The sequence below is a fragment of the Centruroides sculpturatus genome, unplaced genomic scaffold (genome assembly GCF_000671375.1).
Source record: "Centruroides sculpturatus isolate CEXI.00-Female unplaced genomic scaffold, Cexi_2.0 scaffold74, whole genome shotgun sequence".
Classification (NCBI taxonomy): Eukaryota; Metazoa; Arthropoda; class Arachnida; order Scorpiones; family Buthidae; genus Centruroides; species Centruroides sculpturatus.
The window spans coordinates 836,383-893,228 of record NW_019384309.1 but is presented as its reverse complement, the minus strand read 5'-3'; the positions used below and the strand labels follow the sequence as shown (position 1 = coordinate 893,228).

The 56,846-nt window shown below is 33.6% G+C and overlaps 1 protein-coding gene and 3 long non-coding RNA genes across 9 annotated transcripts in view; all 4 read right to left on the bottom strand.

The window, feature by feature from the left end:
• Nucleotides 1-7,748, bottom strand: part of LOC111620880 — a 38,868-nt gene extending 31,120 nt beyond the window's left edge. Inside the window, exons 1-3 of one of the 6 annotated variants that reach the window (XR_002755976.1) lie at nt 5,536-7,748; nt 1,849-2,106; nt 183-1,003 (exon numbers count right to left, since the gene is read on the bottom strand). This is a non-coding gene — a long non-coding RNA (uncharacterized LOC111620880). Of the gene's footprint in view, nt 1-182; nt 2,107-5,535 lie in introns of those variants that run through there. The other 5 variants (XR_002755974.1, XR_002755972.1, XR_002755971.1 and 2 more) reach the window with 5 other exon arrangements.
• Nucleotides 7,749-10,128: 2,380 nt separating this feature from the next.
• On the bottom strand, nt 10,129-11,979 carry LOC111620496. Its single transcript, XR_002755923.1, has 3 exons — nt 11,861-11,979; nt 11,410-11,609; nt 10,129-10,274 (listed from the first exon to the last, which is right to left on the bottom strand). It is a non-coding gene; the product is annotated as an uncharacterized LOC111620496 (long non-coding RNA).
• Nucleotides 11,980-25,981: 14,002 nt separating this feature from the next.
• Nucleotides 25,982-27,609, bottom strand: LOC111620502. Its single transcript, XR_002755925.1, has 3 exons — nt 27,477-27,609; nt 26,350-26,574; nt 25,982-26,107 (listed from the first exon to the last, which is right to left on the bottom strand). It is a non-coding gene; the product is annotated as an uncharacterized LOC111620502 (long non-coding RNA).
• A 1,512-nt stretch (nt 27,610-29,121) lies between these two features.
• Nucleotides 29,122-53,775, bottom strand: LOC111620798 (HEAT repeat-containing protein 1-like). The gene is made up of 22 exons (XM_023362795.1): nt 53,645-53,775; nt 53,477-53,565; nt 52,776-52,922; nt 51,259-51,475; nt 50,354-50,482; nt 50,050-50,274; nt 49,530-49,647; nt 45,880-46,022; nt 44,669-44,842; nt 43,312-43,455; nt 41,767-41,943; nt 41,518-41,696; nt 41,346-41,445; nt 38,110-38,271; nt 37,561-37,695; nt 35,337-35,441; nt 35,180-35,247; nt 35,004-35,101; nt 34,777-34,931; nt 33,411-33,569; nt 33,232-33,340; nt 29,122-30,062 (listed from the first exon to the last, which is right to left on the bottom strand). The coding sequence occupies exons 2-22, from the start codon at nt 53,497-53,499 to the stop codon at nt 29,974-29,976; spliced, it is 2,856 nt and encodes a 951-aa protein (XP_023218563.1). The 5' UTR covers nt 53,500-53,565; nt 53,645-53,775; the 3' UTR covers nt 29,122-29,973.
• Nucleotides 53,776-56,846: the final 3,071 nt, after the last annotated feature.

Genomic DNA, 56,846 nt, shown 5'->3' with positions numbered 1-56,846 from the left:
GCCGGAGAGTGAAGAGACTCGACGCAGGACGATGTCGGTCGACTTCTAGATTGATTTCCGAGGCTTACGGGGGCCGGAGAGTGAAGAGACTCGACGCAGGACGATGTCGGTCGACTTCTAGATTGATTTCCGAGGCCCAGGGGGGACCGGAGAGTGAAGAGACTTGATGCAGGACGATGTCGGTCGACTTCTAGATTGATTTCCGAGGCCCAGGGGGGCCGGAGAGTGAAGAGACTCGATGCAGGACGATGTCGGTCGACTTCTAGATTGATTTCCGAGGCTTTCGGTTGGGGAATAAAGGAGAGTCACCTCCGGGTCGAAGTTATTGTGCAATAACTTCGACCCGGGCAGTGGCAACGTAAATTCGGCTGGTGGACGAAAAGTCACAGTGTTCAGTGGACGGTGAGGATGAAGTGACAGATCGACTTGCGTCATATGAATGTCGTATCAGTCTATCAGAAGGACACTGCTCGTTTAGTCGGCAGAAATTAGAAAGAATCTGTTGTTTGACATTGATGTTCTGGATATTTAGAAGATATCATTACGAATTTTTTTTTCCGATTGGTTCTTACTCCCTCTCGTTGTTTTCTGATTGGTTCGTTCCCTTGTTACTATTTGGAAATAAGATCGGTTCGGGTCACGTGAAAGGTCTGTGTTAGAGAGTTAACCCGACACCATCTCTGGACTTTCACCGGTAGACGTTGATGGAAGTATGAGACCTGCGCTCGTATTTTAGCTTGTTATTTCCTTTCTTTAGACAGTTTAGAAGTTAACGATGGAACGCGATGTTTTCTGTTTGTCAAACGTCCTCTTTTCTCGACTCGGTTTAAGTAGTCATATTGTATATATTAGCGATAGTGTCAAAGTTCAAACTCTCCGGCTCGACACTGATGTATTACTTAACACGTGTCGGAGTCGCATTGGAGAATCGCTTGTTTATCCTCGTGTCTCCTTTATTATAATCGCAATTTGTTTATTTTCATCTTTTGAATACCTATAATTCCTTTAAAATGTGATATAAATTTATTGTAAGAATATTAAAAAATTCTGCTTTTGTATTTAGTTCGATAAATCCAATTAGAAAAAATTAAATTTTTATACTTATTGATACTTTTAAAATTGGATTGTAAGACGGAAGAAGGCAATTTACGTGGGTAAACGTTTACACGGGGAGGGGTACTTCGGCCATGTGCCTCCGGACTTTCTTCTATAGGAAGCTGGTCGCTATTTAGGTGAAGAAAACGTGGTAAATTCCACGTGTCTAGCTCGACCAACCCTCGACCAACTACTGGCATTGGGTTGTTTCTCCACTCGACACTACAGTGACGTGGCTTCTTACAAATTATAATTGCGGGCCTGGTGAAATGACAGTAGGCCAGATAAAGCCTCCAGAATGCCTTAGAATCACTACCTCACGCTATAAAAAGGCTCGATGTGTTAAGAATTTTCGGTGTAGCGGTGATTTTTGGACGGCTTCGATGTCTCATACGACGCAAAGGCATTACGAAAGAGTTTGAGAAAGGCTTAGATCGTATAGATCTTTGAACACTAGAATCGAGGAACATAAAGACAGCATTAAGAAGCAGCTGTGTACAACTTGGTCTTGGCCACCTTTGCTTGTGACAGTGAAAGAAAGATTTACTATGCAAAAATGTGCGAACGTTCCCTATAATTTGTCATATATATTATTCAGATTTGATTAACTTGTGTCGTTATATATTAGGATTTTAACGTTGTTTTTTTTTATAACTAATGTAAGAATGCCTGTTTTTAATGTTAAAATATAGTTTTACTGAGTTCCAGGTGATGAGATATCTATTATCATATAAATATAAAATGAAAACATACCTTTTAAGAAGTTTTCGGCAGAATGATCTTTCAATTCGTTTATTATATCGTAATCTAATCGACCAAGACACTCGTCTTTAACTTTGCCCGTATTTTCATTAATCTTTTTTTCCTTTATGTAAATAATTGGGACGAATAAACGACCGATAGAGTTTCTGCCCAGAATAGTTGGTTTCGTCTTTGTTTTTTGTCAAACGTTTGACGATGGTCGACGTCGATCTTAGAGGTGTTTTAAAGCAACGTCTTAAAAAATTAAATCTGTAAAGATTAAGATAAATTAGATAACCGTTGTTTTGTCTCTGATAAAATGCAACTGCAACAATACGAAACAATACTAAAGTTTACAAAACGTTAGTATTTATTACTATGCATTTCGAATGCAAATTTTTGTTTCTTTTGCACCCCTCTTCAGCTAATATAGATCTAAATTAGGAGAAAACGTATAGATAGTACAAAACAATACAACATTTAAATGATTCACATTGTACTATACAAACTGACCTCTTTTGCTAAACACAAACCGCTCCGTTTTACCAATCCTCGAAGCATCGTTCTACCAGCCTTTGTCTGTTTTCACGCTATTTTAATAACCTTTTATCTTTACTTGCATTATTTTTCTTAATAACTCATCATTGTTTTTTATCGAATAATTTGAATAAGGAATTATTTTTAATTTATAGAGATTTTTCAATATTATACACTTTTCTGAATACAAATTTCCACTCCTTCCTGTTAACATTATCTCACTTTTTAAAATCTTTTATCTAATTTTTTAATGTCTCCTTTTATTTGGTGTTTTATATTTCTTCTATCCCCTTCTTTTGATTTAAGGCTTTATCAATTACGGAAACTACATCAATTGCTTTATCAATTAGTGGCATATTGTATTCTACTCCTAGTTTCAATATATTAGTTATTAATTTTGGAATTTCTTTAGTTGTCTTATTAACTATTAACTTACTTTCTCCACTTCCTTTTTTCGCTTGGCGTTGGATATCCGAATAGTTTTTGTAGTGTCTGATCTTTTCTTTAATTAACTGGTAGGAGAAGGTGGTGCAAGATGTGGCCATGGGGTTAGACGGGGACGTCTCATCTAGCTGTTATTTGGGGAACTAAATGTCAACCTCAAAAGGGATCACGGGACGAGAGAACGTCCGAATCGCTCTCTTTGTTTGGAAGTAAGACAGTTTTCCATGTTTCGGCAATACTTCGTCTAATTTTACGCCCGCTATAAAGTAAGCATCATTGCGAACTTTTATATTATCTTTTAGACGAAGATATTACGGTATTCGAAGTAACCTTTAAGACCGAAATTGTTTAGTTTTGAAATAAAGTCGACCCGTGTTTGCAGTCAGTATGAAAAGTGCACGTTGAGGCATGAATTCTGCTGCTGGCTAGAGGCACCGCAATACAGTGCAGCGAACTAGTTTTAAATTCGTTGTCATTGATGATTCTATATCATTTTTTCGAATATATAAAATAATAAGTTTAAAAATGATCTTTTTACAGAAAACGAAATATTCCACTTTTAAATCATATCTAATTGTAATGAATTTATACAGTAGGGAAAGGTGGGGCAAGATGAGAACGTTAATTAAGGTTTGTGTCGGACCTCCTCGCCCTTCCTCTCCCGCGGTTTCGCCGGAACGGATGCAACACACCCACACGCGGTGACAGAAGGGCCATAAAACACGGGGGAGAAAAGCGCGGGAAGAATGAGATGAGAGAGGAGTTGGGGACACGAGAAGGAGGGGGAGTGCGAAGTAGTGGTCCCCGAGAGTGAAATAAAGTATTTTATTTTGTGGAAAGATTGGGCTGTTTTAGTTGGTGTGACGAACCGACGGGGCGGAATCCTCTGATTAAGAACGGGTTCCCTACAGTTTTGAAAAGTCATAAGATGACAACGATAATTTTTCTATTTTCAGCAACTTCAACATTTGATAATATACAATACAAAATTTAATTTTTCAAAAACGTTTTTAAAAACAAGAAAATTTAATATTTTAAAATTACATGTAAATGCGCCATCTTGTCCCACCCGTGGGGTAAGAAGGGGTTTATCACAGGTCAAACATTATTTGAAAACTAAACAATTACAGTCTTAAAGGTTACTTCGAATACCATAATATCTTCATCTAAAAGGTAATGTAAAAGTTCGCAATGATACTTACTTTGTAAAAACTGTAGCGGGAGTAAAATTAGACGAAGTATTGCCGAAACATTGTCTTACTTCCAAACAAAGAGAGCGATTCGGACGTTCTCTCTTCCCGCGATCCCTTTTGAGGTTGACATTTAGTTTTCCAAATAACAGCTAGACGAAAGCGCGTAAACCAAGAATAAACAGACGTCTCCGTCTTACCTCATCTAGCACCACTTTCCCCTATGTACAGTGTTACTTTATTATTTATGTTTTTACGTTTTATTTTATTTGCGAAAACATTTTTTTAATTTAAATACTATCTTAACAAAAAATAAAATGTAAGATAACAATCGAAATAAAAAAATTTTTTTTTACAAAAAAAAAATATCGTCTGTTTACAAAATAGCGAAACTGAGCATGCGCGAAGTGACAGTATCGTCTGGTAAAGTAAATCTCCCATATATCACTACGTTGTATGATAGGTATACAGTCGACCCCCTTATAATTACGGTCCCTATAATTACGATTCCTATAAAACTACGAAAAAATATACGTATTTTGGAAATGTTGAGTCGGATTAGTGTAGAATCGATTAATTTTATGGAAGAAAACCTTTCAATCAGCCGTAGTCCGTAAANTAATTAAATGCTGTTGTACAATTATAATTATTTATCTTTTTAATTTTAATTACGAATTTAATTATCCTAACACACAATCTAACATCATTCAAATCAAATTAATTTACAAGTCAACCCTCTCGTTAATTCTGGGTCTTACTTTAAACACTGTTTTAAATGTGTAATACAATTAAACCTGTCCAAACCGGAAAAAATATTCGTTACCGCGCGATTCCGGCTTACACAGGTTTTACTGTACTTCATTAAATTAATGAATTAAGAAAATTTTAAGGACTAATTTATATACAGTCGACCCCCCTATAACACTGTTGATAATTCCGTTTTATATAAATTCCATGTAGTACGAGTCACTTAGATTTTACAAATACGTGTGCCGGGCTGTGAACGGCTCACGTATTTGTAAAATCTAAGTGACTCGTACAACATGGAATTCATATAAAACGGAATTATATAACTAATACAGAATTACGGGCATGATTCTAGGACCGGTGAGGGAGGAAACCCCCAAACGGTAGACCCCCTTACGCGATCAAAAAATGTCTACGATTTTGGGGGTATATCTCGTGAAAGGTCGCCCCTACGGGCGACACTTCACGAGATATACCCCCAAAATCGGATCGTCTAAAACTATCGCGAGCGATAGAAACCGCTTCTAAACTCGCTAACCACTTCCGGCTTAAAGTATATACTGAGCGAATTTCGAAAGCCAATGAGAAAAGCGATTTTTATTCGCTTAGCGAAATTGACTCGTACGACCAAAAGCGTAAAGCGATTGCGAATTTTAAGCAGCCGATCATTTTCAAGCGAGCGAAAAAGTCATCTCGAAAAGAAAATGGCCGCTTCCGATATACGCTCGGTGTGAACTAAGCTTAACTGCCGACGTAAAAAGCGAAGAAAACAGACACTCACCTTCGAAAGAGGCGACGCCGTCTAGTCTGTTGCTGACGTTGGTGAGGACGGGGTGAGGCCGCTGGTCCCTGCCTCGGTTAGTTCCTGGCCTCCGATGTTGTCTGAAAAATCACATAATCCAGGTTTCACAATTTCATATTTTATACTGTTATCTAATATTAAAGAAGCATCAATAATATTATAATTAATAAATATTAATTCATAACTTATTATACAGTGTAATCGTAAAGTAGCTCCACGTTGGCAGAGACTTCCGGAAACGAAGTAATGACGTCATAAACAATCCACGCGTCGAAACAGTCGCCACGGATTTTAATAAACTTCAGTTTGACGCTCTGTATATTTGCTTTCGTCATGTCCCCTCGGATTCGCAGGAAATTCTTCTTTGACTTTATTACCTGAGGTGCCGAGATGTCCTCCGTTTTCTAGACACAATCAGACTCCTCCTGTTGTTTTAAGCTGGATTAATTAAAATATGCTTAATAATGAGGAGTAGTGAAGAGACACGTGACTTTTTTCTGTCCGTGCAAGATTTGGAACTTGTTTCTTTAACACAAATCCTATTGCTGCTCCACAGAAGAAGTCTGGTGTTGCCACACCTGGAAATCGTAGTAGCCTAACTCCTTTCGAAATTATCTTCTTCCCGAAGGTGTGATGCAATAGTATTATTGAACTCCTAGCTGCGTGAGAAGTTGCACCGTCTTGTTGAAAGTAGGGTTTGGTTTGGTTTATTTATATAAGGCAATGCGACGTGTGGGCGATCTGACAGGGAGGATGCCTCCCGGGTGAGCCATAGAAAACTGGCACATAGGTATTACAACTCTGGAGAAAATCCGGAAAACTACACGTGGCCTTGTGCAACGGCGTCTCGTACACTCCGTGTGGGTGCATAGGATTATGTGAATTGATAACGTAAAGCAAGCCTCGTCCGTAAAGAAAGTCCTGTCGAGCACCTCAATTTCTCCATGTTCTAACTTGGAACCGCTCGCAATATGTCCACCTTTTCTCATAATCTGCAAGTTTTCACACCTGCACAAACGTCACTTTGTAAGGAAGGAACTTTAGTTTTTACTGTAAAGCTTTTCCTTAACTCATGTTTGTCCTCTTGTGATAACTTCCGCAGTGTTTTCGTGGGTCTTAACAACATCTGATAAATAATCGATGATTAAAATTCGCCGAACTCTCCATCGTGTGCATGGTAAACCAAGCCCTTTAAGTAACCATAACTCCAACGTCAAGTCGGTCTTATTGATAAGCGAATTTAATAATGTCAGTTGACTGGAATTTGTATAATTTGGTATTCGTGAGTACGAATATGCATACTAGTTCCGCGTATAGCCCCATTTTCCGCCTAGTGGCAAAAATTTGAAATAAAACTTTTATTACCAAAGTCGAAATTCCACGGTCTGAATAATACGTTCACCGACTTTGGTCGAGGTTTTTGGTCGAACAGATTTGGTACAATCGAGCTCGAAACGCCTGTACTTTAATCATGGTCATCCAATATAACGGCTGGGAAAGTAAAAATAAATCGTGTCTTCTCTCGACGCACAGTAGAGACAGGATTATCCAAGGTAATCGAGCCGAATATAATCGGATAACACGAAATGTTTGGTACAACGCAATCGACAAAATACAAAATACAGTAATTACAAAAACAAATTTTAAAGGCGCTTACGAGAACTGCCGAAGAGAAACGGATGACTGTCCAAACTGCTTTTACCGTTGTTACAATTAACAACTTGTGTTCGTCTATTTCTGGGCGATTTCTTTTGTTCATTTTAAAAATTATTCTTGTCGTGAAAAGTCGTCAGAATAAATTTTTCTTTCAAAACAAAGAGCGTCTTCAAATACCCCACAATCACCGAACCGACAACACTCGCTCACCATTGCCCAGTGTCCGCGGCCGGATGGCCGAACGGTCAAAGCCAACCTCTCTGGGGGACCCGGGCTCAAATCCGAACGGGTCGAAAAATCCCCAGGAATTTTTCGGGAGGTGGTCCCTTCGGATATGTCAGGCCCCGTCCCTCACCTCCCGGCAGCCCCATTGTGGGCCTGGCCGAACCCATAATGGGCTTGCAAAAAGAGGCACTCCTAGTGCCCACAGGGCGGAAAGAGTTTAAAAAGAACGTGCCCAGTGTCTAAAACCACTAAGCATTGGTAGTCGGTTGTAAGTTAGCACTGACAGTCCGGATTTGAAAAGAAAAGGAGAATGAAAAAAATCATAAAGGATATGATTAAAACTTTTCCCACGGACTGGCTTCCTTGTTTAAGGTGACACATCGAATGTGTCACCCGGAACAAACGATCGAAATTCAACTATTGGCCTCGACGTATGATAATTCCTTATAAGGTTATGGGAAAAACCCACGAGGGGATCGATGACAATCGTCATTCGCCGTTATCTATAGTTCCGTAAACTGGTGCGCTCGCCGGTCCCTTTTGCACACTGCTCAAGCCGTCGCCCATCTTCTGCCATTCTCGAGACATCAAAAAACTTTCATTCGTCCAAGCTTCTCTCGAACCTAGGGGACCAGGAGTACTGTACATCGATCCGCCGATTCTGAGATTCCAAAAGGGACACACACACTCTCTCTCGAGATCAGGGTCCCGCGATATTAATGATAAGGGTTAGTTTTTACTATAATTGTTATACAAAATTAGCGCTAGCTAAGCGTCTTAACCAACTTCTGTATATTATTGCTATGTAAATAAACGGGTATTGTGAATCGTTAAATAGGTAGTAGCGTACACTTCTTCCAGTCCATTTCCATTCCGAGTCCAAGCGCCTACAACACGATCGCTCGCGCGTAAAGGTGGGCACCGAGTTTTCTGTGTCCGCCTAAAAGACACAGTAGTATCAGTCCTGACGATTTAGTCATCGCAAACGCGGTCTCGCGGTGCAGAAGCATAGGGGCGGCGCTTCGCGCATTGTCGCACAAACATACCAAACCAACCAAACTAATATTCGTAAAACGAGCTGGACCCTTCGTGTGAGACCCCGGAAATAATCCAAAAAAAGGAATGTAAAATTTATTAAGTTATTAACCATCGAGAAAACAAGTAATGTATGTGTCGAGTCTGCGACACCGGACTTCGACATGGTCGCTCAAAAAGAATAAAGGGGGAAACAAAATTTCAGAATAAAAGAAAATTTAAAGGGGAATTATTTAAACCTTACGAAACGAGAATTTAAAAATGAGCATAGGTGTCTTAATCGTCGATAAAGCGCGATCAGAATCGATAGGATGGAGTCGAATAAACCGCTGGGCAGACCTTTCTCGCCACCTAAACTGGTCTCAATTTTCACCTAGGGACAGGTAAGAGACCGATAGAGGAGCGGGGAAGGGAATTACAAACGAATCAATCACGAAAGAATTGTAAAACCTCCGCCGTCGAGGACAAACAGGCTGCCTCTAGAAAATTCTTCTTTTTGGTCGTCGTTCTCTCCCTTCCGCGCTTCCGCTACAAAGTGCCTAACTCACCTCTATCCATTGCATCTTTTCTACGCCGAACTCTTTCTCGCCACGGCCCCGGAGCTCTATCGCCGCAAGACGAAAACACCTAGAGACACCCAACCGAGGGGACAGCGACATCTGGGACCTCGTAAGCGATGTTGGAAAAAAATGAACGGTTTCTTTGCGAAATATTTGTCTTTTTCTGCCTCCGAAAACCACCAGCCACATACGCAAAGTCCATAGACCATCCCGACTAAAAAGGAAAAATGAAAACCACCTCTTAATCAACGAGCTTACATTCGCTGTTCGCGTTACTGCTTATAGTTCTGTTGCCCGGTAAATCTACTTTAGACATCTTCGTTAATTTGCTAATTAGGCATAATCTGTTGTAAGTTCTTCCGGGAAACATCCCCGGACGAATTGCCCAAGTATTGTATTGCGTCATTCTGTGACAACCCAGGTTAAAGTAAATTCGGCGATTTCAATTTTTTTTTTTTCTGTCAAAAAAATAAAGGGGAGAAGTATTCCATTTCACAAATGCAGTCAAGGAACTTTATAAAATTCTCCAACGAATAGCACTTCCTCGGTGAGTGACACTACTTATTGAGGGAAATAGAGAAAAAAATCGCGGATTGGAGCAACCGACAACTTTACCAAAAGTGAGCATTTAGATTGGCAGGGGGAGAACTCCGAATAAAAGACAAGAGGACAGACGACGACACAGAGTTCGTCTGCCTAAATCATGCGTGTTAAACTTCTACCGCTCCTCCGGAGGACCGAGTACCGACGAAACGAGACCCTTCTCGACCCGGACTAAGCCTTCTGTTTTCGAGAAATCGGGACCGCAACTAACCGTTCTGGTATTTATCAACTCGCGTCCGAAACTGTGTGTTTTCTCTCTGTTTGACGCGCTGGTAGGAATAGACTCTTCCACCGTTTTATGCCCTTGTAAAATAGTTCTAACTTAGCTAAATAAATTGTTATTTAATTAACGTTTAAATGCGCATTAGAGTGGGTCATTTCCGGCGCCCGAGACTCGCGTACGGAGTTAACAGTCACAATTCAGTCGGTGACAAAATCCTTAGGATTGTGTTGTTATTGCATCTCGAATCAGAAATTAATACAAGGATCAAATCATAATCAAAGCCAGAATAATCTCCAGTTCAAATGTTCTTTATTCATATTTGAATATTCAAATTACAAATCTTTTCGGACGATCCAACGGATGTTAAAGAAGCGAAGACGGAAGATCGCCGATAATCGGTCCACCTCGGAGTCAAACTGCAAATATTTTAAAGTAAAATTATATCTGAATATATTATAAGTAGCATTTTGCCCGTTTTCCACAAAACAACAGTCAAAATTTTGTAATATATTTAGAAATTTCAATAAAAATGTATTTATTAGGAGGTATTTAACGCTTATAAACGGAAGTACAAGGTCTGTTCAAAAAGTATCGGACCTTTGGTCGGCAAAAATAAATTTATTGACTTTGAGGTACAAAACCCTAATCCCCTTCAAAGTAGTCTCCTTGGTAATGTATACACTTCTCCCAGCGTTCCTGCCATTGCTGGAAACACTGCTGGAACGCATCTTTTGGAATGGTTATCAGCCGGTCCGTCGCATTTCGCATGATGTCTTCTCTCGACTAAATTTGGGTTCCTTTTAGCGGCATTTTCAGCTTGAGAAATAGCCAAAGGTCACACGGAGCCATGTGGAGAGAGTACGGAGCGTGACGAACCACAGGAGTATTGTGTTTGGCGACGAAAGCCCGAATCAGATGCGCAGAATGGGCGGATGCGTTATCACGATGGAGCTGCCAAGTTTTGATCGACCACAGATCCCATCGTTTGCATCGCACTGTATCGGAAAGACGACGAAGGACCTCCTGGTAGTACTCCTTTGCGATGGTTTGGCCTTGTGGTGCGTACTCACGACACACCACCCCACGAGAGTCGAAAAAACTGTCAACATGACCTTTGATATTGCTGCGGACCTGCCGCGCTTTTTTTGGCCTCGAGGATCGTCCCCGAAAGCCTGCTGAATCTTGCGAATGGTTTACACTCGGGTATCGCCAAGGTTTTTGGCAAAATTTGATGTAATATCGCTGCTCACGTTGTTCAGTCATTTTCCAGCTTAGTGAAATCCGACGAGAGCGCACTACATGACCTCACTCATACGCCGATTGCCAACGACTGACGCTTCCTGCAGGCGGGAAAAAATTCAGGGCTGTGCATGACTGTCCCCTCCACAACTCCACCGAAGAAGGCCTCTCTCGCATCATTGGTTTACGCGGAAAATAAAAAGGTCCGATACTTTTTGAACAGACCTTGTAAATAGTAATTATCGTATAAATATTTTAAAATTAAAGTGATTTTATTCTATAATAAATGAATAAAATTACATGGGTCCAGACCTCCTTTAATTCCAGTCATGGAGTTTTCTTCAATTTTCTATCTTTCATCATCTGATAAACTATATTTTCAAACGCATTTTTAATGTAATCCATAAATATTGATACCAGAGTAGATGTTAACTGTCTTCGTTTCAAGTTATATTTATCACGTCCTTTGATTTTCGCGTAACGACCTTCGCTACTTTCTAACAAAATAATCCCTGAAAAAATATATATTAATCTTAATTGCAATTAATTTCAAATAAAGCTAAACCCGTGAACAGCGGCCACCCAAGGAAACGTTTAAAATTAGCGAATTTGTAGATTATTTTCTACTCATTCTTCTTAGAAAAATGTTTCCGTAAAAACGCTACCGTTTAGGGATGTCCATTGCCGCGAGGTAGCCATTGTCGCGGGTTCGACCATATAAAACTATTATAAAGTACGTCGAAAGATACTTTATAAACCTTACCCATAACGACGACTATAAACAGGAACTTGTTCATCTTCGCTTGTTAGTTTTTCTTCCGCTTTTCCGTTAGTTTCGCTTCCGCTTTTCCTGGAGGTTTTCTCCAAAGAATGCCGAAGACACGCGATTCGCACCTCTTTATATGAGAAAAATATGCGATTCGTCGTAATTTCATTGGTTGCGCGACAGCTGGATGTCGAACCAATCGAAGTCGATGATGTCGCGCGTGGGAATGTTAAAATGTCCAATGATGTAAATGTTTATTTAAATTTGCATAATTTCCTTCAGTATCCAATTCGAGCTCCTCCCGGGGCTGGACTTAAACTTGTAGGTTAAAATAGGTAGAGTTCACTACTTGTCCAATGGACAAAACCACCGAACTCTAGTCGCAGCTTCTCCGGGTTATTCGAGTGTCTAACGCCGAAATATCGGCCAGTTATCTGTACAAAGTTCTTCTAAAAGTCATCTCTTCCCTCACCGCGTTGTATTATTCTATTAATCTTACGACATATAACGGGTTCTTTCTCCACCAAATATAAATACTTAAATATATATAAAGGTCACGATCTAAGTTCTGAACATATTACACGAGGCCTTAAACGGTAGCGTATAATTATAGAATAAAGGGCCTTTCGGTGGCCCGGGGCAGAAAGTTAAAGAAGTTAAACGTAGATTGACACGGTAACTCGACGTCTTTTGTGGGTTAATTATACTTTTATATATATTTAACTACGGTATATTGTAATTAAATGAAATTATACAATAATACAAGAAAGAATTCAAAATGATTAAATTCATCCAATATTAATTTACCTGTAAATAATTATTAGAATTGTTTATAAAATAAAATTATTATTACCGAATTAGCGTAAAAATCTAAGTAAAATTTATAAATATTTTGTCTCGGGACTTAAAATAAATTCGCGATAATGAGAGAACGAAAGTAGAAAAGGGTAAAAACGTCGTTGGGGTGTCTGATCCGAACCATCACACTAGCACATTTAAGGCCAGATGGCAGAGCCTGCCGCTCTGGGGAACCCGGGATCTTCACCTTAAATTAGTACAGTCTTGCCCCTGTACATTATACTTTTCCATTAGAGATAGAGTCGTGCCGGTCATCTATCGAACTCGTTTAGGGAAGCACATATCTTCGATTGATTATATCCGAACTTTCCGGTCGGGTCCCTGGCTCCTAAGCTTTCCATATCCGGTCTCAATTTACATCATTGTGAGAACCCAGGCAAAACAAATTCGGCGATTTCAATCTTTTATTTCTTTTGTTTGTGAAAAAATTCGCTTATAACCACGTTGTTTTAAACCGAATAACTTGTAAAGAACTCAAATTTGTCCCGGAAATAATTTAATAATCATTTTACATTGGTATTTTTTAATCATTTTATAAACTTTTATGACATATAATTTTTGTATTTTTCTAATTTTATGAATATAAAAATGCCAGGCGAATGTAATATGTAAATTAATTCATTTCGTTTATTAAAATGTCGCCTCACGTTGCGTCAAATTAAATAATTCATAAAAATTAATATAATAAATACGTTTATAAAATAATTGACCACATCTGTTCACAATAATATTGTAAAACAGAATGTACAGTACTTATAAATTAATTAAATATTATCGGAAATGCTAATTTTTGAATCACGTGACGCCCGTCTTCCCACTTCGTGTAACCGAAGCGGTCGAAGTTGAAATAAAAGCGTAAACTCCATTAAAAGTAAAAACACACATCGGCGCGTGTCTAGGACAATAAACGGGTGTTCAATTTATATTTGACTGCGCACGAGCGTGACGACGAGTTAACGTTTAAACGCGTAGTGGAGTGCGTCATATCCGGCGCTACTCCCTACTCCATTTTGAACCCGACCGTTCTCGTTCGTGACCGTTCGCGTACGGACTTAACAGTCACGATTCAGTTAACACAACACAATCCTTAGGATTTCGGTGCCAATTTCTGATTCGAGATGCAGTAATAAGAATCAAATCATAAAAGCCAGAATATTCTCCAGTTCAAATGTTCTTTATTGATATTTGAATATTCAAATTACAAATCTTTTCGGACAATCCAACGGATGTTAAAGAAGCGAAGCCGGAAGATCGCCGATATTCGGTCCACCTCGGAGTCAAACTGTAAATATTTTAAATTAAAATTATATCTGAATATATTATAAGTAGAATTTTTCCCGTTTTCCTCAAATTAAGAGTCAAAATTTTGCGAAATATTTAGAAATTTCGAAAAAATGTATTTATTTAGAGGTATTTAACGCTTATAAACGGAAGTAAATAGTAATTATCGTTTAAATAATTAAAACTTAAGTGATTTTATTCTATAATCAATAAATAAAATTTTGTTTTATTACATGGGTACCGACCTCCTTTAATTCCAGCCACGGAATTTTCTTCAATTTTCTTTCTTTCGTCATCATCCTCTTGTGAAATATCAACAACTTGACCATTGGCTATACTTTGCTCATCTTTCGACACACTTATATTAATATAAAGACCTACATTTCTTCCTTTCAAATCGGATCGATCGGGTCCTACGATTTTCGTGTATCGACCTTCGAAACTTTCTAACAAAATAATTCCTAAAAAAAAATTAGTTTTTTCTTAATTCAATTTACATTCAAATAAAGCTAAACCTTTGAAGAACGGCCACGAAAGAAAACGTTTAAAAATAGCGAATTCTTACAAGAAAGTTTCCGGGGGAAAAAACACCGTTTACAGATGTCATTGCTACGGGTTCGAATACACAAAAATTAGTCTAAAGTACTGTACGTCAAAAAGGTACAATTAGAGATGTGTTGGGATCTTAACAGAGCTATAGAGCATGCCCGTAGGAGCAAAAAAGTCAAAGGAGTCATACCTCTAAATGTGACCCTTGCCGAGATGTAGCCCCCTTGTATGCATTAATTTCCTGCTATAAGCATCGATCAGTGCGCTGTACTCACTGTTAATAAACGCGCGATAAGCTTAGCGGAGCACGCAGTGTGATTCCCTATAGCGCTTGGAAATAGGCTTTACGCTGATTTCGGGAACTGTATCTCGCGAAGAGTCACATTTAGAGGTAAGGCTCCTTTGACTTTTTTGCTGCTACGGGCATGCTCGACAGCTCTGTTAAGATCCCAACAGCGTCATTCACATCTGTCAGAAAATAATTTATAAACGTTACTTACCAATAATGATGAATGTAAACAGGAACTTCCCGAAGGTTTTAGTCCATCGAATGCTGAAAATACGCGACTCGCACGTCTTTTTATAAGAAAACTATGCAATTCCTCGTAATTTCATTGGTTGCGTGACAGCTGGATGTCGATCAAACGATGATGATGTGAGCGGGAATGTTAAAATGTCCAATCCCGTGAAGGCTTATTTAAATTTACATATTTTACTTCAGTGACAGACCCGATTCCAGGCTACAAACACGGCTACTGGTAGAATATTTTCGTCCGTACTTGTGAGAAATTAGAAGACGCAGAAAAAAATTCCCAAGCACATTGGTCAAGATTTTTCATACGAGTGTTTAAAACGTCTAAAATTATTTAAAAATTGGAATTGTAACAAAATACTTCGTGCGCGATGTAAGAAATTTACAAGTTTAAAACAATTCGAGCTCCTCCCAGGGCTTGGCTTAAACTTGTTGTGGTTGAAAGTTATAACACATCGAGTTCACCAGTTGTCCGATGGATAAAACCACCGAACACTACTCGTAGTTTCTCCGGGTGTTATTCGAGTGTCTAATACCTAAATAGCGGCCAGTTATCCGTACAAAGTTCTTCTAAAAGTCATCTCTTGCCTCACCCGCGTTGCATTATTCTGTTAATCCTATGACAAATAACAGGGTCTTCCTCCACCAAATATAGATACGTATAAAGGCGAAGATCTAAGCTCTGGACATATTACACCGGGCTCTAAAGGGCCGCGTGTTACGTGTTTACGACTGCAGTTTGTTTGTTATGTGCATTGGCGTACCAGAGTTTTATGGAGGGGCTAGTAGAGGCCAACCTGACACAAAATTGAATTATTTCAAATTATTGTTCATTAACATGAAATTTTNTTTATAAACTTTTATGACATATAATTTTTGTATTTTTCTAATTTTATGAATATAAAAATGCCAGGCGAATGTAATATGTAAATTAATTCATTTCGTTTATTAAAATGTCGCCTCACGTTGCGTCAAATTAAATAATTCATAAAAATTAATATAATAAATACGTTTATAAAATAATTGACCACATCTGTTCACAATAATATTGTAAAACAGAATGTACAGTACTTATAAATTAATTAAATATTATCGGAAATGCTAATTTTTGAATCACGTGACGCCCGTCTTCCCACTTCGTGTAACCGAAGCGGTCGAAGTTGAAATAAAAGCGTAAACTCCATTAAAAGTAAAAACACACATCGGCGCGTGTCTAGGACAATAAACGGGTGTTCAATTTATATTTGACTGCGCACGAGCGTGACGACGAGTTAACGTTTAAACGCGTAGTGGAGTGCGTCATATCCGGCGCTACTCCCTACTCCATTTTGAACCCGACCGTTCTCGTTCGTGACCGTTCGCGTACGGACTTAACAGTCACGATTCAGTTAACACAACACAATCCTTAGGATTTCGGTGCCAATTTCTGATTCGAGATGCAGTAATAAGAATCAAATCATAAAAGCCAGAATATTCTCCAGTTCAAATGTTCTTTATTGATATTTGAATATTCAAATTACAAATCTTTTCGGACAATCCAACGGATGTTAAAGAAGCGAAGCCGGAAGATCGCCGATATTCGGTCCACCTCGGAGTCAAACTGTAAATATTTTAAATTAAAATTACATCTGAATATATTATAAGTAGAATTTTTCCCGTTTTCCTCAAATTAAGAGTCAAAATTTTGCGAAATATTTAGAAATTTCGAAAAAATGTATTTATTTAGAGGTATTTAACGCTTATAAACGGAAGTAAATAGTAATTATCGTTTAAATAATTAAAACTTAAGTGATTTTATTCTATAATCAATAAATAAAATTTTGTTTTATTACATGGGTACCGACCTCCTTTAATTCCAGCCACGGAATTTTCTTCAATTTTCTTTCTTTCGTCATCATCCTCTTGTGAAATATCAACAACTTGACCATTGGCTATACTTTGCTCATCTTTCGACACACTTATATTAATATAAAGACCTACATTTCTTCCTTTCAAATCGGATCGATCGGGTCCTACGATTTTCGTGTATCGACCTTCGAAACTTTCTAACAAAATAATTCCTAAAAAAAAATTAGTTTTTTCTTAATTCAATTTACATTCAAATAAAGCTAAACCTTTGAAGAACGGCCACGAAAGAAAACGTTTAAAAATAGCGAATTCTTACAAGAAAGTTTCCGGGGGAAAAAACACCGTTTACAGATGTCATTGCTACGGGTTCGAATACACAAAAATTAGTCTAAAGTACTGTACGTCAAAAAGGTACAATTAGAGATGTGTTGGGATCTTAACAGAGCTATAGAGCATGCCCGTAGGAGCAAAAAAGTCAAAGGAGTCATACCTCTAAATGTGACCCTTGCCGAGATGTAGCCCCCTTGTATGCATTAATTTCCTGCTATAAGCATCGATCAGTGCGCTGTACTCACTGTTAATAAACGCGCGATAAGCTTAGCGGAGCACGCAGTGTGATTCCCTATAGCGCTTGGAAATAGGCTTTACGCTGATTTCGGGAACTGTATCTCGCGAAGAGTCACATTTAGAGGTAAGGCTCCTTTGACTTTTTTGCTGCTACGGGCATGCTCGACAGCTCTGTTAAGATCCCAACAGCGTCATTCACATCTGTCAGAAGATACTTTATAAACGTTACTTACCAATAATGACGAATGTAAACAGGAACTTGTACATCTTCGGTTGTTAGATTAGTTCTACTTCCGGTTCTTCCCGAAGGTTTTGGTCCACCGAATGCTGAATATACGCGACTCGCGCGTCTTTTTATAAGAAAAATATGCGATTCGTCGTAATTTCATTGGTTGCGTGACAGCTGGATGATGTCGATCGAACGATGATGCTGCGCGTGGGAATGTTGAAATGGCCAATGGTGTAAATGTTTATTTAAATTTGCATATTTTACTTCAGTAACTGACCCGATTCCACGCTGCAAACACGGCCACTGGTAGAATATTTCCGTCCGTACTTCAAAAGACACAGAAAAAAATTCCCAAGCACATTGGTCAAAATTTTTCATACGCGTGTTTAAAACGTCTAAAATTATTTAAAAACTAACAGGTAGGAACGGCGTTGCTCGGGCAAAAGTAACGATAGCGAAGATTAAGATTATTACGTTATAATCAACCTTATCCGTTTTCACCAAATGCAAGAATTGGGTCCCCCGTTTCCAGACTAATTAGAGAATTTTGGATCTAAAAATATCTTCGATTTCCTTCGAAAAATCCCTTCTTAGTGTGCGTTTTCGTGACGTATCCTAACTGTGTACTAAATTTCAGCTTTCAACTCCTAACCGTTTGGGCTCTGCGCTTATTATTATTATAAACTCGTCTCGATTATATATATAGATTGGAATTGTAACAAAATACTTCGTGCGCGATGTAAGAAATTTACAAGTTTAAAACAATTCGAGCTCCTCCCAGGGCTTGGCTTAAACTTGTTGTGGTTGAAAGTTATAATACATCGAGTTCACCAGTTGTCCAATGGACAAAACCAGCGAACACTAGTCGTAGTTTCTCCGGATGTTATTCGAGTGTCTAATACCTAAATAGCGGCCAGTTATTTGTACAAAGTTCTTCCAAAAGTCATCTCTTGCCTCACCCACGTTGCATTATTCTGTTAATCCTATGACAACTAACAGGGTCTTCCTCCACCAAATATAGATACGTATAAAGGCGAAGATCTAAGCTCTGGACATATTACACCGGGCTCTAAAGGATCGCGTGTTACGTGTATACGGCTGCAGTTTCTTTGTTATGTGCATTGGCGTAGCCAGAGTTTTATGGAGGGGCTAGTAGAGGCCAACCTGACACAAAATTGAATTATTTCAAATTATTGTTTATTAACATGAAATTTTCATAAGAATCGACAATAACTTAACACACATAAAATATGAAACTTCCTTTAATCATACGTTCTCGTAACATTAATATAAAACTCTAGCAATGCCTTAAACAAAATTAACCAATCAATTATTTTTTACCATTCTTTAATATAGCTCACCGTCTTTAATCTAGATATAGACCAGGGATGGCCAACAGTTTTCCCCCCTGGCCGAATCGGAAAGAAAACTTTTTTCACTGCCCGAACCAGAGGCAGCCCTAGCAAGATTTTCAGGTGATGCGAGATCTTATTGCGGCGTCAATCCGTAGAGACTAAACTGTACACAAAGATTACAGATACACTTTTCACATTGGGCACAGAAAGCCGTTGACCTTTTTTTTAGGATAAGAATTTTTCAACTTTCCTATAACTTCACATTGTCCGGTTGCACAGTATTATCGCGGATCCATTCAAGCGATTATTTGAAGTTCAGTCCAATATTCAGAGATCATTTGCGGGCCGCGGTACACTACACCCAATTAAATTAGCTTCAACTTTTTATTTCTTTTTGCAAATCGCCTCACCACTTTTTCGGCTGTAATTTTCTGGGGAGGGCACCAGGGTTGTATTCTGGTCACTGTCTCTGGTCTCTCGTAAGCCGGTCGCTGATTGGCTAATCATTTGGATTAGCCAATTAGCGACCGGCTTGAGAGAGACGAGAGACCAGAGACAGTGACTAGAATATGGCGCCAGGTTAACTCGGGGGACGTGCCAACCCATGCCCCTTCCTGGCTATGCCTTGGTTATGTGCCCCTTTGCACGTTCCTCGCCAATTAATTGCCTCATTCTAAGCCCGTCCGAACTCGCAATGAGTATAGAATAAAGGGCCTTTCGGTGGCCCAAGTGCAGAAAGTTAAAAAAGTTAAAGGTTCGGGCGATAACTGGACGTCATTCGTTATAATCGAATGAAATAATACAAGAAAGGATTAAAAATTATCGGATTTTAATTAAATGTCTTAAAAGGATTAAATTCACCCAATATTTATTTACCGGTAAATAATTTTTATGCTAATTCGGTAATAGTTTTAAGTAAAATTTATAAGTATTTTGTCTCGGGACTTAAAATACATTGGCGAAAATGAGAGAACGAAAGCAAAAAAGGACAAAAACGTTGTTTGCGTGTCTGACCCCAACCATCAACGCTAACATGTTTATAACATTTTTCAGGTANTGACATCAGCGCCACCTTGTCTGTGACGTCATTAACCTCGCTGTATGGACCGAACGGTTATAATGGAGGAATATAAGCGCTTTCGACACTATATTTTCTAGCCACTGTACTCGGGGGACGTGCCCACCCATGCCCCTTCCTGGCTATGCCCGTGGTTATGTGCGCCTTCGCACGTTCCTCACCAATTAATCGCCTCATTCTAAGCCCGTCCGAACTCGCAATGAGTATAGAATAAAGGGCCTTTCGGTGGCCCGGGTGCAGAAAGTTAAAAAAGTTAAACCTAGATTCGGGCGATAACTGGACGTCATTCGTTATAATCGAATGAAAGGTTTAAAAATGATCGGATTTTAAGTCTTAAAAGAATTAAATTCATCCAATATTAATTTACCGGTAAATAATTTTTATGCTAATTCGGTAATAGTTTTAAGTAAAATTTATAAATATTTTGTCTCGGGACTTAAAATACATTGGCGAAAATGAGAGAACGAAAACAGAAAAGGACAAAAACGTCGTTTGCGTGTCTGACCCCAACCATCAACGCTAACATGTTTATAACATTTTTCAGGTACAGCAACATTTGAATAATAGAAATAAATTATTATATTACAATTAATTTAAATGATAACAATTCTAATGTAATAATAACGGCGACGAAATCACATAATATGCAAATAATACGAGGTAATTAAAAGATCCCTATTACACACATATTTGATGCGGTGGCATTCAGACACGTGGAACAATTATCGTAAAAAATAACAAATTAGTACCAATTTCGCCACTATGGCAGATTTGGTGCTGCAATTCGTGTGATTTTTCTTTTACTCACAAAGTATTCTAGAGAATTTTCTATGGAAATTTTTGTGTGTAAATATTTTTAAGGGGCGGCAAATCACACAAGGTAGTGGATAGCCCTCATACTTAATTTTAGGAGAGGAAAATAAAATATTAAATAAATTCATAACTAGAACGAGAAGTGACAAGTTTTCCACCTGTATGACTGTAAAGGTAGTGACGTTAACAGCTGCGTGATCGACTTTAAAGAGAAAAAAAAACAAAAAAATATATATTTTTAATTGTAATAAATTTTCGATAATTTCATATTTTTCCTTTAATTATACACAGGAATGCGATTTAAAAATACGATTATCGCCATACTCAGAAGGAAGACTTCTTCTTTCGGTAGAATCCTCCATCTTTATTTTAAAATATATTTTAATTTGTATACATTCGGAAAAAATTAAAGCCAGGTCAAATCGTTTTTGTTGATAAACAATAATATAAACAAACAAATTGGGTTGATGGATGCATGGGAACTAAAAAATTGGGTGAAACGAGTTCGAATCGCATAAATTCGTCTATTTATAAGTAAATTTCGATTTTGATACAGCATTTAAGCCTCTAAATATTGTTAAACAATAGTAATTAAAATGATTAGCACAAATTTTACTTAAAACAAATTCAGTTATAAAGTTTAATATGGAAGAATCATGGAGGACCTCGATTGTTTTTCTCTACATTAATTCGGTAGGTCTGCTTGGTTTGCCAGAATTGCCCAGGGTACAAATGTGGTTCGAGTATCAAAATAAAGCTCTTGCCGTGTATTCCAGTCAATTGCAATCACAAATGAAAAATTCATAATCGTTTTAGTATGGCGGAGAAGCAAAGATACAATGTTAAGTCTATGGAAGAAACATGTCGGACCCTCCAGCTTCATTTAGGGATTTAGTTTATTTTAATTATTATAACCCGTTGCTCATTACTATTCTGAATATCTGCTTTATTGCTAATTAAAAGAAGCATCTTCCCCATTCACGGTACGAGTATTTTTTTACAGTTTATATAGCGTGGTATCCTTTACGAAGCTTATAAGTGTGCATTTTATCTGCGGACATTTCGACTTGATTTTATTCAAGCGAAATGTTATGTAAACAGTTTAAAATAAGCTTCAAAAAATGAAGAATACAATCTGACATCGGGAATAAACGCGTTAAATTTCATAACTTATAACATTTATATTAAGTGAAAACAACTGTTAATACAGTAGTCGTATTTTGCGATTNATTCTAATGTAATAATAACGGCGACGAAATCACATAATATGCAAATAATACGAGGTAATTAAAAGATCCCTATTACACACATATTTGATGCGGTGGCATTCAGACACGTGGAACAATTATCGTAAAAAATAACAAATTAGTACCAATTTCGCCACTATGGTAAATTTAATGCTGCAGTTCATGTGATTTTTTATTTATTCACAAAGTATTCTAGAAAATTTTCTATGGAAATTTTTGTGTGTAAACATTTTTAAGGGGCAAATCACACAAGGTAGTGGGTAGCCCCTATACTTAATTTTAGGAGAGGAAAATAAATTATTAAATAAATTCGTAACTAGAACGAGAAGTGACAAGTCTTCCACGTGTATGACAGATCTTCGTTAAAATTCCACAATTAAATAGTGACGTTAACAGCTGCGTGATCGAATTTAAAGAGAAAAAAAACAAAAAAATATATTTTTAATTGTAATAAATTTTCCATAATTTCATATTTTTCCTTTAATTACACACAGGAATGCGATTTAAAAATACGATTATCGCCATATTCAGAAGGAAGACTTCTTCTTTCGGTAGAATCCTCCATCTTTATTTTAAAATGTATTTTAATTTGTATACATTCGGGAAAAATTAAAACCAGGTCAAATCGTTTTTGTTAATAAACAATAATATAAACACACAAATTGGGTTAACGGATGCAGGGGAACTAAAAAATTGGGTGAAACACGAGTTTCAATCGCATAAATTCGTCTATTTATAAGTAATTTTCGATTTTTATACAGCATTTAAGCCTCTAAATAGTGTTAAACAATAGTAATTAAAATGATTAGCACAAATTTTACTTAAAACAAATTCAGTTATAAAGTTTAATATGGAAGAATCATGGTCCCGATCGGTTTTTTATACATTAATTCGGTCGGTCTGCTTGATTTGCCAGAATTGCCCGGTTTACAAATGCGGTTCGAGTATCAAAATAAAGCTCTTGCCGTGTATTCGAGTCCATTGCAATCACAAATGAAAAATTCACAATCGTTTGTGTGTGGCGGAGAAGCAAAGATACAGTATTAAGTCTATGGAAGAAACATGTCGGACCCTCCAGCTTCATCTATGGATTTAGTTTATTTATTTTAATTATTAGAACCCGTTGCTCATTCCTATTCTGAATATCTGCTTTATTGATAATTAAAAGAAGCATCTTCCCCATTCACAGTACGAGTATTTTTTACTTTTAATATAGCAGGGTATCCTTTACGAAGCTTATAAGTGTGCATTTTATCTGCGGACATTTCGACTTGATTTTATTCAAGCGAAATGTGATGTAAATGGTTTAAAATAAACTTCAAAAAATGAGAAATTTGTTTTTGAGAAAAAAGAGAAAAATGAGAAAAAAGAGAAATTTTTGCATATTGGGAAGCATCCAGTTCGGACTTCTCCAGCGAAGATAACTTACAGGTTAGTCGTAAACGTAAACATGAGCGGTTCGACGGCTCTCTGTAAAGTTTAATATTTTCATTGACACATTTTAACATTAAAATATTATCAACTTAATTAGCTTAACTTAAATTAATTTCATCTAATTTGAGTATGTGTATGCATTTATATGTGCATATTCTTGCATGTGTGGATAATATGAATTGATTAACGTGCAAAATTAATTCGGCAATCCCTTTATATATGCTGCAGAAGTTTTTAAAATACAACTCACATCAACCATCATACTTGTTTCTAACCATAAAAGCATGCCATTCGTTCTTGTATTGATAACTATGCAAATATTGAAAGAAAAAAGAAATGCCTTAATTTCAGCATTGTAGGGTTTCTTGGAAACACTAGTTTGGGAAACAACTCCAGTAATGATAGTTGAACCTCGATTTACGTTTGGATCTGTATACCTGTCCGAAGAAATTTCTATTAATTTGGAAACATGTCTACATTTAAACAATTTCTATTCTTTTTTTAAATTACTTTTTCTCAAGGTTTTGGTAGAGATTGCATCAAAACCGCACTACCTTCTAAGAATCATTATTTGTTCGTTCCGAAAAGGAGAAGCACAAGAAGGCTTGGAACAACTGCCCAAGGTTGTTCCAAGCCTTTTTAAAAAAGGTACTAAAATGAGTATTATATAACAAAAAATGGTACTAAGTTTTCTTTAAAAAATTGACCAGTAATGTGCGATAATATATTTTATTTATCAATATTAATATTGATAATACAACATACATACGTGCAGAATCAATACATTAAGTCAAAATGATCTACAGTTACTTCTCAAGTTATGACCACCTCGACTTAGGATGAAGAAATTTCATTAAAAAATTTTTAAGATGTATCAATTTTTTATAGTTTTTGTCAAACATATATCATATACACATATATCTTGCACACTTCTGGCAATTGATTGCATCATCTTAATTTTTGTTCTGCTAACTGCAGAACAAAACTAAAATATCCTTCACGTGTGCTTGTGTAAGATGGCTAAATGTTTTGTTGTATGTACAGTCACTTCTTGACTTATGCCTGAATTTGCAGAACCAAACCCCGCCGTAAGTCGAGAAGTAACTGTATTGACTAATGCAGGCTTTATTTTGATGCAAACTGCTGAATGTATGTATATATTATATATTATTTAAATATAAACTTATAATACATCACGTGTGCTTGTGTAAGATGGCTAAATGTTTTGTTGTATGTACAGTCACTTCTTGACTTATGCCTGAATTTGCAGAACCAACCCCCGCCGTAANCACCATTGCCCAGTGTCTAAAATCACCAAGCATTGGTAGTCGGTTGTAAGTTAGCGCCGGCTAAGTAGTGTTTTCCGTATGAAAACATACCAAACCAACCAAACTAATATTCGTAAACGAGCTGGGTATTTCGCTGTTCCCGTTACTGCTTGTAGTTCTGTTGTCCGGTAAAGCTTCTTTAGACATCTTTGTTAATTTGCTAATTAGGCCTAATCTGTTGTAAGTTCTTCCGGGAAACACCACCGGACAGATTTCCCAAGTATTACATTGCTTCATTCTGTGAGAACCCAGGTTAGAGTAAATTCGGCGACTTTAATTTTTTTTTTTGTCAAAAAATTCGCTTATAATCGCGTTGTTTTAAAGCGAATAACTTGTAAAGAACTCAAATTTGTCCCGGATATAATTTAATTTTTACATTGGTATTTTTTACATATAATTTTTGTATTTTTCTAATTTTATGAATATAAAAGTGCCAGGCGAATGTAATATGTAAATTAATTCATTTCGTTTATTAAAATGTCGCGTAATGTTGCATCAAATTAAATAATTCATAAAAATTAAAATAATTAATGTGTTTATAAAATAATTGACCACATTGTTCACAATAATACTGTAAACGCAATGTACAGTACTTATAGATTAGCATTTCCGATAATATTTAATTAATTTTTGAATCACGTGACGCCCGTCTCCCCGCCTCGTGTAACCGAAGCGGTCGAAGTTGAAATAAAAGCGTAAACTCCAGTAGAAGTAAAATCACACATCGGCGCGTGTCTAGGACAATAAACGGGTGTTCAATTTATATTCGACTGCGCACGCGCGTGACGACGGGTTAACGTTTAAATGCGTAGTGGAGTGCGTCATTTCCGGCGCTACTCCCTCCTCCATCTTGAACCCGATCGTTCTCGTTCGTGACCGCTCGCGTACGGACTTAACAGTCACGATTCAGTTAATGCAATACAATCCTAAGGATTTTGGTGACAATTTCTAATTCGAGATGCAATAACAAGGATCAAATCATAATAAAAGCCAGAATATTCTCGAGCCAAATGTTCTTTATTAATATTTGAATATTCAAATTACAAAATCTTTTCGGACGATCCAACGGATGTTAAAGAAGCGAAGCCGGAAGATCGCCGATAATCGGTCCACCTCGGAGTCAAACTGCAAATATTTTAAATTAAAATTATATCTGAATATATTATAAGTAGCATTTTGCCCGTTTTCCTCAAAACAATGGTCAAAATTTTGTAATATTTTTAGAAATTTCGAAAAAAATGTATTTATTAGAGCTATTTAACACATAAATGGAAGTAAATAGTAATTATCGTATAAATAATTAAAAGCCAAGTGATTTTATTCTATAATAAATAAATAAAAGTCTGTTTTATTACATTAATACCGACCTCCTTTAATTCCAGCCATGGAGTTTTCTTCAATTTTCTTTCTTTCGTCATCTTGTTGTGAATTATCAACAACTTGACCATTGGCTATACTTTGCTCATCTTCCAACAAACCTACACCAACACCAACACCAACACCAGCATCTAAGTTTCTTCCTTTCAAATCGGATCGATCGGGTTCTATAATTTTCGTGTATCGACCTTCGCTACTTTCTAACAAAATAATTCCTGAAAAAAAATTAGTTTTTTCTTAATTCAATTTACTTTCAAATAAAGCTAAACGTGTGAAGAGCAGCCACAAAAGAAAACGTTTAAAAATAGCAAATTTGCACATTCTTTTCTACGAATTCTTACAACAAAGTTTCCGGGGGAAAAAAAACACCGTTTACAGATGTCGATTGCTACGGGTTCGAATACACAAAATTAATCTAAAAAGGTATAATTAGAGATGTGAATGGTGCTGTTGGAATCTTAACAGAGTTATAGAACATGCCCGTAGGAGCAAAAAAGTCAAAGGAACCACATTTCTAAATGTAGCCCCCTAAATCAGCTGCAGACCATGGTCAGGATCGCGTGCGGCTGATTTCGCGGATCCTCGCGCCACGGACCGCTATTTAGCTCACGCGACTACGCCGACTTCGAGTAGTCCATTTGACTATTCGTAGAGTACTTGATGTTTTATAGTTTTGGGCGGTGCGGGGATGTGCCCACATCCGGGCACTGAGGTGCCAGCGATAGCCAGCAGCGAAGCGTGCTACTACATGGGAGCGTAGGCTAAGGCTCGCCTCGACCACGCATAGCACGAAGAATAGGCAATACAGGTTCGAAGTAAAAACTGTTTTCGGTCGGTAGAAGTTAATGCATTAATTTCCTGCTATAAACATCGATCACTGCGCTGTAATTACTGTTAATAAACGCGCGATAAGCTTAGCGGAGTACGCAGCGTGATTCCCTATAGCGATTGGAAATAGGCTTTATGCTGATTTCGGGAACTGTATCTCGCGAAGAGTCACGTTTAGATGTACGGTTCCTTTGACTTTTTTGCTGCTGTGGGCATGCTCGACAGCTCTGTTAAGATCCCAACAGCGTCATTCACATCTGTCAGAAAATAATTTATAAACGTTACTTACCAATAATGATGAATGTAAACAGGAACTTCCCGAAGGTTTTAGTCCATCGAATGCTGAAAATACGCGACTCGCACGTCTTTTTATAAGAAAACTATGCAATTCCTCGTAATTTCATTGGTTGCGTGACAGCTGGATGTCGATCAAACGATGATGATGTGAGCGGGAATGTTAAAATGTCCAATCCCGTGAAGGCTTATTTAAATTTACATATTTTACTTCAGTGACAGACCCGATTCCAGGCTACAAACACGGCTACTGGTAGAATATTTTCGTCCGTACTTGTGAGAAATTAGAAGACGCAGAAAAAAATTCCCAAGCACATTGGTCAAGATTTTTCATACGAGTGTTTAAAACGTCTAAAATTATTTAAAAATTGGAATTGTAACAAAATACTTCGTGCGCGATGTAAGAAATTTACAAGTTTAAAACAATTCGAGCTCCTCCCAGGGCTTGGCTTAAACTTGTTGTGGTTGAAAGTTATAACACATCGAGTTCACCAGTTGTCCGATGGATAAAACCACCGAACACTACTCGTAGTTTCTCCGGGTGTTATTCGAGTGTCTAATACCTAAATAGCGGCCAGTTATCCGTACAAAGTTCTTCTAAAAGTCATCTCTTGCCTCACCCGCGTTGCATTATTCTGTTAATCCTATGACAAATAACAGGGTCTTCCTCCACCAAATATAGATACGTATAAAGGCGAAGATCTAAGCTCTAGACATATTACACCGGGCTCTAAAGGGCCGCGTGTTACGTGTTTACGACTGCAGTTTGTTTGTTATGTGCATTGGCGTAGCCAGAGTTTTATGGAGGGGCTAGTAGAGGCCAACCTGACACAAAATTGAATTATTTCAAATTATTGTTCATTAACATGAAATTTTCATAAGAATCGACAATAACTTAACACACATAAAATATGAAACTTCCTTTAATCATACGTTCTCGTAACATTAATATCAAACTCTAGCAATGCCTTAAACAAAATTAACCAATCAATTATTTTTTACCATTCTTTAATATAGCTCACCGTCTTTAATCTAGATATAGACCAGGGGTGGCCAACAATTTTCCCCCCGGGCCGAATTGGGCACAGAAAGCCGTTGACCTTTTTTTTAGGATAAGAATTTTTCAACTTTCCTATAAGTAAACATTGTCCGGTTGCACAGAATTATCGCGGATCCATTCAAGCGATTATTTGAAGTTTACTCCAATATTCAGAGATTATTTGCGGGCCGCGGTACACTACACCCAATTAAATTAGCTTCAACTTTTTATTTCTTTTTGCAAATCGGCTCAACACTTTTTCGGCTGTAATTTTCTGGGGAGGGCACCAGGGGCCGTATTCTGGTAACTCGCAAGCCGGTCGCTGATTGGCTAATCATTTGGATTAGCCAATCAGCGACCGGCTTGCGAGAGACGAGAGACAGTGACCGGAATATGGCCCCAGGTTAACTCGGGGTACAGTGGCTAGAAAATATAGTGTCGAAATCGAGCTTATTTTCTGTCCCTATATTGGAGGTTGCCGCAAGAGGCGCTGCTACACTGGCTGTATCANAGTCTATGGAAGAAACATGTCGGACCCTCCAGCTTCATTTAGGGATTTAGTTTATTTTAATTATTATAACCCGTTGCTCATTACTATTCTGAATATCTGCTTTATTGCTAATTAAAAGAAGCATCTTCCCCATTCACGGTACGAGTATTTTTTTACAGTTTATATAGCGTGGTATCCTTTACGAAGCTTATAAGTGTGCATTTTATCTGCGGACATTTCGACTTGATTTTATTCAAGCGAAATGTTATGTAAACAGTTTAAAATAAGCTTCAAAAAATGAAGAATACAATCTGACATCGGGAATAAACGCGTTAAATTTCATAACTTATAACATTTATATTAAGTGAAAACAACTGTTAATACAGTAGTCGTATTTTGCGATTGTGTATTGCGTATGTGTATTTTTTGACTTTTTTCTACGATTTATATATGCTAGGCTTGTAAACTTCTTGTTAAATCCGATAAAGATACGTTTTTTCTGTTATACGGCCCGCTCTTCCTTTTCGTTTCCGCGTTAGACAGGTTAATTTACATTAATTATCGCAAAAAATTCAATAGAAGAATTCTCCGTTAATGACAGGTTTGACTGTATTTCAAAATCATTCCAGTTTGCCAGATGATGCAGTGTAGTCCCATTTATATTTCTGAAAGGTGAAGATTTAGTTTAGAACATCAGGAAATTCTTATGGATGGTCTGATTTGTTTTATTCCATTATCCCAACATAGTTTAAGCTGTCATAATGAAAGATATTGGGATGGTTATGTAGCCCACAGTATATTGGTAATTTGCATCAATAGATCCTATAATTTGCAATTAAAATTTTTAGGCAATCTCTATGACATTTAAATATTTTTAACTTTCAATTCACTCGGAAATAAATACAACTTATTAGCATATGTACAGTTTTTTCATACAATTTTTATAAAAATATTTACATTAATTCAAAAATATTTCATGAGTGGTTCATTCAGGACCTTTTCCATATCTGACAGGACCACGTGGCACTGTTTCTCCACTTCGGGACATTCGTCTGCAAAGAAAAAAAAATGAGAAGTTTAACAAACAAAACAGAATTACAACTTTAAACTAAATCCAATATACAGTATATCACCAAACTGTAGCTCAAGAACCACATGCAGATCCCATAGTTATAAAAATTTCTTTTTACAAACTTGGAGCCAAGCTATTTACATATACATAATATTGTGTAACAGAGGAGTAATAAAAGAGCTGGGGAGCTGAAATAAGGGTCTAGAAGAGCTGTAAGCTGCTCACAAGCCCCAGTTAGGGATATATAAGATAATCTTTGACTTGGTTTAGTTTTATTGAAAATTGTTTTGGCAGCCATCACAAGTAGAAAGATTCTGTTGGAAACTTGCAAAAGTTGGTTTAATCTAATAAAAGTTATGCTGGCTTTTCTTCTGTATTTCATGAGTAAAAAGTTGCTCCTATATTCATTCATTCATTCACTCCTTTTCAATACCTACTATCCTCAGAAATTTGCAAGGAAAGCAAGCAGTTTAAATAGTCTTTCGATGGGGCTAAATTTGCAGCAACTAAATTCAGTTCCCCTGCTGGTATCCTGAGATGCATCCAACAAGTTCTCTCTGGTTCTTCACCTTACGTGTGTTCTGAATCAATTGGAATAGGAAGACGTTATGTTATACTCTTTACAAGTCTCTTCTATGGCATTCTGCTTACGTGCCCAAACTAATGTAACTATTATCTCTCAATTTGAAGAAGCAGTGGCCAAGTATTGAGACTTTTTTCAATGTTTATGTTGTAAACTCTGTCAAGCCTCTTAACACTGGCAAAGGTCTGACAAATCTCATCTCTCCGTCTCTATCTGGAAATCACAGTTTTTCAGCATTATCCAATATTCATGCCCATAAGTGAGAATTGGGACATAGAATGAGTTGAAGAATGACAACTTTTGTCTTCCTCTGTAGTTTTTTTTGAATACTATTGATCTATTTAACTTTTATAGTATCTTTTCTTGAGTGTTACTTTTTCATTACTCATGAATGCAATTCCGAAATATTTAAACTTTATCTGTCTCAAAGTAGTTCCATTTAGTTAGAGAGTAATTGAATAGGATTTCTTGAGTATCAACCATCCAGTCTTTGGCATACTTATTTTCATCACAGGATCAGTGTAAACCTATCAAGTGCTTCTTGAAGATGAGTGCAAGTGACTGAGCAAAACCAACCAGATCATCAGCAAAAAGTTGTTGACCTATCATATAGTCTCCAAAACAACACACTCTTCACACTTCACACTTTCAATCCAGTCAATGCTGTTCAATTAATAAACAGCAGTGGTGACAATGTACTCAACTAAAGGCAAACGATTGCTGGATTAAAAAGGACTGTATTACCACTATTATTAATAATTACATACTGAGTAATTTGGCACTAGAAGTAGGCATTAGACATCATCTCATTAAATTTAACAAAGAGATGCACTTAATGCCTACATTTAATGCCAAATTATTTAGTATTTAATTATTAATAATAGCAGCAATATAGAAAAAACTGGAAATCGTTTGGGTTTAATATAATTATCAGTCTTTGAGACGTTTATAATGTGTACTAACCAAAGAGCTTTGACTAAACACAGTTTATACAAACTGAAACTTACGAGCATGCATACAGAGTTTTAATGGCTATTAAAAGCTGGACGTAAGCTGTGAGAAGTCTGCAATACTTCATGCAATTTATCCCAAGGAACATGGCAATAAAACTTTTTTGCATACTCCCAGCATTTTTTAAAGATTTGGTTTGTTGCACTTCTGCTAGATCAAAAATCTCACCAATCATTCTGAAATGAAGCCTCAACTATACTTCTGCATCTCTTAGCATAGACTTTTTCTGGAAAATGAACAGTGATGGCTCAATAGTTACAGCAGTCACTCCTCTCTTAATAATAGGGATTATAACTCCAGTCTGCCATTGCTTTGGTGTCTTTTTAGAAACCCACAAATATAAATTAAGTTCAGCATTCAAGGCTTTTAACATTTCAGGTTTAATTTCATCATTACATGCTGCCTTATTGAATTTAAGCAATTTGATTGCCTTTCCATTTCCATCATGATAAGGCCATTCTCCATCTCAAAAAGCATTCTGCTCATGTCAGTCACTCCAGCATCCACTGGGTTTAGATCATTAAAGCACTCTTTCCTATCTGTTGATAATGTCCTCCTCATGAATAAAGAGCTCCCCAGTCACACACTTTATTCATTTAGTAGTATTCCCTCTCCTCTCATGAAGACAACAGATAGTTTGCCATAGTCTAACGCTAGTTTTCTGCCAAAACAATTCTCAGACCTTCTCCTTTAACGATTTGCAGCTTTTCATATAAACTTTGCTATGCTAAGTACTTTGTTGCCTGTAAAGCTTCTTGAACTTCTTGGTTCTGCTAAGGGTTTCTTAGCAGAACCAAAAACATTAGGGTGTAGTGCCACACCCTAATGTTTCTGTCCACAATGAGATCACCAATGTGGTAATTGTTGTTCTGAACAGGTTCCACTCCATATCAACATCAGATTGCTCCTCAGAAATTGCTCGATACCTAGAAGAAATATCATTTGTGAAAACCTTCCTCAATGATTTATTTTACAAAGCTTTCCACTTTTTATGAAATAACTTTTTAGGTTTTCCAGCTAAGCAAAAATCATTTTGTCTCTGAAGTCTGAGGGTGCAAACAATTTGGCAATGATCAATTTCCAGCTCTGCTCCTCTCTTCACTTAAACGTCTCACTGAATGAAAAAGATATACAAAAACAATACAAGAATCTATCATAAACCTTTCCCTGAAAGTAACTCTATGCCAATTATACTTATGGATGTCTCTGTGCTAAAGAAAAGGTATTCACATCCTGCTAATGTTCATTTGACTTGTAGCTAACCCAAGTTTTGTATATTACGGTACATCTAAATTTCACATGGCTAAGACATTGGTAATCATGTTCCAACCAAAAACTGCCTATAATAATAAAGAACTATCATGAATTCAAAGCAGATTCTCTCATGACTGTTGCCATGAAAAAATCTACTTTGAACCTTACATTGACAACAGTCAAATGTAATATGATAATATATAAGTAAATGCTTTATAATATTTATTTATTAAAAGTTCTCAATACTTATTTCAAATTATTTTCAAAATTTAAATAAATTGAAAAAATAAGCAAAAATTACCTTCCATTAGTTCTGCTAGGAATGGAATGGATTCTGGTAATAAAATCAGATAATTCTCTCCTAATTTCTGAACTAATTCGTAAAGAACATGCAAAGTGGCAAATCTCACCTGCAATAACAAAAATTTATATTATTTTAAATCCTTATATTTTCCATTAATTATTTGCAATGTTACTTGCTTTGGGAGAATTATGACGAGACTTCAACATTATTTGATAGTTGACGGGTTTCCACAGGGTGTCGTCGGCTAGAGCCACGGCAAACTGAGCGATACAGGGGCTTACATAATTGATTATTCTATCTTGATAGTCTTCGTCACTTCCGATGTCATTTTCTATCTATAAAATTATAATATGTAATTTAAACAATTTTTTCATATTATTAATGATGTTTCTTACAATCTATTTTTATTTAATTAAATATTTATTACTTTTCCTCCAACAGGAATATTTAAAAGTTGCACTGTAGAAGGGATATTGTGCACTATCCAAAAAATAAATTGGTTAATCATGTAAAAATGTGATTAAATTAATGATTATTTTGTCTTTGTCACAGTCAGTTAGATTGTCAGCTTTACATATCTCTGACACTAAATTATTACCAATAAATTTTGGTAATAATTTGCAAGATATTTAAAAATCCGGGAATATACACAATCAAATTAAGCAAAGAAAACAACGATTTTTTCATATACGAGATTTGCTTACAGGTCTGTGAATCTCCGTGTGAAAGAACACTTTGATTCAATTAGATGATACCCCACTAAAAGCACAATATTTATGCAACAAGCCCTAGAGGAGGAGATCACAAAATGTTGGAAACATCCAGTACCACTCAAAAGCTGGTATGACATTAACACTATCAAAATTGCTAAACAGTGTTTCATCCACATATTAAAAAAATATGTGAGTATCCTTAATGCTTGGGACTCAATAAAATTGCACAATAGATGAACTGGCTGGATAAAATAGGATACTAGCATGGTATGTGAAATATTATACTGTCTGCAAAACATCATATGGTCATAGGTGGAATTATGAGGGGTGATTAATTCCACCCCTCATATTTCCTCCTATGACTATATGATGTTATCAACATACATCAACATGTATGATGTTATCAACATTATCAGAGAAAATTGTTGAATTTTGAGCTTCTTCAAAGTCAGTAAACCACAACACCATGAAATATATATATATATATATGTATATATTTATCAACTTTTCAGTTTGGGAACTTCTTAAGATGAAAGATTATTCACCCTTAACAGACTCAGAATATTTTAGTAAAGTCCCACAAGATCAGTACTCAAGAGTAAAAATATCAATAAAAGAATGGTCTTCACATGTCCAAATTTCATAACATTCTACTCCATAGAACGTATTGTAAACATTAAGTGACACGTGACTGTAAAGTTAATGGTACGAGCTGGCTACATTTCATGCTTGGGCCCATTCGTGTCTCTTAGACGACCCTATTTGACCGCTATACGTTATAAGAATATAAAATCTATTAAAAATATATTATATTAGAATTTTTACTTACTTGATCAACTATCGGTTGCATTATCGCATTAAACAAAGTTTTATCGACAAATTTCTCGTTATCGTACAGGAAACATTTATGTAGCGTACTTAGAATGCTTTTCAATAGCAAACACGCTTTTTCTACTCCAACTTTCTCATTCGTAAAATAGTCGCCTTCAATATAAAAATGCTTAAATAAATATGCTTTAATTTAATAATTACCATTTAAAAATTTAAATTAAATACCGTCTTTGCACTTGTTATTCTTATCCAATAATGATGCGGCATTCCTAATAAAATGACCAACAAATAAAATAAACAAGCTCTTCAATTTTTCTGCCAATCTGGAAATACAGGACATTGTTACAAAAAAAATATCAATAATTTTTGAGCAGCGAATTTCATTTAAAGTATATTTTTACATGTTGGTGACTTTATAAAATGTCAAAACCCTGTCTACTCGATCGCTTCTGGTTGCCCAATCGAACAACTAAAAATAAAATAGTGATAATTAATATTGTTATCTCCAAATATATTTAAGTTAAAATAAAATATTCACTAATATTTATTAAATTTTACCTGAAGAAACAAAGGCCTGAAAGTAGTTTCAGAAAGCTTCAGAATCAAAAATCCAAATGCTTCAATGATGTGTGCTTCGTACGTTTCTATTTCTTTTAACGATAACTAAAAAACATTTTTAAAGGTAAATCAACTATGAAAAACTAAATTAAAACCTTAATTTCTGATTTCTAAGTATTTTTTAAGTCTAATTTGCAATTATAACAGATATTTGATCCCGTGAAATATTATATACTCTATATTAATTAAGTGCAGGAAGGTTGCGCTTAACAAGAGATCATACGTAACAGAGGTTCCTAAGTTTATAATGGAGCCGAAAACTCATAGCCGCACGTACCATTTTTATGTTTAGACAGGTTTAAATACATATTTATTCTATTACATCTAGCCATTATAAATAGTAAACTGTACCATATAAGGTTTATCTAAAAAAGTTATTGTATATGCTTATTAACTTTAGAAGTCTAATTTAATTAGAAACATAAACTCTTTCTACAATGGAATCAAAAGGTTCCCAAAACAGAAACAAAGATAATGAAATTGAAGAGTAAACAATGCAACACATGAATATCTGCAAAGATATTTCCTTGGCAATATGAACACAATAATAATAAAACAATCAAGAATAAGAGTTTTAAGCTCAAAATGTTTATACAGAGAACAGATACTGTAACCACAACAAGTTTCAGGATATGTCAACTCCATGTAATATCAGGAAAATCACAAACATTAAGAATATTATAGAAGTCAAATCTTTTAGTTAAATGTTTTTTTTTTTTTGGGGGGACTTCTCTCACCCATTACACACTGAAAAATGTTTAATTTATAAATTCAAATCAGAACATCTGTTGGAAACTGTTCATGCTTTTGAATTCTACCAGGATGTTCTCATTTGTATTTATGATTATAACTTCTTTTGGGTCTGATGATGGTAGAGCGAAGTCACCAAAACCATTTGATCACACAAAAAACTTTTACTCCTGTAGTGTGTGTGTATATCCTCTGATTATAACTATGAACTAAGTTTCTATAAATATTCTTAAGAATACATAATAATATATACATGAACGTGATATACAGGCATCCCTTGCTTACCACGAGATTTGATTAACGTGCAAAATTAACTGCGGCAATCCCTTTATATATGCAGCAGAAGTTTTTAAAATACAACTCACATCAACCATCAACTGACGAGAGTCATATTTTAAATTCATCCCTGTCCGCTGTGCAGTTAAGCAAAAGTTTTAATTAATGCAGTTTTACCGGCCGTCAATACTTAGCATAGATCATTGTACTAGTATAACCAAATGATACGAATTAATATGTAAATTTTCGACTATAAATTCGTAACTTCTATTATCAGGACTTATTATACTGGTTTTACAGATAATATTACAAAGATTAACAGAAAACATATTTTTATTTTATTTCATATACAGGTATACGAAATAAAATAAAAATTGTTTTCTGTTAATCTTTGTAATATTATCTGTAAAACCAGTATAATAAGTCCTGATAATAGAAGATATGAATTTATAGTCGAAAATTTACATATTAATAAGAAAAAAAAAAAAGGGACATTGAGGCAATTTAATTAAATGATATGAATATTCATTGGCCATATTAAGGATAACTAGTAATCAGATACAAAATAATTTGGCCAGAGGCTCTCTCTTCTTTCAGAACATTCTAAACTAAAATTTATTTATTTATAATTATCAAATTTATCAAGAGATGGTAGATTAACTGCTTACATCTAGACAAATTGCTTTGTCTCTCATTACTAATCAACATTAATACAGCCTGATAAATAATCTGGCAGATCATTTGATAATATGAATGCAGAAACATGAAAAATAATATAATTTTAACAATTTTAACATGGAAAAAATGTAAATAATGTTAAGACAAAACAGAATAAATATTGCAGAAAGCATTAATAAAGTATCATTCATTTAAAAAAATCAATTAAAAATCTTTATGTTGTCACATTCTATCAATTCATTGCTTTATTAATTTGCAATAAAAAAACAAATTTTAACAAATAACAAATTTGTTAAAATTTTAATAAAAAAAAAACAAATTAAAACAAAAAAATGTACAAATTTTTATGATTTAGAATACATTTCTCAATACAAAGAAGTAAAACTAATATACATGTAAGTATTAATAAGTTATGTTGATAATTATAATCATACAGCTTAATAATAGATACAAAACATACCATTGTATTCTCACAACGAAAATCAAAAATTTTTAAGAGAAACTTTTGCATATTTGGAAGATAAGCATCCAGTTCAGACTTCTCCAGCGAAGTTAACTTAGTCGTAAACGTAAACATGAGTGGTTCGACGGCTCTCTGTAAAGTTTAATATTTTCATTGACACATTTTAACATTAAAATATTATCGACTTAATTATCAAATCAATCAACTTAACTTAATCAATTTCATCTAATTTGAGTATGTGTATGCAGTTATATATATATATATATATGCAGATTATTGCATGTGTGGATATATGAATTACTGTACACTTCATATGCATAAGAAACTTATAAGAAAATAAGCCTACAAATTTTAGCAGCTTTTATATTTTAAAAATTATAAACATATATTATACTCTAAGTTATCATTGGTATTACTAAATACAATTGCATTATATAATAATGTGTAGTTTGTAAGAAATTCTACAGTACTCTTTGAAATCATGAGATTTTTAATAAAATGCAAAATGTTATAATTAAATTCAAAAAAATATAAAGATATAATTACATAATTGTCAGTTTTTATGGCATCATAAGAATTCTCGATCGATGGCAGCAGTACACGGAGAGGTACAGTCAAGGCCAGCTGCTTGAAAATGGTAGTTAGACACTGATGAACGGAAGCATTCTGATTGTCTTTCTTTGGTATGACTGCGGATATGATGCTTACCTTATATAAAGAAAATCAAAATTATTATTTGAAAATTTTGAATATACAGGATGGCAAAAACAATTAGACAATTTAAATTTGGTGCTATGCCAACATGTTGGTATTTGACAGGTGGAAACGCACTATACACTGATTAATATAGAGTGGTTTTCAACCTTCAGTTGCCACCAGTCAGGAGAACAGCAAGCATTTGCTATTAAAATAGTTTGTAAAGGCAATAATTCCGTTACTGTAACACAACATTTTACCCTGTTTCCCCTAAATAAGACAGTGTCTTATATTAATTTTGCTCTCAAAGATGTGCTAGGTCTTATTTTCAGGGGATGTCTTATTTTTCCATGAAGAATTCACATTTATTGTTGAACAAAAAAATTCCCAAGTGAAACTTAGATGAGAGTGACGTATATCTGATCATGTTGAACTGAACTTAAATAAAACCAAAGTCACAAACTGAAGTGAACTTACGAAGTTCCCATGCTAGAGTGCACTTCCCACTCTTGACCTTTTTATAGCATCAACAGTGGGCTCGATGACCAATTAAGTGCTTACTGAGCCGTAGCACTATGTAAATGTGATGTGGCGTGATTCCTGGCCAATCAATTAGCATTCAGCAGATGTAATGTTATGCAAATCTGTGATTCCCAAGCCATAGTCTTATGCAAATCATGCCGTGTGGCATGATTGTCTGGTGACCAATCAGTGGCTGTACTTTCAAAAAGCCAACAGCCACTTTCAACCATCTGTCGATGACCGTTACAAGTAAAAAAAAACTTTGCTAGGTCTTATTTTCAGAGGAGGCCTTATATTTAGCAATTCAGCAAACCTCTGCTAGGTCTTATTTTCGGGGAAACATGGTAGCACCAGAAAAAAATGGCAAAATTTCAACATGTTAAGCAATACTGAATTAGATTAAACAGTATAAGACTACTACAGCCAATATCTAAGTAAAGCCTGATCAGAACTAAAATTCATCAAATTTCGGCATGTGTGATGAGGAAAGTTACGCAAAACGTTAGATTGCATGCTGATGTTTGCCTGACATCTGGTGGAACAAACCCAAATACAGTAGAGCATCTATTATCCAAATACCGATCAACCAAAACATCAATTAACCAAAAGCATTCCAGTCGGCAAATCCAAATTTCTGCTAGTATTATGTCACTGCATCACTTTCTCCCTCTCTGCCAACATAAACCGTAGTCCTACTTGTGTATTTGTATTTGTATATAAGTTAGATATGTATTTGTAAGACATGTGATATAGTAAAGTTCAGTGTTTAATATATTTTGTCACAAATGATCAGTTATCTGAAAAATCAGTTATCCGAACAACTCCAGTCCCGAATTGTTTCAGATAATCGATGCTCTACCATAACATTATATTCAAAAAATGACTTTATGACTTAACATTTTCGTATGTAATTTTCTTTTATTTTGTTATTTGATATTTACTTTGCAATTAAAGTGTTCATTTCCATGTTACTAAATCATCTAATTATTTCTGCCATAAATGTATATAAATAATATGATCAAGTTCTAAATAAATAATAAAGAACCTTAAACTAAATTAGTAAATTTACTTTTATAATAAACAACAGTTAAAAAACATATTATTAAATAATTAATATAATACTTTATATATAATACCAAATTAAAGTCTACAAATCAAGAGGAAGCACAACAAGGATTTGAGGTTATTGGAGCATACTATTGCCTGCAGTTTGAATCTAACCCAGATCCTTTACAAAGATCTCCAACTGAACGTGAATGATCTCCATCAAGTTAAGCTACATCAGTGTCCAAAAATGTCCAGTTTATAGTTTCTAACTTCAAGTTAATAGATCTTCAATTTAATCTGTATTCTTTAACAGAGATCATATCTTATAATTATGTACTATATGTGAATATTTCTCATTAATAAAATATCATCACCACTTTTTTAAAGACTTACTCTAACACCTTGTAAACATGCAGCCAAATTTATTAACTTCTAACGTTTTTGGTCATATTAAATGACCTTTACAAGGTGTTAGAGTAAGTTTTGTTTTATTGATTTTTAATATGAGGTATTTGATGAATGACCTTTTTAAAGTTTCGATATTTTTAGTATTTATCAAATATTGAAGTGAATGACTTGTTAATTACACAAAAATCTTGTACAGTTTGGTTCATGTAAAACTGAGCTCTTCAAAAAGATTATGGAGATGGAATTTTAAATTCCAAGAATATTAAACCAAAATAAAGATTAACTTCTTGAGATGAGAATGAATATATCTTTAGGACAAACAGTTTTTTAATTTTGTTGGAAGATTTTTTGAAAAATAAAAATAAATATAATACTAAACAACTGCTTAGTTCAGATAAGAAGATGTTAGATCCAGTTGAGTTTGATATAGCAAAACATTTTATTAATTTAACAATTTCTAATGTAACAATTTCTGCTGGATGATTGTAAAAATACCAAAAGCCAAAACAGCTTATAGAATTTCTTCCAGTAATTTTATAAAGAATGAAATGGCAAAACCAAAGAAGAAGAAGAATTCTATAAACTAAAATGGCTTATAAGATTCTTTGTCCTCTTCAGTTTTTCTATCATATTATTTACAATGGCATTGGCAATTGTAAAATACAAAAATAAAACTAAGAAAATGTACTTACAACATGTCTAAAATGCAATAGAAACCTATCTGTTTATTAATAAGTCTCAAAAGATATTTAAAAGTTGTAGTTATACAAAATAAAAATTTCCTAATTTAATCATTTCATTGTTTTATATATTTATAGTGTGATCAAGTGAAAATAAAACTTTCAAGAAGCTTGGCAACATCACCAAAACTGACTTGTGGCATCACTGAACTCCCGACGCCACTTCTTGAGAGTTCTAATTTCATTTGATTACTTGATTAAACTCTATAAACTTTTTGAATATACCTTGTTCAACTACATCATTCATCAGATATCACTACATATTTGTTTCTTAAAAATTTATATTGATATTATTATAAATTAAAATTGTTATTAAGCATAGCAAATTCCAAAGACACGATTAAGTTGTAAAATTTAAAAATAACTTACATCTGTGAGTAATTGATGAAGATAGGAACTTAGAAATGGCGATAAATTTTCCACTAGATGCTGAACTGTAGTGAGAGAACTAATTAACAATAAAGAGTTGCTGTAAAGTAAGAAAAAGTTTTATTAGAAGAATAGTTTATTATTATTTAACAAATTTATAATAAATTATTACCTTTTCAAGATTTCTGTATTTTCTAAAATATCTAAAAGCGACTGCATAATTTCATTCAAATTAGGCAACACCTGTATACCTAACGAACGGCACATTTCGGCCAAACACAGGAGAGCGCTGGACGTCAACTGAAGAGAAACTTTGTGTTTTCGTAATACCAGAATGATGACGTCTATAAGCTTAAAAACGCAAAACGACATTAATACGAGAAAATTTGCAACAATAAAAATTTTTAAAATGTTATATTACCTTTCTGAATTTGTCAGGATACGTAGAACCTAATGTCTTGCAAAGTAATTTGAGACAGTAAAAAGATGTTTGGCTGTTTAAAATGCTTTCGGTTTCACCCGATTCCGAAGACAAACACGCTTCATTGTTTTTTATAAACTTTACTAATGGTTTGACAAAACTAATTAGTGCAGGATGCTGTACATAAAAAGAAATAATAATAATAAATTAGTTGAAGAATGTAAAATGTTTTATAAGCATATTTATTAACATAAAAAAATTATTTCTTTTTATTAAGTGGGAATTAATTAAGCACTGGAGTATTAATTAATACAGTGATAAAGTTTAATTGGCAAGAATTAGACTCTGTAAAACTAGGATTTAGTGGTGTGTGTGTGATCTGTAAGTCAATCATCCCCACTAACAATCCTTGTTACAAGTCTTAACAAATAAAATTCCATTTTGTTTTAATTAATATTCTGATACCAAACACAGATATGAAAGAAACTGCTTCATTTATTCCACTCACAATAGTTCTGTAGACTGGAGTGTAAGTATACAGCACAAAAACACCTTAAAGAATCATAACTCTAGTAAATAATCATGAACTGAAGGATTAATGTGTTCATTCCTTTGGGTCAAAGATTTTGGAATGGAATACTTTTGGAGTATAGATCAATTGCAATCAATACTCCAAAAGTATTCCATTTCAAAACCTTTGACCTGAAAATCCATGGAAAGGATCGAAAACATTAATCCTTCCATCCATGATTATTTACTGGAGTTATTTATGGTTCTTTAAGTGTTGTTTTGCTTCATTTATGTACAATTTTTATATAATACCTCATTATTTAAATATATTATTTCTTATTAATTATTAAAATTAATTATACCTTTATCTAGAAAATTAAACATTTTCACAAAGAACCAAAACTTACTAATTCAAAGTGATAAAATTTCAAAAGAAATCAGAACGGTAAGGTCTGTAATTTAAAAAAATGCATTAACTTTGCATTTTTAAAGTTAATGCATTTTTTTAAATTACAGACTAATTAAATGCATAAACTGTCTTAAGAAAAGGTCGTTTTTGGTAGTAATTTTGTTTCTATTGGAGAATTTAAGTGCTAATTCAAAGGTTAGAGTGAAAATTTGAAGCTTTTGTCAAAGATTTTATAGAAACCTGTGGCTATAAAATGTTTGATAAAGACCTCAAATTTGCAACAAATTGTGAATCTGCAATTATAGCTTTTAATAAAGACAAAAGTATTGACAACTTTTAGACAAAAAGAAAGAAAGAAAGAAAAAAAAACAAAACAAAAAAACAAGTTTCTTATAAAAATATTTAAAAAATCATTCATTCCAGCTATTTTTTTAAACTAAAACATAAAAAAAAAGGATGAATATATCTTGAGGATGTTTGAAATATTTGTTTTCTGTGAACTGAAAAAATAAAAACTATTAAGCCACTAACAAATTACTACTTGAGGTACACAATAATAAAAATATCCTAACACAATACTTGCATTAATACTAGAAATTATTTATTAAATTAATATAGTTACATACATTATCCAATGCAAAAAAATCCTGTTGATAAAGCATCTTTGCACTAAACATTTCCAACGATTTGCATCTCACCATTGACAGAGGATGTTTAATTAAGGTCTTTATAACGTTGATGAAATGCTTACTCGGCAATAATGAATTTACCTGAAATGACAATTGAATCGTGTCTAAATTTGAAAAGGTTCAGTGTGAAACAAAATAAATCATTTAATAATTTTAATTAAAATCATAAAAAATTATCTGCCTTAATTTTTCATTGATAGCACCATTAATATCTGAAATATTCCACTGACACATTCTTCAAGTCATTAATCCATTGAAAGAGAGATAAAAATTGTCTACAGGCTATTTTTAATGCTATAATTTAATTAAATAATTAAAGAATTTTCAATAAAAGACAGGCAATTCTGTCATTTTGTATTAAATTTAATAATCCAAATTAGTGTTTCTAATGAATTTAGTAAAAATCTGGAAGGAAAAGCTGTAATATTTCAGTAGAGGAAATCCTCATTAATTTGAAATTCAAGGGACATAATAATTGTGACTTACAGTTATCCGAGATTTACATATTTCTGTACAATAGGCCAATTGTCATGTAACTGATGTAATTTATTAAGTCAATGGAATACAGCTACATACAAAATGCTACTTTTGTTAACTAATAATCATAGTATAAATAAACCACAGGTAAACAGTGCATGTCTGGTGAGAACCTCACAGGACACCAGATAGTTTTTATAAAAAGTAAAGCAGAATTCCTCAAAATGTAGCCCAAATTATTTTTGCAGCAGCCCAAAAGTAACAAGTTGACCAAATGTAGTAGCCTAAAGCCCTACAAATATCTCAATCTGCTACTCATAGTCCAACATTGCAATCCAGAAACCCAGCCATATTTTATGTGATAAGAGAAAAAAGAGTAGTCCACGGATAAGGTGATACCCGAAAATGTGTTACTGTAAAAGCAGTGATATTGACCAGATTAGACTTGTCGTTAGTCTACTGTTCTCTTATATTGTGGAGACACTTTGATCTAAAGAACAAGTTAATGTACGTGTGTTGCAGTTCAGACAGAATTTTCACTTTAAATTTCAAAGTATCCATATTTTGAACTAACCAAATTCCTTAACGTGTAAATCTCTATATGCCCAGACAGGACAAAAGTGTAGTTATGAACTGTCCGAATTTGAATTAACAAGGATTTCCTGTTTTTCTAGAGCATTCAATATTGTCAGAATAAATTAATCAATATTTTTTTTTTTTTTGGAAAAATGAACTTTGCATACAGAAGTATACTTTAAATTGAAACTAGCTTGAATAAAATTTTTATTTAATAAAATTTTAGTAAAGTCAAAATTACCTTGTCTAATAAATCATAACACTTATGGAGAAATGCTTTCCAAAATTTTATATGAAAATCTTCTTCATTCATTTTAATTAAATGGGATAGCTTTTGGATATATTCTAGTATTAACTCCATAAACTCTTCGTATAATACGTCCATATCCACTTTCTTCAAATTTATATCTAGTAACTGAAAATGAAAACAAAACATTTGGTATTGTATAAAAGTATCAAAATTATTTTACAATTAATTTAAAAGCTATTTATTTTAAACAATTCTTGGTCTTTTTTAAAGTGATTTACAAAAAGAATTTATAGAATTTACTTAAAAAGGTCCATCCTCTATTTGTAAATATTCTAAGTAAAGTTTTGTCCAGGGTTTTTAATTATTTACAACTATCAGATAAAGCTTTCGGATCCAAAAGAAAACCTTATAACCTTCAGAATAATCACTAAGAATATGATTCGTGGACTATTCGACACTTTTGTTAATTATTATGCATTGCTAACTTATATAATAATGCGTTAAACTTAAATTATCGCAAAGTATCAAGGAGATAAAATCAGAGATGATGAGGTATCCAGGTTTTATGGTAGCTTATATTTTTAGCATGGTCCCGAAAGAAGTAAATGAAAAATTTGGTCTGAAATGATCAAAGGATTGGAAACTAATAGGAGGCTGAGATCAAGAAGTGGAATGATATGTCCATGTTTCTGCAAGATCCTAGAGTGTGACAATGAAAAGTTTGGTCCAAATTAATCACAGGATTTACAAGTATATAGAGAACAAATAGACAGACAGACATTCTATTTTATGCACACAGATTATTTGATATAAGTACATATTTACCAATTCAATGCTAATATTACTTTCAGAAAGAATGAAATCCAGTTTAGAAAGAATCAATTTAAGGATAGTGAACATACCCATGACCTATTTGTATGCAATTTTATAGTTAAATTACTAAAAACTTTTACTTTATCCAAACATCTACATACATTCTATGATAATTTATTGATTGTTAATTCAAAAAACATAAAATATTTATTTTAAAATTTAAAAATAATTCTACAGATCTTTAAATAAAGAAATAGAGTGGTAGTATATTAAGAAATCAAAGCATTCTTTGTAACTTTAATTGTAAAGAATTCAAAAATATTTATCTTCAAACTAATTATCATTGAAACTTTAGAAAAGATGCAAATTCAATACATTTTTATGCTTACCTGAGATATAAAAACTTGAGATGATAATAATGATACCATAAAAGACATAGTGTTGTATTTAAAATGCTTCAATTGATTTACAGTATGCTTCATAACATCAAATGGCTCAGATACTCCTTTGAGCTTCTTCTTATCTTCAATTTCTGGAATAATAATAATAATAAGATAAACAGAAATTAACACTGTACACTAAATCAAGCTTCTTAAACTGTTGGTTGTGACCCCAAATTGTGTTGCATAATTGAATGTATAGAGCACAAAAAATTTGCCAACAGATAAATTCAGTACTATGTATTCATGCAAAGTGGCATTTTCAGCATTGACGACTATAAAATTGAAATGTCGGTCAACTCCAAAAAATGACGAAGATGCTCTACGCTCCACGGTATCAAATATTCAGCTAAGATTTAATTCTGTACATAAAACTAAAGCACAGCATCTTATAAATATGTAAATTTGATTTTACCTTTAATAAATGGTAAGATAATATGCATGTCATATGTGGAATAAACTGTTTTATTATTTATTATCAGTAAGTGATTTTATTTGTACACTATTTTATATACCTATATACGAGAGGATCGTGTAAAATTTTCTTGAGTAAAAGGGAGTCACAAATAGAAAAAGTTTAAGAAGCTCCACTAAATAATCATCAAAATATTTAAAGTAGAAAAAAAAAAAATCAAAACACAAAGTATTGATACAACAAAAAAGTTTATATAAAAATTATTTTAATTTTAGCACATTCTTTATAATGAGAAAGAAAATGCATTTTATAGTCAAATTTTAAAAATTCACATATTAGTCACATTTGAATACATCATATATAAAGAGACTTGAATAAACTTGGAACTTGTTTCACATCTTCCAGTCTTCCAGGTATTTATATATACTTATAGACTCTTTGACTTGTTGGACTCCTGAATTTCTCTTTCTATCAGCAGAAAAAAAGTGCTGAAATTATAGGAGTTAGTTTTTTATTGGTAAAACGTTTTTCGCAACTTCTACATCCCATCTTCCGACCACAAAAATTCAAACCAAAAGTCCAAATGAAAACTTCAATATGGTTTTGTTGAGCATTTTGGAATCCAAAAGTTTTCGGAATCTGAAGATGGGATGTAGAAGTCCCAAAAAATCGATACCAATAAAAAACTGCAATTCCTATAATTTTGGTTTTGTTACTCATGATGTTATATAGTCATTACATCTAAAAAAAATTTCTGTCTTCTGCCAAATGTTCAGTAGTGACAAAAACTTCTTGTTAAAAAGTTTTAAATGTAAACAATACTTTCAGGTAAATTAAAAAGGCTTTTAATGAAAAGGAAAGTTGACTTCCTATCTTCTTCATTGGCTCAGTAATCTGGAGGATCCAGGATCAAATCTATGTGGTTCAATATGGGCCTGGTTGTGGAAATCAACGTTGATGACTTTCAAATTAAAACAACATCATGGTGGGCCTAATGTCAATTTGCACGAGCCATTCCATAGTCCCGTGTCTAAATTGGGACAAGGCACTTTAAAATTTAAAGTAACAGATAACAGTTGAATGTGAGCCGAATGGCTGTTTGAGTTGTACTACAGTGGCTTATGGCCTGAACTAGACTTTATAATGAGACTTTTTAAAATTTAATACAATAGTCACCAATTGTATTTTGTTAGGTAATTTATTTTTCTCAAATAAAATAAGGAGTGGCCTCCAAGCAAACAGCATACCGGAAAATTGGGAATTTCCGAGCAGGCCAGTCCATCACTGCACAATCCTACACACAACTCATACATTCTACCTGTTGACAGGTGTTGTGCTGATGATTACAGCTTGAAATACTTCATAAACATTGGTTGAACAGACATATTTCAGAGGCCTATATCTGATTAACAGTAATAAAGTCAAAAGTGATTTTCATACACTCAAAACTCAAACTCTGCTTGTTATAGCTGGTTTTCCGCCCTATGCAATTTTTTAAAAATTTAGAATGCCCCTTAACAATTGTTAGTTTTATACATCAAAATAATTCCTGAAATTGATTTCTTTAATTCTATTAAGAAAAGATTCTTTGCTTTGCTTGTGGAATCTTTTGCTGTCATGGGAACAACAAATGTATAGACTTCCTCTATACATGATAAATTTGCAGCTATTAGATTCTTCAACAGATAATATATAGTAATATATACAGTAAGACCCCATTTAACACAGGGGATGAGTTTCAAGACGACAAAGCGCTAAGCGAAACAGCATTAAACGAAACCATTTTAACATAGAGTAAATAGGGATAGGGAAACATGTGACCCTTATCGTTACGTTGACAATTTTGTCAACCTAATGATATAGCGATAGGCTCTTCTTGATGAGAATTCTTGGATACCTTCAGCCATAACTTCTTCCACACTCCATTCAGGCAGTTATCAGTTAATTCTTGCCAAGCCAAGTCGCTATTTCCTATGGCATCCATGATGTTATATTTTTTCCAAAATTGCACCAAACAAACATAGATTTAAGGGAAGTACAAAGCTATGACAAATTGCCACCTTTTGCTGATTGGTTCGTGTTTGGGAATAATCATATATATGAATCAATGAAATACTGTGTTAATTTGAATCAGCATAAATTTTGAGCATTTTTTTAGACGTCAAGCAGACCGAATTATATTAAATCAGCATTAAGCAAGGCAACATTAAGCAGGGTATTCCTGTACCTCAGTTTTTGTTGACTTCGGTTATCACCAATTTTTTCTGAGAAAAATTTGTTTTGGTTTTCAACGGTTGCCTCAAATTTTGTTGGCATGCCTATGTGCCTATTTGGCTGATAATTTTGCGAAAACAAAGGGCGACCAATGTGTTTTCCTGTTCAGTGTGGCATTGTTTCTCATCGTGTGAGCATTCTTACCCCTGTGCCTCTAGCCAAACAATTCCATTGCTTTCCTTTCCTTTTTACTCCATCATAGGACTAAAGAAAGTTCCAGAGCCAGCAGTCCTTTGAAGAAGGTCAGAAACATGATCAAGTTGAAGAGGGAAATCATTGAAAAATACAAGAGCGACATTAAGATTGCTAAAATCACCTGCATTTATATTCATTTTATATTAATTTCTTGTTTTTAGTATTATTAAACACTATATTTATTCTCTATAAAATGTGTTTTTGGTATGTATTTTGGAATGTGTAGAACAAATTAATTGGATTTACATCTACTCATAGGAAAATAATTGCCTTGATTTTTGTCAGTTTCAAATTTTGCCAATAGGGTATCACTGTACTTGATGGAATCAATTTTACACCACATAATTTACGGAATATGAAGAGAAGGATACAAGAATAGAATATATTCCTTGTTGTAAATAGTCAATAAATTTCAAAAAAAAAAAACCTCTTGTTAAATTAAAGGGACAAAAAATCCAGTTAACACTGTATAAAAATTAAAGAAAATTTTACATTCTTGGTACTGTAAATTTCTGGACTGTTCTGTATATGAAACATATAAATGGTGTTCCATTGCAGTTGCATTATAATTTTGGTATAAAAATAAATAATAAAACTTTATCAACTTGTTTTTCAATACTAGAAAAAATATTCCATTTAGTTTATATACTTATTTGCTTATGTGTAATTGATTTTTATATTAAAATAAATTAATAATTAATGAAAATTTAATTACCATTTTCATTAGGAAGTCCTATTAAGTATTTTGTCAACTGGATAAAAGTGGCAAGTTGAACATCTGCCGAGCAATGTTGACAGAGCAGAGTTATAAAATCCATGATTGAAGAAGGAATCTGTAAATACATAAATAATCTTAAAAATGTGACAACAATAATTTAAAGTTAAAAACATAAGGTAATTATTAAGAAATATTTTAAAAAGCTTGGCATTTTGTATTCAGTTCACAATCCAATAAAAATTTAGTATGTTTATTTATAAATTGTTAAATGTAGACAAAGTAAAAACAAGAAAAAATTAATAAATTCATACATAAAAAGCTATAAAAAATGTTTAATTAAGAAAAATTACATTCCAAAGAAATTCTAAATTGTTTCCTTGAAAATATATTAGCAAAATGATCAATACTTAAATAAGAAATTAAAAAGAGATTAAGAAAAACGTAAATTTAATATCAGAATNGGATCAATAATATGTTAATGAAAAATAATAGTTATCCATCTATTTTTTTAGCATACCTTGGTTCCTTGTTCGGAACTTTCGTCTTTTACTTTCCTCGTAACGCAAATATCAAACACCTGAGCTATGACCACCCACAAAAACTCTCGAAATTCGAGGATAGATAACAATTTAACAAACAACGATTGTCGGCGATGTGCCGGAATGTCAGGTAATGCATCGACGAACACTCTGGTCACGCTCGCAACTGTTTGGACCCTGTCTCCTTGATTCTGAGAGCTTGCCTAAAAAATAAAATATATTTATTTATATACTAAACAATTTTAAACATAATAATAGGTATTAAGGTATTTATAAAATCACCTGAAGCAAAGCAGGAATAATTGTTTCTAAAGTCTGTGAAATGACTTGGAAACTATAACTGTTGTCTTGTCGTACTAAATTAGCCCCCATGAACGTGAAAATGGCCATGATATTGTGAAGAACATATTCCTGAAAAAAAAAATAAAGAAAGTAAATGAGTTTTGAAGATTACTGCATAATTATCAGATTTAAAAAATTTTTAAATCTGCATTGTCATTAAATTTTCAAAAATTCAAAAATTTTACATCAGAAAATTATGTTAAGAGGAAAATTTCACATTTTGAAAAGCTACATGATTGCATGTTGTGTTACAAAACATTAAAACAGCTATTTAGTGATAGAGTTATATATAGCTGCTTTTGTTGATCTATTTGTCTGAATATCAATCATCTGATTTCTAATTATAGAGTCCTCTTAGCATATTAATTTGCAATTACTCCTTATTCTAGGATCACTCATGAAAGTCCAATTATTACAGAAAAGGTACAATTAGAAAAGGTACAGGAGGCTATGAATTGAAGCCTCCTGTAGCTTTTCAATGTTTAGATACATAAATACTTGTGTTATATTTTCATTATATGTAACCCATATTAATAGTAGACTACACCATATAAGTTTATCTAAGTACACATGACAAAGTTGCTTAATGATGTATATCTTCAAACATAATATCCCTTTCATTAAGTGGCATAAAACTACAGAAAACATCAAACTCTAGATGAAACAATACATTTATTGTCTCATCACAATAAAGTGCAATCATTTATGTATTCCTCACATTTCACTTCATTTTAAAGAATTAGTACTAGATACAGACTATTATTACATATGAAATATTCATCATTAAATTCATCTTAATAAAAGCTACAATGTATTCATGTAATGCATTAACATAAAATTCTTACTGGAAATAATTTTGCTGCCAAATTTAAGAGTAGAAGAGCCTGATTTTGTGTCTGAGGGTTATTGGATATTCGGATACACTGCACGATAAGTTCGACTTGAAATTTCTGTTCATCTAAATAGCGGACATCTTCTAGAAGTTGATAACAGTTAAATAACGATGATAAAATAACTTGTCGTAGATATTCTGCTGACGGATGATTTTCAATTTCTAGACTCCTGAAAAACATTAAACAATAAAACAATAAATTTATTTAATTAATTACTCTTTTTTTGGCTCTTTATGCTCTGTAAGCCCTAAGAAGGGCTTTTAATTACACCTACAATCAAGCCCATAATAGTAGTAGTTGAATGATGAGAGATGGGACCCAACACATCCGAGACAGACCAACCCTAAAAAACTACTGGGGTTTTTCGACTATTTGAATTTGATCCTGGGTCCAATAGTTTTATTCAAAAACTTTTGTATTTATTTGACTTTACTTTCCAAGCACTTTTTACCAAGCATCAAATTTATACTCCTTACATATGAAAATAAAACATTATAGTTAAGTGTCGGTGTTAATTCTGTTATATTAATGCAAAAAATGGAAAAATAAAAACAATTCTCTCATAATCTCAAAAGTTACGTCATCAGAAGTAATTTACAAAATAAACTTTTACCAATTATGAAAGATTAAACAGCAATTGCTGTATACAAACTGCTAGCCTTTGATAAGCATTATTGCCCAATATTTTACGGCAGTATTTATCAAAGTAAATTGACACGGTGGACTGGCAAAGCTTTTTCCAATGTATCAGGGATCGATACTGTATTATCATATTAATTGATCAATACATTCAAATGCTGGGCTACCCACAAAACAGTGTATTTATATTCAGACAAGTATATACTATAATCACTCAATATAATTATCAATATTATACTTTTAGTATGTTCTTCTGAAAACACAGCAATATTCAACATTTTTTTCTTCCCTTGAAATTCTGAAGACCAGCACCTAATGGCTTAAGATTGGTGCCAGTTTATAGACCACCATTTTGAGTAGTACTTCTCTATTGAAGTGAATTGATCTAGCAGCCTTTGTTCTATCCTTTATAATTGATAAAAATAATTCATACCAAGTTATATTTAAGAAGAAAATTTTCCTAATATAAGCATAGACTGAAATAAAAATTACTACATCTTTTTGAAAAGCTATTGCATATTTATAAGATAAATCCTACTGAAAATAAAAGGTACAAGAATTATGCCAGTAAAATCTGATAAAACAAAAGCATTCCTGTATAAATTACCTAAAGCAAGACAATTGCTGTAATGTACAGTACCAGGCTATTTTTCAGCTACTATTAATAATTAAATTATTAAGTAATTTGGTTTTAGAGGTAGACATTAGTCATCATCTCTTATTAAATTTAATAATTATAATAAATTAATATATTTTTGAATAATTTAAAATATTCTGGAAGAAAAGTATGTACGGTTTTATGTAACATTTACACATGTATAAATAATTACCTTTTAAACAAATCAAATATGACTGGAAATAACAGTTCGGGATGTTCTATTTTCTTCTTATTTTCAATAATTTCTAGAAGAAATATGATTTTCTTCCATTTGTCTTCTTCAAAAATCTCAACTGTATTTGACTTGGCTTTTGAGGACCTTTTTTTATTTTAAAAGAAAAATTAATTTTATTAATTTTATAAAAAAAAAAACATATAAAATTGTCTCATTATATTTCTTTACTGAGAAATCTGACATATAAAATAGTTCATTTAATTTATGTTTTGATTCCATATCTGTTTTATCAATGGTCTAGAAAAGTGGTGCCAAAACTTTTTGGTTGGGATTAATTAGTAGGCAGGTTACAAATATTTTCTATATTCCAAATATATGCAAAACAAAGACCTATTGCTATCATTTATAAATGATGTATCAAATATGTTCATGTGTTTTAAACATTTTCAGAAGACTAATTTGTGTTTATCTCTACATAAATAACAGATGATTGATTAATTAATTAAAATCTAACTAATACAAATAAAATTATAAATTTCTATTTTATCATTTGATAGAAGAGAAATTACAAATATTAAATTAATCATCATCATCATTATCCATTCCAGCCGATACCCAGAAAGTGTAAAGTACATTAAATTAATTAAGTTGTAAAAATTATACTAGTGTTTACTATTAAAAAATTATTAATTTTGTACCTTAATCCTTTTGTTTCCTTCATTGTTGTGACTGATATTTCATTAAACTTTTGCAATTCGCTAACCAATAAATTGGCATCATAGCATAACTACATACACAAAAAAATAAATATTTTATCAAAAAATATATTAATATTTAAAAACAGTACATAATAAATTTCTACATACCTTTCTTATAATTTTACTCAATGAATTTTTACACTTTAGTTCAATGCAATTCAGACAGAAATCTATTAATTCGGAAAATAACTTTTGTTGGACAGATTTTGATGGAATGTTAAAGAAAAAATCTTTAGTAAACTGAAAGTCAAAAAGATAAAGATTAATAATAATCAGTAATTTTAAGCTATCTTAGAAATAAAATATTTTTATACCAAACACATAAATCAGGTTCTAAATTTTTTTATGGAACTATTGCTATTATAAGAAATTAGACTAATCTTTAGTCTCATAGTAACTAAAAAAAAATAATCTAGCAATGGGAGTTGCGTAAATTTCCTGGATGTTATGAGTATTTATTTTTAAAAAACCTAAATTATTAAGCAAAAAATAAAATTGTGTTTGGTGCCATCTGTTATCAGATTCTGTTTTAAAAACTTTTTATATTTTTAATTACCACAAAGACATTGTGCAACTTTGTCGTATTGTGATAGAATTGAAGCAGAATCAAAAAGAAAGAGTGCACCTCTGCACAGAAGAGGCAATTCCTGTACAGTATCTGATGAATGCGGACGGGTGAACTTTGCACTTTCCGCCACAAAAAAGGCTATTCTCTTACTTGTCGGCCATGGGAGACATAACCCTTGCACTGGCCAGGCACAAAGAGACGATCCAAGAACAAAGCAATCGATAGTAATTGTTTTGTTCTTGTGTCTATTTCCCATTAGCCACACGTAATACTGTTTTTATTTGACTCCTAGGCTTAAATTCCATTACACATGCTCAGTCGCATTAGAGAGCATGGACATTGCCACTGTAATACCTTTGTATATTGTAAAACTAAGTCATTGATTCCTATTTTTACTTTCCTGATTCTGTTATAGATAACAGAGGGAATGTATGGTAATTGGTCAAAAATTGACCCCCTCCCCCCAAGACTTTTTACATTTTTGGACTTAGGGGACTCTGAAATATCGAGAGATGCAAAAACATTCAGTTTTTTTCTGTATGTATGGATGTTAATGTGTGTGTTTGTGGGGTACACGATTTTGTTTACTCTTTTTGAAGCTTAATAACTCTTGCACTTTCAAAAATTTCTGAAATTTTGCAGGAAGGTTTGTATATTAGAAAGATTCATGCTATTAAATTTTGGTCATTTAAGGTCAATAGGGTGAGAAGATAAAGGGTGGTTGTTTGTTATATCTCAAGTAAGGTTGGACTTAATGACTATTTTACTCATTATTAGTATTTTACAATTTTTTTATAAAACCAATCCCTACCCTGAAAATTAAGCTTTTTGCCATTTTATAATAATTAAAAATGTAAACAGTATTTTTTAATGAAATATCTTAACATAGTGCTACCAGAATTTTAAGTGCTGCCAGCAAAGTTAAGCAATTGGTTGCTGGATTTTTTGGATGGACCACACTGCATTTCTGGATTCTTCATCTCAATTAATGGAATCTGGCAAAGTTTTATCAAAATTGATCATTGATCAGGAACATTCTAATCATTTTCACTCCTAAAAATACAAATTTCTTCCCTCAAATTCCAAAATATTTCTAAGCATTTTCCACAATTTAACCATTGAATTTTCATGTAAAAAAGCAAATCACTGTACTCAGATTCCAGTTCTTGAAGATAATCATGAATTTGATAATGCTTCAAAGAATTATTTTTTCTTGCCATATACCAAAACACAAATTTTAAAACTTTTGTTGTAAACATACTGAATAAATACATATGCATACAGTATGTACAGTACATACATATACATACAAATGTATTACATATATATAGTATATGTAATACATTTGATGTTTTTCGAAGTATAGGTGATAAGGTGTTATACACCATATTAATGTATTTAACTATACATGTGATAATTTATTGTAATAAAAATTTATGCAAGATAATTACGGATTTAAATGGGGCACACAAAAACATTGACTGGGATGCATGCGGCCTGCAGGCTGCGGGTTGGATATGGTGGATAGACCACAGTCAAAATTTTTCTTACCAAATTGTTCTTTGGTAAAGATTGGCACTTGAAAGCAGTAGCCACAATATTTTTACCTATATTATTGTTTTCTACATTTTGCCTCCAAGTATCAAGCTTATCTTCACTAAAGAAAAATTTTGACTGTGGTCTAAATTGTCATAAATTTTTACTTGGTGTAATTTTTTTGCATCTCAGATGTTTTTGTTTGGTTTCACTATCATACAACATAGAAACTTCCATTTTTTGAATTTCTACATTGTAAATTTGTTGGTCTCCTTCAACTCTTCCACTAATGTTCATCCTTTGGCATGATCATGTCTTGGGATGGTCTTTTTCTGCCAAAGTACCTCTTGGAAATCACCAGTTATGGTTCTATATACACACCTTCCCCTCACATTAAGCCTGAGAACATTGTACTAGATGTAAGTTTGTCATTTATTAGCACGTAAAACCAGGTTTAGTTGAGAAAGAACAAAAGAAAGTATAATTTAAAAACATACTTTCTTATATAAATATATACATTCTTTTATGTTTTATAATTAAAAACGTATGTAGTGTTTTGCCTTTTAATCCCAAACTAATTTGTTTTCTCAAGTAACTAATCCTTGGATGATTAATGAATTTATTGACATAATATACTAGTATACTGCAAGTTATGAAGTCAGCTTTAATTTTGTCTAGTATAACAAACTGGATGACAATAGATTAAATTGAGGGCAAAGAACAGGATCTAATATATGGACCGTTTATTTTGAAAGTGGTGTAAGTCCATTTTTGGAAAAAATTGAGAAAACACATAATATACATACAATTTAGTGTGAACTTTTTATTTATAAACAATTCACACTTAACATTTTAAAATAACCATAAGCTTTGATCAATTGAAAATTTATCGATAAATGACATTGCATAACCATTGATTTTGAAAGTGGTATAAGTCCATTTTCTACAGTCTAAGCACTTGGGCTATCCATAAATTACATGTGCATTTTTCTTGAAATGTTTACTTTTCCCTCTTGTCCCAGTTTGTCCAAGTTTTTGTAACCCCTTTCCCTCTATGGATGTCCAACATAACTCTATCCCTGTTAAAACCTTCATCACTTTATGAATGATAGATACCATAAGTAGAAATGAAACATACAAGAAACTTTGAAATAAATATAATAAAATGCATATTGTATAAAATTTAATGAAATAAATGGATGTCCA

Excerpts from the sequence above, each read along its gene's own strand:
- LOC111620798 (XM_023362795.1), bottom strand. The coding sequence starts at position 53,499 with ATGAAGGAAACAAAAGGATTAAG. Across the intron at positions 49,648-50,049 it reads GTTCCGAACAAGGAACCAAG|ATTCCTTCTTCAATCATGGA; the intron begins GTATGCTAAAAA and ends ATGTATTTACAG. Across the intron at positions 34,932-35,003 it reads GAATAACAAGTGCAAAGACG|GCGACTATTTTACGAATGAG; the intron begins GTATTTAATTTA and ends TTTATATTGAAG.